At 44.1% G+C, this 72089-nt stretch overlaps 2 protein-coding genes across 2 annotated transcripts; one reads left to right on the forward strand and one right to left on the reverse strand.

The window, feature by feature from the left end:
- The first annotated feature begins 21889 nt into the window (after window positions 1–21889).
- LOC123430675 (serine racemase) lies at window positions 21890–24969 on the forward strand. Its single transcript, XM_045114523.1, has 7 exons — window positions 21890–22181; window positions 22613–22805; window positions 22901–22987; window positions 23072–23302; window positions 23973–24046; window positions 24146–24332; window positions 24611–24969. The coding sequence occupies exons 2-7, from the start codon at window positions 22618–22620 to the stop codon at window positions 24855–24857; spliced, it is 1014 nt and encodes a 337-aa protein (XP_044970458.1). The 5' UTR covers window positions 21890–22181; window positions 22613–22617; the 3' UTR covers window positions 24858–24969.
- A 3548-nt stretch (window positions 24970–28517) lies between these two features.
- On the reverse strand, window positions 28518–29866 carry LOC123427546 (transcription termination factor MTERF8, chloroplastic-like). The gene has a single exon (XM_045111621.1). It carries the CDS (start codon window positions 29812–29814, stop codon window positions 28672–28674), a length of 1143 nt encoding a protein of 380 aa, XP_044967556.1. The 5' UTR covers window positions 29815–29866; the 3' UTR covers window positions 28518–28671.
- Window positions 29867–72089: the final 42223 nt, after the last annotated feature.

Raw genomic sequence — 72089 nt, forward strand, 5'->3', positions numbered from 1 at the left:
CGTTGTTTTCAACACAACTACCATGGTATTGTTTTTGTGCAGAAATAAAAGTTCTCAAAATTGAACGAAACTTTCTAGGGATTTTTTATTGAATAAAAGAAAAATACTCGAACTAAGACCCATTGGAGGGGGGCCAGGCGCCCACTAGGCACCAGGGCACGCCACCCCCCTCGCGCGCCCTGGTCGGTAGTGGGGCCCTCGGGATTCCGCTGACCCTAATTCTAGCACTATAAATTCCTATTTTTGGAGAAAAAAATAAGAGAGGAAGTTTCATCGCATTTCACGGTACGTAGTTGCCACCACCTCCTGTTCTTCATCGGGGGGCCAGATCTGGAGTCTGTTTGGGGCTCGGGAGAGGGGAATCTTTGATCTTTGTCATCACCAACCCTCCTTCATCGCCAATTACATGATGCTCCCCACCGGGAGTGAGTAATTCCTTCGTAGGCTCGCTCATCGGTGAGGAGTTGGATGAGATTCATCATGTAATCGAGTTAGTTTTGTTAGGGCTTGATCCCTAGTATCCGCTATGTTCGGAGATTGATGTTGCTATGACTTTGCCATGCTTAATGCTTGTCACTAGGGCCCGAGTGCCATGATTTCAAGTCTAAATCGTCTATGTTTTCACCATTATATCTATGTTCTTGCTCCGGTCTTGCAAGTTATATACACCTACTACATGTTAGGATCCGCATACCCCAAAGTGACAATAATTGAGATTCTTTCCGGTGATTACTGTGGTATGAGGAGTTCATGTATTCACTATGTGTTAATGCTTTGTTTGAGTTCTCTATTAAAAGGAGGTTGTAATATCCCTTAGTTTCCTTATGGACGCCGCTACAACGAGAGGGTAGGACAAAAGATGTCATGCAAGTTCTTTTCCATAAGTACGTATGACTATTTACAGAATACACGCGTACATTATATCGATGAATGGGAGCTAGTTTTGTGTCACCCTAGGTTATGACTGATAGAATATTATCCAACAATATTACTGATACAATGCCTACAAGTTTTCCACATATTGTTCTTGAGAAGTTACTAATGTTGCTACTGCTGTTACAGCTGCCACAAAACTGCTATCACTGTTACCGTTACTATTGCTATTGTACCACTGCTATCAAAACTATCATATTATTGTGCTGCAGATACTAAATCTCCAAGTGTGGCTGAATTAATAACTCAGCTGCTAACACATGCAAATAGTCTTTGGCTCCCCTTGTGTTGAATCTATAAATTTGGTTTGAATACTCTACCCTCGAAAACTATCGCGGTCCCATATACTTGTGGGTTATCATGCATGGACCCGCGCGCTGCTTCTTCGTTGCCTCTTTCGGGCCGTAGCGCCACGGCGCGTGGTCCACTCTGTTGTCCCCGCGCGTCGACTTCGTGTGGTATGTGCCACGTCATCTCCGTGGATGCGTAAACACCATTGTCCGCATTGGTCTTTGCCACGCAGTCGGGTTCTTCCTCGCGTACTTCGAGCATTGTCGTCGCACTCCTAACCAGCCACCGCCGTCGCTCTTCTTCGGCGCCACTACAGATCGCTCAATTGAGCCACACCGCCCGTCCACCCCCTTCATCTCCGTCCAGCACCAGCTCATCACGAGCATCATCGTCGTCTTCCTCGAACACGTCATCTACTCCGACCACCGCGGGAAACATCGGGCCCCCGCCGATTTATTCCGCAATTGTCGTCGAATCCTTCTCTGATAGCCCCCTTTACATGGCGTACAAGTTTTGTGCAGGTCCATGTCTACGCATGCCCGGTGCTGGCAACACCAACGCGTGACTTCGTCCTCAGTGCGTTCCTATGCCTGGTAAGTCGCAGTCTTCATCCACGCCAACCAAACAAACACACTCGGAGATACATGTATAACACCTTTATGATCATCCACTTACGAAGTGGCGTTTGATAGCACACAAGGTATTCCTCGGGTGTGAGGGAGTTGCATGATCTCATGGTCTTAGGAACATATACTTGACATCAAGAAAGTAGTAGCAATAAACAAAGTGATATGATCAAATGTTATACTTACGGTGGGGTCGTGTCCATCACATCATTCTCCCAATGATGTGATCCCACTATCAAATTACAACTCATGTATATGGCTAGGAAACCTTAACCATCTTCGAGCAACGAGCTAGTCTATTAGAGGATCATTAGGTACACAGTGTTGTTTATGCATCCGCACATGTATCTAAGTTTCTGTTCAATAGAATTCTAGCATGAATAATTAAAGTTTATCATGAACAAGGAAATATGATCATAACAAATTTATTATTGCCTCTAGGGCATATTTCCAACACTGGTGCATCAAACCTTATTGAAGTTGTTGGTGTATGTTGTTTTTGCCATTCTCTTCACCACATCTAGGGAAACCTTGGTTCCAAATTCACGTGGAACGGGTAATGGCGGTGCAATTTGCATCAGAACCCTTCTTGAAGACATCGTCTTCAAGTAAGCTCGGCTATCATGCTGGGTAGTTGCTTGTTGCAGTGACATATCGATGGAATGGAGACGAAAAAGAGGGGATGCCTTCCGGGGCATTCCCAAGCTTAGACGCTTGAGTCTTCCTAGGATACTACCTTGGGGGCCTTGGGCATCTGTAACGCCCAAGATGCGATCCTATCCTTATTTTGGCACGAGGGCCTCGACAGGGTTAGAAGCGCATCTCGTCGTATTGCAAGAATGGATATCGTTACAAGTACATTTACTGAAGAGAGGAGTATATGGAATTGGCTTACACTCGCCACAGCTACATAGTGTTCACATCAGTACAACAACATAATCAATCATCATGAATAAGAGCAGGGTCCGACTACGAGCGAAAACAAACGATAAAAGAACGATGTCCATCCTTGCTATCCCAGGCTACCGGCCTGGAACCCATCCTAGATCGATGAAGAAGAAGAAAAAGAAGAACAAGAAACTCCAAATAGAACAATCATCGCGCTCACGTTAGAGTATCGCTTTACCTGTACCTGCAACTTGTGTTGTAGTAATCTACGAGGCACATGGACTCAATGATCTCATTTCCAAAGGTATCAAGACTAGCAAAGCTTAATGGGTGAGGTATGGTTAAGTGGTGAGGCTGCAGCAAGAGACTCCAAATAGAACAATCATTGCGCTCACGTCACAGTATCGCTTTACCTATACCTGCAACTGGTGTTGTAGTAATCTATGAGCCACACGAACTCAGCAATATCATTTACAAAGGTATCAAGACTAGCAAAGCTTAATGGATGAGGTATGGTTAAGTGGTGAGGCCGCAACAAGCGACTAAGCATTCATTTGAGGTGGCTAACTTACGAGTACAAGACTAAAAGAGGGGGATGATCTAAGAATAGCGGACATGCACTACTGATGATCAAATGATTGATCCTGAACACCTACTTACGTTAGACAGAACCCCACCGTGTCCTCTTACGGATACATAACTCACAAGAAGAAATAATCACGGTTACGCACACAGTTGGCAAGTTTTAGCTAAGTTTACTTCAGGTCGTCTAGAACCGGATGTTAAACAAAGTTTCCAAGTTTGTCACATAACCGCGGGCACGGCTTTCGGAAAGATTTAACCCTGCAGGGGTGCTCCAACTAGTCCAACACAAACTACCACACGCTGCTTTGGAATGACCTCGCTCAGGGAAAGCCCGTGATCTCCTCGGGTTCCTATTGGAAAACCTCAACCTCGAGATAGCCCAAAGTATCCTCGGAATCCCACACACGAGATGCTCGAGAAAGGTAAAACAAGTCCAGCAAGGCCGCCCGACGTGCCGACGATCCCGATAGGAGCCGCGATCTCGTTCTCAGGACACAATCGGATGAGCACTACGTACGCTGGTCGGATAGACATCCCCCGAGTTGCCCCGGGTGGCCCCGGAAGTGGCTCTGTTTGGGACCAACACCATCAGCACTAGCCCACCTGTATTATGTTGAATTACTCCTTGGGTTCATGATGCCCTATGTTTTTTAGTATTAACAGAATTATTATGTTGGGAAAATGTAGTACCAATGTTGGGCCTTGCCACACGAGTTTTATCCCAAAATGAAAATCTAGGGGATCCCCATAACAACCCCAAGCATGTTAGGAGCACTCATTTATGGAACATAACACCGATAACCGAAACTAAGGCGGTAAAGGTGGAACAAAACACCAGGCTAAAAGGCGAAGCCTTCCACCATTTACCAAGTATATAGATGCATTAAATTAATTAGCAATAATATGGTGATATAACAAGGAACCCATGTTGGCACATGGAAGCAACTGCACCTGCAACTATCAATGCTATCAAAAGGCTGAGCAAGCAGTAACATAGCCAAACAATGGTTTGCTAGGTTGTGGAAAGGTTGGAGGTTTTTCATGGCATTGTTGGGAGGATGACATTTAACAGGTGGCAGGCAGTGAGACATAGCGCTAGAAACGAAACAACTAGCATGGCAATGATAGTAATGGTATCTAGGGAAATGATCATCTTGCATGTGATCCCTCTTAGAAGAAGAACGACTCGTGAAGTAGACGGACCAACATAGTCGAACGGATCCTCACACTCCGAAGCGGATCGGAACTCTATCGAGAAGAAGCAACCGGAACAACAATCAACACACGGTAACACCACATCACATGCACGATATGATGCACAACCAAATATGATGCATGATATGTTCAATTATGCAATACATGGCATGTCAATTCACAACAATTAAACACTACACATTAAGTGAAGCTCAATATGCAACGAGTTGCATATTGACGAAACTCCACATTCAAATATTTAGTTCACTCTCGTTTAGGTACATGACAATATTAAATGTTGTTTAAACATGGCAAGGAGGTGAAGCCTAATTAAACTACCTACCTAGGCATTTTAAACGAGGTCGAAAACAAGATATAGCATCTCCGAAATGACCCCATATGTTAATTTCGAAATCTGTCCCGATCTGAACTAACATGTTTTAATACTTGTTAAACTGCAAAATAAATGGTTCACGTGATTCTACACTTCTTTCTAGTCCATTTACATATATGGATCATTGCAAACGGAGCTACGATTCAAAAGATATGATCACCGCAAGATATGATGCCATGAATGCAATATGTATGCAAATTGCAGCCACAAGCATTCCAAACCATGACGTTAGTAAGATATAACGAAACTACACGAGATTCTAAGCAAGTTTCATATACGGCACGTTCCAAACGGAGTAACGGTTCAACAATTACACGCAAAACAAGAAATAGCTACAATCTGTCTAAAACAACAACATGGCATTTTCTACACCCCAAAACAACAAGCTACATAATTCTAAAATGCTCAAACAAGACATGTGAGAGTAGTGGGCAAGATGCACAACAACACCCTACTAAATGGAACTAGCATGGAAGCATGAATCACTAGTAACTGAGCTCACAAAATGGCATGTTGCACACAGTTTCAGACTTAGTGGAAATACCAATTTTAACAGTGCAGTTTTCAACCAAAAGGCATGTTGACAAAAGTAAAACTATATGCTACAAAGCATAGAATGGCATGAAAATTTACATCATGCTAGAGAATCTTAAGCACTACAAATAACTCCATTGCACCAACCCCAACGGAGCTGTAGATCACTAGCAAATCTCATGTCAAGGCAACAACAAAATATTACAGATTCAGACTTATATTTCAGCATCTCAAATCAGCACTATTTTATAGCATGTTGGCTACAAGAAAAGAACACATGAACATGAATTCAAACAAAATTACCAGGGGATAACATACATGTCCAAGGGCATAACTCATGTTCAAAACTAATTCATATCATGCACGGAATAATTCACACGAAATAAACAAGAGGGCAACATGGCAAAATATCATGCACGCTAACTTTCTCAAAAGATAAAACTAAATGCACAGTTAAATTCTATGGATTTTTATACCCTGAAAACATATATAATATGTGAGGTTACAAATAAAACTAATGCCACCACATATATGCGAGAATATGACATAAACCAGACATAGCAAACTATTTATGCCACCTACATAAGAACAACAATGTAACTATGTTTACCATGCATGAAAATGCGGTGCAATCAACATGAACATTTTACATACGGGGTTTGACTACTTCGGATACACGCTAAAATAATTATGCATGATGCAAAATATGGCAGATATGCAAACTAATATAAAATAGCACGTTACACATTTAAAAAAATACGAAAACATGATATTGCAATTCTACACGAGATTTTACACGTTTTACATATATAACTTATCTCGATCCGACACACGGTTTAAAAGTTACGGGCGTTTTAAAATACGCATTTTTCTGAAATCTAGCAAATTCGCAGGTTAAATAAAAAAACAGTTACGGGCCGGATCTGCAGTAGTTGGGCCTAGAGTACCCCGGGCGTTGCATGACTAAAGCATGCACAGGGCGAGGGTTGGAGGCTACCGAGTGCTCACCACGCACTAGAGGAAGTGCGGCCTAGCACGCCGGCAGCTGGCTGGGCCCTTGGAGGTCGGGCTTGGCGCTCGCACTGCATTGGGCCACGGGGCCTGGGGTAGGGGCCGACCCACGCGGGTTGTGGATGCGGGGAACACCTCCTTCCCCCGCACGAACTAGGTAAGGGAGGCGGCGCGGCTCATGCAACCGATGGGGCACTGGCGGGGCGGCTTCCGGTGCGAAGGAGGCAACACAACGGCGGCGGAGGGTGGATCCATCTGAGATTTGGGGAACGGCGAGGCATAGGCGGCGGGGCAGAGCAAGAAAGGCCGACAACTCGGGTTGGTCTCGAGGTGTTGCGGCCATGGCTACGGGCAAGGTCGACGCTCTCGACGCCAGCAACAGCTCCGGCGGCGGGGAGAACATGGCGGCGGGCACAACTACCTCTAGCGAAGCCTGGTGTGGTGCGGGCGGCGCTCACGATGGGGACACGGCTCCCGACGACTGCTCGTGCTGTGGATCGGGAGCTCCTCTCCCGATCTAGAGCGCTCGGGGGCGGCGGCTCTAGTTCGGGCCACGGGTGGGCCTGCGATGGGCTCGGGCGGGCCCGCGCGATGGCTGGCTGTGGGTGGCGGCGGCTAGGGTTTGGCCACAGGATCTGAGGTGGGAGAGGGGTTGGTTGTCCAAATTAGGCAGGGAGGTTATTTAAATAGGAATGGGGGCTAGGGTTAGGGGGGTTTTGCTTCGTTTTCGGGTCGTTGGATCTCGATTGGACGGTCTAAAATGGAGGGGTAGGCTAGGTGTCTTACTAGATGTGTAGAGGGGGTGTTGGGCTAAGAAGAGAGGGAGATTTGCGGCCCGGCACAATATTCTGAAACACTGAAAAACGCTCGACGATAAACCGATGGCGGTGCCTCTACGATCGACCGTTCAGGCATCAAACGAACTCCGATTGCGACGAAATTTGGCACGCGGCCTACCTACATTAAAATAAGACCGCACGCCAAGTTTCAACCCAATCCGAGAATAATTTATACACACTTTTAAAAACAATATTTTAATGATTCCGCGGGCGCGTGCATGTGTGGTTGGCCTCGATGCAAGTTTTGAAAACTGGCGGCAATGGAGTGTCGATGCAATGCAGATGATGCGAATAATGCGATGATGAGTGAGACAAACAAATAATAACACGACGATAACGGAATAAAAGGGGAATCTTCTGGAGCGTTGGTCTCGGGCTGTTACAGCACCCCCAAGCTTAGAGTCTTATTACTCCTTATTCCTTCATCCATCGTGATTGCACCCAAAACCATACTTCTGTAAATATCAGCACTAAAACCATACTTCTGTAACTCTGGAAGTTCTGAAAAGATAACAGAACCTGAGGAATTTGTGTATCAATGTTGTGTAAAATAATTAGATCAAAAATATGTTCTAGTAAAATCATAGAAATTCTATGCTCGATGTAAAAGTTTATGTTTTTGCACGGGATCTAATCCACTTATGATCCAAATCATCCCAAAGGCTTTACTTGGCACAAACACTAATTAAAACAAAAAACACAATCATTACATTAGCAATAATCACGTGAACTCAAAATAACATAAAGTATTGGATTGTCTCCCAAGAAACTCTTTCTTGATAGCCATTAAAATAGGCTTGGGATAATAATGATGCTCAGATAAAAGACAAGAATTTAAGCACAAATGGAGCATCATAAAACACGTGACAACCACATTTAAGTCTAACATACTTCCTATGCATAGGAATTTTATAAGAAAACAAATTAGCAAGACAAGGAGTGTCTAGCATATGCAAATAGGAAGAATGATGCATTAACAATTTGAACATCAAGAGAGGTAATTGAACATGAAAATTCCTATAACCACATTTGCCTCTCTCATAATAGTTACATGTAGGATCATATTCAAATTCAACAATATAGATATCATATAAAATATTCTCTTCATGATCCACATGCATGCAAGTTTTATAATCTTGCAAGATTGTGGGATAAACATCAACTAAAGTCATGACCTCTCCAAACCCACTTTTATCAAAAGTTTCATAAGATTGGTCATTCTCCAAAGTAATGAGATCATTATTACCTAAAGTTGACACTCTTCCAAACCCACTTTTAGTAGTATTGCGAACATCATAATCAATAATAGATTCATCATGAGGCTTGGAATTATCAAGATCACAAAAGACATCATGATTATCACCCCAATCATGATCATTAGCACAATTGATATTTATAGAATTTATACTAGCAAAATTGCAATCATGATTTTCATTCAAGGAACTATCATGAATCACTTTATAATTTTCTTTAACATTTCATCACAATTTTCAGATTCACGATTTTCAAGCAGGACCTCATAAAGGTAATCTAGTGCACTCAACTCACTACCAATTGGGTCAACATAATCAGATCTTTTGAAAAGATTAGCAAGTGGATGAGGATCCATTTGTCTTAAACTTTTGTTCTACTTTATGTTTTTGTGTGGCAAAGATAAAGATATCATTTCACGCAAGTAGAGAGTAGAACAAGTGAATGATAATGTGTGTGTAGGTACCTGATAAGAATATGATTATACTCCCCGACAACGGCGCCAGAAATGTTTCCTAGTACTTGTAAACTGCGTTGGATTTTCCTTAAGAGAACAGAAGATGCAACACAATAGATATAATTATTTTCCTCAGTGAGAACCAAGGTTATCGAACAAATAGGAGGAGCACAAAAAATGCCCATCTTCAGCAGCTACACACAAAAGAGCACACACTTGCACCTAACGCGGGCAAGAGGGTTGTCAAGCCCCTTCAACTCGTTACTTGCAAGCGATAAGTAGTGATAGATAGATAATATAAATATAAAAAAACTGCAGAAATATTTTTAGCATTTTTGTAATATGATTTGTGAAGACCCGGGGGCACAGTTTTTGCTAGTGGCATCTCCCTCGAAGATAGCTCTCTGGTGTTTCAGGTGGAACAGAAGCTTGCGGCAGCGGAAAAAGTATTTCAGGCGTCTATCTGGTGTTTTACCAATATATTAGGATTTTTAGGAGTGTAGGTAGGGCGAGAGGCGTCGGGAGGCGACCCCAAGCCATCAGGGCGCGATCCCCCCCCCCCCCCCCCCCCCCGCGGCGCGTCCCATTGGCTTGCGCCACTTCCGAGGCTTCAAGTCTTATTTTGGTCCCAAAAAATCCCAAGAATGTTTTGTTGTATTTTGACTCCGTTTGGTACTGATTTCGTGAAAAATCCAAAAACACGCAGAAAATGTTGGGGAACGTCGCAAGGGAAACAAAAAAATTCCTACGCGCACGAAGACCTATCATGGTGATGTCCATCTACGAGAGGGGATGAGTGATCTACGTACCCTTGTAGATCGTACAGCAGAAGCGTTAGAGAACGCGGTTGGTGTAGTGGAACGTCCTCACGTCCCTCGATCCGCCCCGCGAACAATCCCGCGATTAGTCCCACGATCTAGTACCGAACGGACGGCACCTCCGCGTTCAGCACACGTACAGCTCGACGATGATCTCGGCCTTCTTGATCCAGCAAGAGAGACAGAGAGGTAGAAGAGTTCTCCGGCAGCGTGACGGCGCTCCGGAGGTTGGTGATGATCTCGTCTCGGCAGGGCTCCGCCCGAGCTCCGCAGAAACGCGATCTAGAGGAAAAACTATGGAGGTATGTGGTCGGGCAGCCGTGAGAAAGTCGTCTCAAATCTGCCCTAAAAGCCCCATATATATAGGAGGAGGGAGGGGGACCTTGCCTTGGGGTCCAAGGGACCCTCAAGGGGTCGGCCGAGCCAAGGGGGGGGGAGGACTCCCCCCCCCCAAACCGAGTTGGACTTGGTTTGGTGGGAAGAGTCCCCCTCCCTTCCCACTTCCTCCCTCTTTTTTTTTCCTTTTCCTTTGATTTCCTTCTCTTGGCGCATAGGCCCCCTTGGGGCTGTCCCACCAGCCCACTAAGGGCTGGTGTGTCTCCCCAAAGCCTATGGGCTTCCCCGGGGTGGGTTGCCCCCCCTCCCCCCGGTGAACTCCCGGAACCCATTCGTCATTCCCGGTACATTCCCGGTAACTCCGAAAACCTTCCGGTAATCAAATGAGGTCATCCTATATATCAATCTTCATTTCCGGACCATTCCGGAAACCCTCATGACGTCCGTGATCTCATCCGGGACTCCGAACAACATTCGGTAACCAACCATATAACTCAAATACGCATAAAACAACGTCGAACCTTAAGTGTGCAGACCCTGCGGGTTCGAGAACTATGTAGACATGACCCGAGAGACTCCTCGGTCAATATCCAATAGCGGGACCTGGATGCCCATATTGGATCCTACATATTCTACGAAGATCTTATCGTTTGAACCTCAGTGCCAAGGATTCGTATAATCCCGTATGTCATTCCCTTTGTCCTTCGGTATGTTACTTGCCCGAGATTCGATCGTCGGTATCCGCATACCTATTTCAATCTCGTTTACCGGCAAGTCTCTTTACTCGTTCCGTAATACAAGATCCCGCAACTTACACTAAGTCACATTGCTTGCAAGGCTTATGTGTGATGTTGTATTACCGAGTGGGCCCCGAGATACCTCTCCGTCACACGGAGTGACAAATCCCAGTCTTGATCCATACTAAATCAACTAACACCTTCGGAGATACCTGTAGAGCATCTTTATAGTCACCCAGTTACGTTGCGACGTTTGATACACACAAAGCATTCCTCCGGTGTCAGTGAGTTATATGATCTCATGGTCATAGGAATAAATACTTGACACGCAGAAAACAGTAGCAACAAAATGACACGATCAACATGCTACGTCTATTAGTTTGGGTCTAGTCCATCACGTGATTCTCCCAATGACGTGATCCAGTTATCAAGCAACAACACCTTGTTCATAATCAGAAGACACTGACTATCATTGATCAACTGGCTAGCCAACTAGAGGCATGCTAGGGACGGTGTTTTGTCTATGTATCCACACATGTAAATGAGTCTTCATTCAATACAATTATAGCATGGATAATAAACTATTATCTTGATACAGGAATTATAATAATAACTATACATTTATTATTGCCTCTAGGGCATAATTCCAACAGTCTCCCACTTGCACTAGAGTCAATAATCTAGCCCTCGCATCACCATGTGAATTACATTGTAATAAATCTAACACCCATACAGTTCTGGTGTCGATCATGTTTTGGCCGTGGAAGAGGTTTAGTCAGCGGGTCTGCTACATTCAGATCCGTGTGCACTTTGCATATATTTACGTCCTCCTCCTCGACGTAGTCGCGGATGAGGTTGAAGCGTCGTTTGATGTGTCTGGTCTTCTTGTGAAACCTTGGTTCCTTTGCTAAGGCAATTACACCAGTGTTGTCACAGAACAAGGTTATTGGATCCAGTGCACTTGGCACCACTCCAAGATCCGTCATGAACTGCTTCATCCAGACACCCTCCTTAGCCGCCTCCGAGGCAGCCATGTACTCCGCTTCACATGTAGAATCTGCTACGACGCTTTGCTTGGAACTGCACCAGCTTACTGCACCCCCATTAAGAATAAATACGTATCCGGTTTGCGACTTAGAGTCGTCCGGATCTGTGTCAAAGCTTGCATCGACGTAACCTTTTACGGCGAGCTCTTCGTCACCTCCATACACGAGAAACATCTCCTTAGTCCTTTTCAGGTACTTCAGGATATTCTTGACCGCCGTCCAGTGATCCACTCCTGGATTACTCCGGAACCTACCTGCCATACTTATGGCCAGGCTAACATCCGGTCTAGTGCACAGCATTGCATACATGATAGAGCCTATGGCTGAAGCATAGGGGACGGAGCGCATATGCTCTCTATCTTCATCAGTTGCTGGGCACTGAGTCTTGCTCAATCTCGTACCTTGTAACACTGGCAAGAACCCTTTCTTGGACTGTTCCATTTTGAACCTCTTCAAAACTTTATCAAGGTATGTGCTTTGCGAAAGTCCTATCAGGCGCTTTGATCTATCCCTATAGATCTTAATGCCTAGAATGTAAGCAGCTTCTCCTAGGTCCTTCATAGAGAAACTTTTATTCAAGTAACCTTTTATGCTTTCCAAAAGCTCTACGTTGTTTCCAATCAGTAATATGTCATCCACATACAATATCAGAAACGCCACAAAGCTCCCACTCACTTTCTTGTAAATACAAGATTCTCCAACCACTTGTACAAACCCAAATGCTTTGATCACCTCATCAAAGCGTTTGTTCCAACTCCGAGATGCTTGCACCAGTCCATAAATGGATCGCTGGAGCTTGCACACCTTGTCAGCATTTTTAGGATCGACAAAACCTTCGGGTTGCATCATATACAACTCTTACTTAAGGAAACCGTTAAGGAACGCCGTTTTGACATCCATCTGCCAGATTTCATAATCGAAAAATGCAGCTATTGCTAACATGATTCTGACGGACTTAAGCATCGCTACGGGTGAGAAGGTCTCATCGTAGTCAACTCCTGGAACTTGTGAATAACCCTTTGCCACAAGTCGAGCTTTATAAACGGTCACATTACCGTCAGCGTCCGTCTTCTTCTTAAAGATCCATTTGTTCTGAATAGCCTTGCGGCCCTCAGGTAGTATCTCCAAAGTCCACACTTTGTTCTCATACATGGATCCTATCTCGGATTTCATGGCTTCTAGCCATTTGTTGGAATCTGGGCCCACCATTTCTTCTTCATAATTTGCAGGTTCATTGTTCTCTAACAACATGATTGATAAGACGGGATTACCGTACCACTCTGGAGCAGCGCGTGATCTCGTCGACCTGCGTGGTTCAACAGAAACTTGAACTGGAGTTTCATGATCATCATCATTAACTTCCTCCTCAACCGGCGTCGCAACGACAGAGGTTTCCCCTTGCTCTGCGCCACCATCCAGAGGGATGAGAGGTTTGACAACCTCGTCAAGTTCTATCTTCCTCCCACTCAATTCTCTCGAGAGAAACTCCTTCTCGAGAAAAGTTCTGTTCTTAGCAACAAACACTTTGCCCTCGGTTTTGAGATAGAAGGTGTACCCAACTGTCTCTTTTGGGTATCCTATGAAGACGCACTTTTCCGCTTTGGGTTCCAGCTTTTCAGGCTGAAGCTTTTTGACATAAGCATCACATCCCCAAACTTTAAGAAACGACAACTTTGGCCTTTTGCCATACCACAGTTCGTATGGTGTCGTCTCAACGGATTTCGATGGTGCCCTATTTAAAGTGAATGCAGCTGTTTCTAATGCATAACCCCAAAATGATAACTGCAAATCAGTAAGAGACATCATAGATCGCACCATCTCTAACAAAGTACGATTACGACGTTCGGACACACCATTACGCTGTGGTGTTCCAGGCGGTGTTAACTGCGAAACAATTCCACATTGTTTTAAGTGAGTACCAAACTCGAAACTCAGATATTCACCCCCACGATCAGACCGCAGGAACTTGATCTTCTTGTTACGATGATTTTCCACTTCACTCTGAAATTGCTTGAACTTTTCAAATGTTTCAGACTTGTGCTTCATCAAGTAGACATAACCATATCTACTTAAATCGTCAGTGAAGGTGAGAAAATAACGATATCCGCCGCGTGCCTCCACGCTCATTGGACCACACACATCGGTATGTATGATTTCCAACAAGTCACTTGCACGCTCCATTGTTCCGGAGAACAGAGTCTTAGTCATCTTGCCCATGAGGCATGGTTCACGCGTGTCAAGTGAATCAAAGTCAAGTGACTCCAAAAGTCCATCAGCATGGAGTTTCTTCATGCGCTTTACACCAATATGACCCAAGCGGCAGTGCCACAAAAATATGGCACCATCATTGTTTACTCTAACTCTTTTGGTCTCAATGTTATGTATATGCGTATCGCTATCAAGATTCAATATGAACAATCCTCTCACATTCGGTGCATGACCATAAAAGATGTTACTCATAGAAATAGAACAACCATTATTCTCAGACTTAAAAGAGTAACCGTCTGGCAATAAACAAGATCCAGATATAATGTTCATGCTCAACGCAGGCACTAAATAACAATGATTTAAGTTCATCACTAATCCCGATGGTAGTTGAAGTGACACTGTGCCGACGGCGATTGCATCAACCTTGGAACGGTTTCCTACGCGCATCGTCACTTCGTCTTTCGCCAGCCTTCGTCTATTGCGCAGTTCCTGCTTCGAGTTGCAAATGTGAGCAACAGAACCGGTATCAAATACCCAGGCAGTACTACGAGAGCCGGTTAAGTACACATCAATAACATGTATATCAAATATACCTGATTTTTCTTTGCCCGCCTTCTTATCTGCCAGATACTTGGGGCAATTGCGCTTCCAGTGACCCATACCCTTGCAATAGAAGCACTCTGTTTCAGGCTTAGGTCCAGCCTTGGGTTTCTTCGGCGGATTGGCAACAGGCTTGCCGCTCTTCTTCGAATTGCCCTTCTTGCCTTTGTCGTTTCTCTTGAAACTAGTGGTCTTGCTCACCATCAACACTTGATGCTCTTTACGGAGTTCAGACTCTGCGACTTTCAGCATCGCAAACAACTCGCCGGGAGACTTGTTCATCCCTTGCATGTTGTAGTTCAACACAAAGCCTTTATAGCTTGGCGGTAGTGATTGAAGGATTCTGTCAGTGATAGCTTCTTGCGGGAGTTCAATCCCCAGTTCAGCTAGACGGTTTGAGTACCCAGACATTTTGAGCACATGTTCACTGACAGACGAGTTTTCCTCCATCTTGCAAGCATAGAATTTATCGGAGGTCTCATACCTCTCGATCCGGGCGTTCTTCTGAAAGATAAACTTCAACTCCTGGAACATCTCAAATGCTCCATGACGCTCAAAGCGACGTTGAAGTCTCGGTTCTAAGCCATACAAGACTGCACATTGAACTATTGAGTAGTCCTCCTTACGTGCTAACCAAGTGTTCTTAACATCCTGATCAGCCGTAGCGGGTGGTTCATCTCCTAGCGCAGCATTAAGGACATAATCCTTCTTTCCAGCTTGTAAGATTAGCTTAAGATTACGAGCCCAGTCTACAAAGTTGCTTCCATCATCTTTCAACTTAGCTTTCTCTAGGAACGTATTAAAATTCAGGATGACACTTGCGTGAGCCATGATCTACAACACAAATATATTCAAAGTGGACTTAGACTATGTTCAAGATAATTAGAGTTCAACTTAATCAAATTATATGCTAAACTCCCACTCAAAAAGTACATCTCTCTAGTCATTTGAGTGGTTCATGATCCACTTACACTATCCCAAGTCCGATCATCACGTGAGTTGAGTATAGTTTCAGTGGTAAGCATCCCTATGCTAATCATATCAACTATATGATTCATGATCGACCTTTCGGTCTCATGTGTTCCGAGGCCATGTCTGCACATGCTAGGCTCGTCAAGCTTAACCCGAGTGTTCCGCGTGCGCAACTGTTTTGCACCCGTTGTATGTGAACGTTGAGTCTATCACACCCGATCATCACGTGGTGTCTCGAAACGACGAACTGTAGCAACGGTGCACAGTCGGGGAGAACACAATTTCGTCTTGAAATTTTAGTGAGAGATCACCTCATAATGCTACCGTCGTTCTAAGCAAAATAAGGTGCAAAAAGGATTAACATCACATGCAATTCATAAGTGACATGATATGGCCATCATCACGTGCTTCTTGATCTCCATCACCAAAGCACCGGCACGATCTTCTTGTCACCGGCGCCACACCATGATCATCCATCAACGTGTTGCCATCGGGGTTGTGGTGCTACTTATGCTATTACTACTAAAGCTACATCCTAGCAAAATAGTAAACGCATCTGCAAGCACAAACGTTAGTATAAAGACAACCCTATGGCTCCTGCCGGTTGTCGTACCATCGACATGCAAGTCGATATTTCTATTACAACATGATCATCTCATACATCCAATATATCACATCACATCGTTGGCCATATCACATCACAATCATACCCTGCAAAAACAAGTTAGACGTCCTCTAATTTTGTTGTTGCATGTTTTACGTGGTGACCAAGGGTATCTAGTAGGATCGCATCTTACTTACGCAAACACCACAACGGAGATATATGAGTTGCTATTTAACCTCATCCAAGGACCTCCTCGGTCAAATCCGATTCAACTAAAGTTGGAGAAACCGTCACTTGCCAGTCATCTTTGAGCAAAGGGGGTCACTCATAACGATGAAACCAGTCTCTCGTAAGCGTACGAGTAATGTCGGTCCAAGCCGCTTCAATCCAACAATACCGCGGAATCAAGAAAAGACTAAGGAGGGAAGCAAAACGCACATCACCGCCCACAAAACCTTTTGTTTTCTACTCGAGAAGACATCTACGCATGAACCTAGCTCATGATGCCACTGTTGGGGAACGTCGCAAGGGAAACAAAAATTTTCCTACGCGCACGAAGACCTATCATGATGATGTCCATCTACGAGAGGGGATGAGTGATCTACGTACCCTTGTAGATCGTACAGCAGAAGCGTTAGAGAACGCGGTTGGTGTAGTGGAACGTCCTCACGTCCCTCGATCCGCCCCGCGAACAATCCCGCGATCAGTCCCACGATCTAGTACCGAACGGACGGCACCTCCGCGTTCAGCACACGTACAGCTCGACGATGATCTCGGCCTTCTTGATCCAGCAAGAGAGACGGAGAGGTAGAAGAGTTCTCCGGCAGCGTGACGGTGCTCCGGAGGTTGGTGATGATCTCGTCTCAGCAGGGCTCCGCCCGAGCTCCGCAGAAACGCGATCTAGAGGAAAAACTATGGAGGTATGTGGTCGGGCAGCCGTGAGAAAGTCGTCTCAAATCTGCCCAAAAAGCCCCATATATATAGGAGGAGGGAGGGGGACCTTGCCTTGGGGTCCAAGGGACCCTCAAGGGGTCGGCCGAGCCAAGGGGGGGAGGACTCCCCCCCCTAAACCGAGTTGGACTTGGTTTGGTGGGAGGAGTCCCCCTCCCTTCCCACTTCCTCCCTCTTTTTTTTTCTTTTCCTTTGATTTCCTTCTCTTGGCGCATAGGCCCCCTTGGGGCTGTCCCACCAGCCCACTAAGGGTTGGTGTGTCTCCCCAAAGCCTATGGGCTTCCCCGGGGTGGGTTTCCCCCCCCCCCCCCCCCCCCCGGTGAACTCCCGGAACCCATTCGTCATTCCCGGTACATTCCCGGTAACTCCGAAAACCCTCCGGTAATCAAATGAGGTCATCCTATATATCAATCTTCGTTTCTGGACCATTCCGGAAACCCTCGTGACGTACGTGATCTCATCCGGGACTCCGAACAACATTCGGTAACCAACCATATAACTCAAATACGCATAAAACAACGTCGAACCTTAAGTGTGCAGACCCTGCGGGTTCGAGAACTATGTAGACATGACCCGAGAGACTCCTCGGTCAATATCCAATAGCGGGACCTGGATGCCCATATTGGATCCTACATATTCTACGAAGATCTTATCGTTTGAACCTCAGTGCCAAGGATTCGTATAATCCCGTATGTCATTCCCTTTGTCCTTCGGTATGTTACTTGCCCGAGATTCGATCGTCGGTATCCGCATACCTATTTCAATCTCGTTTACCGGCAAGTCTCTTTACTCGTTCCGTAATACAAGATCCCGCAACTTACACTAAGTCACATTGCTTGCAAGGCTTATGTGTGATGTTGTATTACCGAGTGGGCCCCGAGATACCTCTCCGTCACACGGAGTGACAAATCCCAGTCTTGATCCATACTAAATCAACTAACACCTTCGGAGATACCTGTAGAGCATCTTTGTAGTCACCCAGTTACGTTGCGACGTTTGATACACACAAAGCATTCCTCCGGTGTCAGTGAGTTATATGATCTCATGGTCATAGGAATAAATACTTGACACGCAGAAAACAGTAGCAACAAAATGACACGATCAACATGCTACGTCTATTAGTTTGGGTCTAGTCCATCACGTGATTCTCCCAATGACGTGATCCAGTTATCAAGCAACAACACCTTGTTCATAATCAGAAGACACTGACTATCATTGATCAACTGGCTAGCCAACTAGAGGCATGCTAGGGACGGTGTTTTGTCTATGTATCCACACATGTAAATGAGTCTTCATTCAATACAATTATAGCATGGATAATAAACTATTATCTTGATACAGGAATTATAATAATAACTATACATTTATTATTGCCTCTAGGGCATAATTCCAACAGAAAACAACAACTGGCACCGAGCATTGGTTTAATAGGCTAGTTCTCAAAATTGATATAAAACATCATATAAATGCATATAAATCATCCAAGATCGATAGTATAATAGCATGGAACAATAAAAAGTTATAGATACGTTGGAGACGTATCAATGGCAAGGTCCTTTGATCAACAATACTGTGTCTTAAAAGAAGGAAACCTTTGTCAAAGAAGAAGAAGAACAACAACAACAATAAGAAGAATAATAAGAAGAACAACAATAAGAAGAATAGTGTCTGCCTTGCATGAAAAAACAAACACATCACAAAGTCAAAATGAAGATTCAATGGGAGAATACCCACCTCAAATCTCTCCTTGTTGAGGGAAAAGAGTACACTACCATTGGGAGGACTTATTTTTAGGATGAGCGTATATCGGCAAGAGGGGGGGTGAATGGGAGATTCAAAATTTCTTTTGAAACTTGTATCAAAACCAATCAACACTGCAAAATTAATACTCGTTAAATAACACCAAAAGATAGCAGATTCAAGAGTACATAACAAACGTGGTGACAAACAATAATTAGGAAAAACTTTCAATGAAAGTAATGATAATCTTTTGGGTATAACAACACACAACTTTAGGAATGATAAATAGTGGTACATAATGGAAGTAGTGAGAAAAACATACAATGGAAACTACGAAAGAAAAGAGTTAAATGAACTCAGACCGCTAGCAACAAAGAGTACTACAAACTAAAGGATAATAAGATATGAAGTATAAAGAAGAGCTTGATCAGAAATATGTATCAAGACACAAAGCACAAAAGATAAACTACTGAAGGAATTGTAGTAGAGTAGAGTGAACCAATGGTGCTCGATGGCAACAGACGATTTGATAGACCAGTTCACTCTTTTGCAAAAGATTTACGTCTCGTTGGAGGGACTTGTGATTGAACACATGAGCAAACCTCTCTCCATTCTATTCTCCTTCAACCCAAAGCTGGCCAGACTTTGGTTGAATTCTCTCAACGTAGATTCTTATCGGCGAACTCCAAACCTTCAACGGACTTTTGCGCGAACCACAACTACTCTTTGTTGTTAAAGACTTCACTTGGCGGAGACAATTTTCTTCGACACTCAATCCATCACCTATCCCTCTAGAGAGTGTGCAACTTTCAGTAGTAATAGATGCAAGAACTCTAACTCGGATCTACTGTGATGCTCAACCACTATCTAAGTTTCGGCTCTTGATTTTCTCTCAATGGATCTTAAACTCAAAACTCTCGAGAGGAGTGCTCAAACAATCTTCTTAGAATCTCAAGTGAAAATTGATTCACGTTAGCAATAATTTTAAGGGGTCATTTCTTTCACATAATTTTCTCAGTATGCTTTCTTCTCGAAAAGTATATCTTTCTTTTCTGCAACGCAGATGTTCACGATGAAGTTCTTCAAACTTCAGGGTAAAATATACTCACTGTGTCCAAAACAAGTGTTGTTGATCTAGTACAAATTTGCATCACTTATATTCGGACGGAGGGAGTAGCATTCTTCTTGTGTGTGCACTAGCAAACAAATTAGTCCCTCACTGTTTCTAACAAGAATCTTCAAAACACAAGGGCCAATATATTGTACCAACACTTATTTAACGAAGAGGTTATCGTTGTCTCAACTCCCTGCCCTAGACACTAAACTCTACTAATATGCACCATCCAAACCAGATGAAAACTCCCACACATTGTCCCGGAGTGCATGGAGAACGAGGTAGACCATCGATCCGTCGGCGGGAAACGATGGGACAAAACCCATAACCTTCACCGATCACCTCACAACAACACTCTTAATATGTTTGTTTTTGTTTTTGTGGTATTTCTTCTTTCTCTACTATATATACTTTAAAAACACATGAAATTTCTTTTCCTGTGAGGCATAGTGCTTCGTCGAACCTTACATGCACCCCCCTCCCTCTCTTGATTTGGATTTTTTCCTTCATAAATCTGTTATTTTTTCTTTGAAAACCATATTAATTGTCCCATCTTTTATTGACTTAACAAATAAAATTATGGTGTCTTTGGTAAACCAATAAGTTCTTACTAAATAACTAGCTTTTACTTAGGTAGGTAAATTGTTGACATAATTTTATAAATATTTATTTACACAATCACATTAACAACACACAGCTAATTATCTAGTCTATCAAAAATAGAAGAAGAAAAGAAAAGTTGCTCGCCAAAATCACTAATTGAGAAGTACTATTTTCAAAGATCACTTCCACCACTTAAGGTTGCGACATGTGGCGTACTGCATGTGTGTCACTTGTCATAACATGAAAGTTTTCCATTTTTTCGTAGATTCGTATTTTCAAAACGTTTTATCTCTTAAACTGTGTGTCCGAATCTCGAACCGTTTTCATCATTGGGTTCCTCGCATCGAGACCTTTAAAATTAGATCCCATGTTGATAGATTTTTATGATTTTTTCATAAAAAAGAAGCGGATGAAAAAAAACGGACGGAAGAACCGTGCCTCTCGTGATAGAAAAAAACTTAAGACACGGTTTATTTTGTTTTCAATAGGCACGGTCGTGCCTCTAGCGAAGGCAAAACCCTGCCTCCCGCGGAAACAAAATTGTGCCTCTCACAAAAAACAAAAAACGCATTTTTTTCGTTTCCGAGAGGCATGGCCGTGCATCTCGCGAAAGCAAAATCGTGCCTTCCGCGAAAGCAAAACCGTTCATCTCATGAGAAACAAAACAGAAACAGAAAACATTTTTTTTTTGTTTCCGAGAGGCGCGACCATGCCTCTCGCGAAAGCAAAACCCTACCTCTCGCAAAAAAACCAATAAACACATTTTTTTTCGTTTCCAAAAGACGCGCGACCGTGCCTCTCGCGAAAGCAAAACAGTACCTCTCACAAAAAATATCAGAAAACGCGTCTTTTCATAAAAAAATCATCGAAAAGCTAAGAAAGACCGATGAAAAGTTAAAATACCAAAAGAAAAAACAAAAAAAATCTAAAAAGCCGAAAACACGTGCAAAAATTTAAAAGATAAAATCCAAAAAAATTTGCTTAAAGCGCGACATGACGGCAGTTGTAAGCACGTCAAGTGGCGACGCATGAGAGGGGCTTCCGAACGAATGCTTCTAACTGTTGCTCGATCAGCTGCTTTGCTTTAAAATCACGGGCCACGTGAACTTCGATGCCGGCTCGTAGTACAAGAAAATCCAAGGATGAAGACCAAGTCCGAGCCCAAAGGCCTGCCAAACAAAATAATAGCATAGCACGAGGCCCTTATCGTTTTGCCTTACAAAAAACGAGGCCCTTATCATTCTGTTGTCCAGGATTTTGGTCTTGGAAAGATTCCTCCCTTTTCCACTTCGGCAGATTCCGCCTTCAAATCTGCGCCCATCTCACCTGCTGCAAGGTCTACGAGATTCTGCCCGCCTCCTCCATCAGATCGATCCCTCTCCACACCAGATTCCTGCATCTCCTCGTCCGAACCTTCTTTCAGTTCCGTGGTTCCTCTTGCTTTCTGCGGTAACTTCTACTGCCGAATCTTGCTTGACTGACCAGCTTGCTTGAACCATTTAGTTTGCTAGTTATTTGATTGCTGGTGTCTGCCACTCTGCCTTGTAGTTTATGGTTTCCTTGATTAGCCAGTTAAATTAGCATACTAGTAGACGTGGTTTCATTTCTTCTTTTCCCCCTTCAGCCAGTACAGCTAAGAACTGAGAACCCTGAATCACTAAATGGAACCATTTTAATTTTAATCCTGAATTTGTGTAGTTATGTACGTTTTATATTGTATGCAATTCATTCCGAGGGGAAGATATACTTACTGTTACTGTTTCAATCGTCTATTTAATTTAGTACGCAATATATTGAAGCACTGAACCAGTGTGTATCAGCATCAGTGTATGACTGAGCTGAGGACGAGATACATGATTGATGTAGCTGATACTTATTAGGCCTGATGGGAAGCAGAGATGACGATGGGCATATCACAGAATGCCAAGGATATGCCGCGGATATCAATTCCATCCGGGAGGCGCGGGCGCGCATCGCACCATACGTGCACAAGACACCCATCCTGTCATCAACGTCTATCGATGCCATAGCAGGGAAGCAGTTGTTCTTCAAGTGTGAATGCTTCCAGAAGGCGTGAGAGTTACTGCCTCATGTGCTATTTACCTATTCAAATTTTTGCAGTACATGGTGCTAATTGTTGTGGACATATGTTGTATTGTGCTGTGTAGAGGGGCATTCAAGATCCGAGGGGCATCCAATTCAATATTTGCCCTTGATGACAGCCAGGCAGCAAAGGGTGTTGTCACGCATAGCAGGTTGATTCTAGCTTCAGTGTATTTTGTGATTGTTCCTAACATTCAGAAGAAATCTAAGTTACTGATAATATGGTTTCTTCTCAGTGGAAACCATGCTGCTGCTGTGGCACTGGCTGCAAAGCTGCGTGGCATACCTGCTTACATTGTCATACCGAAAAACGCGCCAGCATGTAAGGTTGAGAATGTTAGGCGTTATGGTGGTCAGGTTATCTGGAGCGATGTCACCATGGAATCAAGAGAATCTATAGCTAAAAAAGTCCAGGAAGAAACTGGTGCTATTCTTATTCATCCATTCAATGATAAGTATACCATCAGGTAGTGTTTTTTTTGCTATCCAAAGCTTTTATTTTTGAATAGGTCTGTATAATGTCACAAATATCCCCATTAAGCCATTGCCCCGGAATTAGAAATCCTTCCTATAGAGTGCTTACAGTTTCCCTAAGGTATATGATAAGCTTTTTTCAAAGCTACCATAGATATCACTTTGGTAACATTCTGTATTTCAGTAGTCCTCTGATAAAGTAGTCCTCATGACTAGGCTGCTGTTTTTTATGCGAAAAAAGAACTCTGGCGTTTGGAATATCGACAAAGACTTAGCCATGGACAGGGGTGCGTGGAAGTTAGCTATCCACGTTTCAGAGCCATGACTTGGCTTCGAGATCTTATGGATTTCAACTCTAGCCTACCCCAACTTGTTTGGGACTGAAAGGCTTGGTTGTTGTTGTTGTTGTTGTTGCTTACTCAGCACTAATGAACTATTCTTCAGTGATCACAAGGAGTAAATGGAGTTATTTGATTAGTGGCATGCCATCATATTAGCAATGTCTTTATCTAAAATTTACAATTTCATGAATCTTTACTCGTTTCATCCAGCGACACAATCTTCTGCATTTTATTGTTTTATGTAGTACCATTTTACTCTAAAAGGGTATCAACCAATTTTTTCCACAAAAAGCCTGATATGTTTTATTTGATATTTTTTCAGTGGTCAGGGTACAGTATGCCTTGAACTTTTGGAGCAAGTCCCTGAGATCGACACAATAATTGTTCCAATTAGTGGTCTGTACTCTCTTAGCTTTCCCTATTGTAAATAGTTTTTTTATGTGAGGAAGTCTATTCTAATTTGTCACTCAACAAATATTTTTGGCTAAACTATAGGCGGTGGTTTAATTTCTGGTGTGACACTGGCTGCAAAGGCCATAAACCCCTCGATACGTATTCTGGCAGCAGAGCCGAAGGGTGCTGATGATTCAGCCCAGTCGAAGGCTGCTGGAAGAATCATCAAACTGCCGGCGACCAGCACCATTGCTGATGGACTACGAGCTTTTCTTGGTGACTTAACATGGTAAAGCAAATATGTTCCATCATTTACTGCATGTGCATTGTTGTCCTGGAATCGTACTAAAATGCTAACCCTTTTCCACTTATTTTAAAGATTTTTCATATGAATATCAATGCTAGCTGGATAGTTTGTTTCTCTAAAATCTATTTGACATGAACGTCCTGAAATGGTTTGCAATACTGTTAATGCTAAATGTTATGCCTTTATGATAAGAATCTGTATAGAACAACCATATGTCTTCAAAAGTTCCTTACATTTAATCTTTAAATTTAAATTTCTAGGCCGGTGGTGAGGGACTTGGTGGACGATGTCATCGTCGTGGATGACAATGCCATTGTGGACGCCATGAAGATGTGCTACGAGACGCTGAAGGTGGCCGTGGAGCCTAGCGGAGCCATTGGTCTTGCCGCTGCCCTCTCCGACGAGTTCAAGCAGAGCTCTGCTTGGCATGAGAGCAGCAAAATAGGGATCATTGTTTCCGGAGGCAATGTGGACCTCCGCGTGCTATGGGATTCCTTGTATAAATGAAGATCGTGCCACACAAAAACTGTTTGAATTTGAAATGCACGAGGTGAATGGCTGCAGACTTGTAAACCCACTGATTTCTGACAGGCTGATCTGCTCGGTGCAAAACGTTTTACCGTTGTTTTTTTACGGTGCCTGAGTATGGAAGCGGCATATCTCCTGATTAGACAATAACTGCTGCCTTTGCCTTTTCCGTTCCTTTTTTTCTCATTCACTGATAAGGGGGACCCACATGTCCTAGTGTGAGACAGATTTTTTTTTAGTTGAGAGTCATGTATTTCTCCACGCTGATAAATGGGACCCACGTGCGACATATAGGCAGATTAGACGGCTACGGACGGGAATATGTGCTACTTAGGCAGACTTTGATGGCTACAGACGAATAATGCACCGTTAACGCAAGTTGTGGCTCTAGAATAACTAGCCGTATGCGCCAAGCGTTGAAGGACGTCGACAACGATAATAAAAAGGTAAGGGGAGAGGGCGCCCCCTGGCAGAGACCGTTATGGCAGAGAATCCAATCCCCGAAAACGTTGTTGAGAAGCACCGAAGTGTGCCCGATCAAAAGGATGGCGTGAATCCACCCGCACCATCGAGTGTCGAAACCTCGCACAAAAAGGATTTCCAAAAGGCTCGACCAGTTAACAGAATCGAATGTTTTATGAAAGTCGATCTTAAAGACCACGGTGGGGGCCTTGTCGAAAGGATGGCGTGAATCCACCTGCACCATCGAGTGTCAAAACCTCGCACAGAAAGGATTTCCAAAAGGCTCGACCAGTTAACAGAATCGAATGTTTTATGAAAGTCGATCTTAAAGACCATGATGGGGGCCTTGTCGAAAGGATGGCGTGAATCCACCTGCACCATCGAGTGTTGAAACCTCGCACAGAAAGGATTTCCAAAAGGCTCGACCAGTTAACATAAATGAATGTTCTACAAAAGTCGATCTTAAAGACCATGGTGGGGGCCTTGCGCAAGTGGCAAGCACGAAGAAGGTCAACGACATACACAATGTTTTCGAAGATGCGCCTACCAGCGAGGAACCCCATTTGGTCAAGGTCAACCAGAGAGTGGATGTGCAACTGAAGATGGGTGCAAAGAGCTCTGGTGATGGCTTTCATGATGCAATTTTGGAGCGAGATGGGTCGAAAATCGAAGGGGGAGCGAGCCGCTTCAGTTTTAGGCAGGAGGACCATGATGCAATTTTGGAGCGAGATGGGTCGAAAATCGAAGGGGGAGCGAGCCGCTTCAGTTTTAGGCAGGAGGACCAGGAAGGCACCGTTAATCCTGGAGAGGTCCATAGTGCCTTCGAGGAAGTCTCGAAAAACCGCGAAGGCATCAACGACGATGACATCCCAGAATGAGGCGTAGAAGGAGGGTCCAAACCCATCAGGGCCTGAACTGGAAAAACGGTTCATGTCGAAAAAGGCATTATGAACCTCATCCGTGGAAAAAAGGATCGAGAGAGAGTCCGGAAGGGGGGTCGAGTCGGGATACAACTCAGAGAGCGAGAGAGAACACCCACTCGCAGGGAGTGGCACTACCAAGGAGGCCCTTGTAGTACTCACGGAGAACCAAAGACTTGTCCGCATGCAAGGCGACCTCCCGCCCTTCGAATGAGAGGACCGGGATGCAGTTTCGATGAAAAAAAAATCCTTGGTACTGGAAGAAGGAAAAGGCCTTCAGAATCATGTATAGTACAACAAAGCCATTGCCACCATGTTTCGTCTCATTTCCTGGAAGAAGAAAAAGCCCAATCTACATCCAAGTTTCAGCACAACTTCACATGGAAGAAAGAAAGCACCATCCACATTCAGTAAATCAAGTACGGAGTATGTTCCTATTGTCCGCCCACTTTTTGCTTGAGGAAAAAACTCCACATCTTCTCACCTGGTGGTAAGTCACTTCATCGATCTATCCATTCACCTCACCTGCATTTTGATTCTGCTGCCATTCAAGTTAACATGGCTGGAAGTAAGAAAAAATATCAGGTCAGAAAGATTCAGAAAAAAAAAAACTTTCAATTACTATAGATAGCTTGTTCACTTGGGGCAGTTGGGTGCAACCGTGGACGTCAGAAAGATTCAGAGTTTCAGAGTACAAAACTTTCAGCTCGAACTTCGAAGTTGGGAGTACAGAACTTACCGAGACAGACCAATCAATTGCTTAAACCTAGGTGTCCCCAGCCAGAGGAAACACGAAGCTTAACGTGCGAGTTAGCCAAAGCGCCTAGTTTATTCAACTTGTTATCCAGTAAGGTTGCCTCACTCGATTCAGCGACAGTAACGTGTGTGTGCATCCTTGCATAGATTATACACAATCTCTAAGCACAATAAATACAAGAAGGAGCTTCTTCTCTGAACAAAACTCCCGCTCAGTCATGCCTAGTGTACATACTTGTCGCCGAAGCTGGTTTAAGGCATCAGAAATTCAGAATCATGCCTAGTGTATATAGCAAACAAAGCCCAAGCCGACATGCTTCGCTCATCATCTGAAAACACCATGCATCTACATCCAGTTTCAGCACATCCTCACCATGTCTATTTTCTGCAAGGTTGAAATGAAACATATACAAGATCATCGAAACCATTAAGCTTGGCTACTACTCCCTCCGTACCTAAATATAAGTCTTTTAAGATATTTCACTAGGTGTCTATATACGGAGCAAAATGAATGAATCTATACTTTAAAGTATGTCTATATACATCCGCATGTAGTCCATTAGTGAAACCTCTAAAAAGACTTATATTTAGGAACGGAGGGAGTAATGCTCTAATTAGAACAACAACATTGTGAAGAACAAAAATATCAAATACGCCATAAAACTGGAGTCAGACCAAGAACACATCATAGATACTGATGCCCATTACTTCAGATTTAATTGCTCGGATCAATTGGTAGGAGACACTGATAATACCCATACTACAAACTGAGCCACTACGATGCACCAATGCACAGGAGAAACTACTACTCCCTCCGGTCCTTTTTACTCCGCATATTAGATTTGTGTCAAGTCAAACTTTACAAAATTTGACCAAATATATATTAAAAAATATCAACATCTACAATATCAAATATATATTTCATGAAACTATATTTCATAATGAATCTAACAATATTAATTTGACTTTGTGAATGTTGATACATGTTTTTATAAATTTGGTCAAACTAGAGATACTTTGACTTTGAACAAAGCTAATATGCAGACTAAAAAGGACCGGAGGGAGTACTAAATATCATCGCAACTCACTTGCTTCATATTTAGAGAACTTTGATTTTTGTAAGAACGGCTTGACAAAATCACAAATACCTTCAGTGAAAGCTTGGGCGCTGTAGTTCCAGCATGTTGGATCGCCACCTCTTCCAGCTGCCCCCTCTCAATCAGCCATGCCTCTCGCGTATCTGACCTTTGAAGTGGCACGGCTTGTGGTTTGCGTACCCCCAACTTTGCAACCAGTGATCCAGAAAGTCAAACAACTGCAATGCGAACTGAAATTCACAAAATGGTAAATAACAGAATATTTATGGATGTTTATGAAGCAGCAATTCTCCCATGAGAAATATGAAGTATAAGCTCAACATACAACGTTATCCTCTGATAGAATGGTAAAAATAGAAACGAAAACATCATCAAAGGATATATTTTAGAAAGCCACATAAATCTACAGAAAACATGAATGTTCTAGTCCATATTAAATAACGAACTAACCATAATTGACTTCAGAATTACATAGCAATTAGGATTCTACAGACTACATATAGAAGTCAAAATCACATAGTGATCAGGATTGCACACATAGAATTCGGAATTCTTGGTTCATGCAAACATGAGCCTGACGGGCACTTCCCCTCTGCAAGCAGTTGCATAATCTTCAGTGAGGTGTGGTGCAGATTCCTTGTGAGGAGATATGAACTTCTCCACAAATTCTTTCTCGGTGATCATGACTGCTCTATAATAGTCCCGGGAGCGATCTAGCAATCCATTTTCCTTAAGAAACTTTACAACGTAGTACCGGGGCCTGACGCGGCCCTCCAAGCTGTACGTGAGCATTGCTGGACGATGAGCAATGTATGCAGGTTCAAACCCCACCTCGGAGATGAGGAAGTCGGATCTGCGCTGCAGCGAGTCCTTGGACCTCACCAGCAACGATGGAGCCTTACAAAAAGCAGCGGCCACCTCGGCATCCGACCACCTGAACATTTTCTTCAATTGCTCTACCTTGGTGGTGATCTTCTCCTCGCTGAGGAATGCAACAGCTTGTAGCGCATGTCTCAACATCGGAGATCCACGGGGTACACCGAGACCTTCGATGCAGGTCACTGCTGTCCGGAGGCGTTCCTTGCTGGTGCTGAGCGGCGATGGATTATGCACGTAGAGCTTGGCAATATCACAAGCACCTAGCCCGCACTCCTGCAGGAAGGCGACATTGGGCTTGACGACCCGGTCGTGGTCGTACGAGAGAATATGGCCACTCTTGAGCGCTCCAAGGAGGTTCTCGGAGGAGCCGAAGAGGGGCAAGCAGTACTGCATCCCGGAGATAATGGATTTGCAGCGGAAAGTGGCCCCGGCGAGCGAGACGAGGCGCGCGATCTCAGAACGCGTGAGACCGAGGCCGGTGAGCTCCGCGACATTGGGGGCCAGGGTTCTCTCCACTTTGGAACAGAGGAACAGCGGGTCCTTGGCGACGAGGGCGGCGACATCGGCGCCGGAGAGGCCGAGGCCGGCGAGGAAGGAGAGGACGGCGTCGGGCTTGGAAGGGGACTTGAGGTGGGAGAGCTTGGCGGAGGCCTTGGCGGCCTGTAGTCGGGTGAGGCCGCAGGTGGAGACGAGGTAGTCCTCCACGGCGAAGCTACTATGGTTGGGGGAAACGGCGGGCGCAGCCGCGGAGAGGACGCGGTGGAGAGAGGTGGCGGGAGACGAGAGGAGGCGAGGGAGGATGCAGCTCCGGAGTCGGAGCATCGCGGCGGCGGCAGTGAGGGAATGGGGATTGAATGTGGTAGACAAGATTTATTTCCGTGGGGTGGCAAAATTGACAAAAATGACCCATGGGCGAAAGAACTCACGGAGTGACCCCTCGGGGGAAATATTTCATCGGCCTGATCCTTTTGTGTGACGCCAGACACCTAGGCGCCACACTACACTGTGTGACGCCTAGCCGTTCGGCGTCACACCCCCCGACCACCTGGCAGGGAGGGGCCCACCCCCCAGGCCGTGTGACGCCTAAGCCTCAGACGTCACACATTGTAATGTGTGGCGTCGAACGCTTAGGCGCCACACATGGACTTAACTGGCCACGGGCCAGCCCCCCTCCCCACCCCCTCCTCACCCCGTCCTCATTCCCCTCCCCCAGCCCCCTCTCCCAGCCACTGCCCCCTCCCTCAAATCCTTCTCTAAATCACCAAATCTGAAGGTTTGGACCGGGCATTTGTTGTCTAATCACTCCCCTAAGGTAACCCCCACCTCTCCCCTCATTCTCATCCAAAGGAAAATCTTTTGTGTTCTTTTTTTTGCAAATTTGAGGAAACCCTAGTTTTTCATGAAATGTGGGATATATATGATATTGTTTTATTTGTTTGTATGTTAGGATAAGGGGTATGATGGGGTTAGGATTATGGTTGTTTGGATGTGTGCATTATGGTTGTTTTAGGGTTAGGCTAGGGTTAGGCTATGGTTAGGCTAGGGTTAGGGATGTTTGGTTGTGTTAGGGTTATGATGGGGTTAGGGTTATTTGGAAGTTAGGCTAGGGTTATTGTAATTGTATGATTGCTCATAAAAAAGGTTCTATGTTTTGTTGTTTAGGTATGGGAAGAACATGTGTTTATGTTCATCATGTGGACAAGGATGCCTTTTTAAAAGGCAATATTGATCCGGACCCGAATGAGCTTGACATGGTGTTCGATTTGTGTCCTAGCTATGGTGAATTGTTGGAACAAGTCCAAAAGGATTTGAATTGGATGGACACTAGTGATGTAGTTGAGTTTGATGGTAGGCATAATGTGGGATTCGGAATGCACATTCGTTGGAAGACCATGCGTGTCAACTCCGAGCAACGTTGGCTTGCATACAAGGATAAGGTGGCCGAATCACTAGACAAGGCTCTAGAGTTATTTGCCATCAAAACAAATGTTCCTAACTTGTTGGATTTGAACCGGGTTGCCTCTTCGATTGTTGAAGCTATTCCTGCAACCATCAACGAAGAGGCCAACATTGAACCTCTTTCTTGTGTCTATGAGGCTAACGAAGAGGTCAACATTGAACATGAACCATTGGTAGAGGCTAATGATGAGCACGATGATGATGAGAATGATGGTAATGTTCTTCATGACAACAATCTTGGTGATTTGGACAAATATAATTTGCAAGAGATAATGGACCATTCCATTTCGTACTCACGTGGCTATGCCTCTGAGTCTGAAGATGAGGGTCCCGATGAAGAAGTTGATGAGGAAGGGTTCACGGCAAAGGAGGCTGAAGCTTTCACGAATGTATTAAAGCGTGATCACCGGACACCATTGTTCGAGGATCTTAGCCTTGCGGATGAAGCCGTGGTTGACGGAGGCGAAGGCATATTGTTTGGAGTTAGGCCACCTTCTCATACGGACACACATGGGAAGAATATTATTTTGCCGGGGTCAAAGTTCGAAACATTCTTTGAACTGAAGATGTGGTTGGATGAATACTCTGTTACGCATTATAGGCCACACAAAGTTGTTCATTCAAACATGAAGCTGCGTTACACGGTTGCATGTGAGGATAGAGGTTGTCCTTGGATTGTCCGTGCAAGACCATGGAAAGGAGGGCCAGGATGGAACATTGTCAGTTGTATGCCTCACATGTGTCGAGGCAAGAGGGTTGATGGTGCCCTATCGTCGCAAAGCCATAGACAACTAAGCTCCGAGTGCATCGCTTATAGGATTTCCAACTCCATCTCCTCTCTTCCTACAATGAGCATAAAAAGCGTACAAGACCTTGTGAAAGCCCTCTTTCACTACAAGGTGAAATATGGTAAGGCATAGAAAGCAAAGCAAGCCGCATTCAAGATGTTGTATGGTGATTGGGAGGAAGCATACAACCACATACCTAGGTTGTTGGGAGCTATTGCCCACACTAACCCGAGCATGGTTCATGTGGTCGAGCCGTATGGGGAGAAAACAAGGATTCTGAATGGAAATAGGGTCCGCGTATTTGGCCGTGCATTTTGGGCATTTGAGCAATGTGTGAGGGCTTTCCAGCACTGTCGTCCTGTCATCTCCATCGATGGCACGTTTTTGACCGGACAATTCAAGGGCACTTTGTTGGTTGCAATGGCAAGTGATGCCAATAATCGGTTGATGCCTTTGGCTTTTGCTTTGGTTGAGGCAGAGAACAATGTTAACTGGGAATGGTTCTTGCATATTTTGAGAACCAAAGTATTACCGTTTGAGAGGGAAATATGTGTCATATCGGATCGCCATCAAGGCATACTTAACACGGTTGACATTGTCATTCCCAGCCATGCTCCTTTGCATCATCGATGGTGCATGAGGCATTTCTGTGCAAACTTCTACCGGGCATGTGGTAGCAAGGAGTTGGCGGATGATCTTCAAGATTGTTGTCAAGCATTTTCGGACAAACGATTTGCAAGATTGTACAATGCTTTGCTTGTAAACAAAAAACTTGATGCAGGTGGGCTTGAGTTTCTTAACAGGCACATTGAACTTCGGGCCAAGTGGGCACGAGCTTATGACGAAGATGGCCGAAGATATGGTCAAATGACAAGTAACATGGCAGAATGCTTCAACCGGGTGTTGAAGGGTGTCTGTGCGTTGCCGGTGACGGCAATAGTTCAATACTCATTCGACAAGTTGAGAGCATACTTTCTAAAGTACTCGCAAGAAACAGATGATCAAATTGCGGGAGAGAACAAGAAAAAGTATAAGTACCAGTTTCCACCAAAGGTTGACAAATGGATGGTGTTTCAATCACGGAAGGCTGACTCCCAAATGGCTACCCTATACAACAACGAGGATTGGACATACGAAGTGAATGAGCCCGGAGGAACGACAAACGATGGCCAGCAACACGGAAACAGGGCGTTCAAGGTATCTTTATCCTTGTGTGATTGCTCTTGTGGGAGGCCAAGGTTGCTTCATCTCGCATGCTCGCATTTGTACACGACAGCTCGCAGTAGGAATGTGGACGTCAACCATCCACTAACCGTGAGGGAGTCCGAGTTCTCGATCATGACCATGAAGCATACATGGGCTCCTAGATTTGAACCATACTTTGACCAATCACAATGGCCGGAGTATCATGGAGTACAACTATGGCCCGACCCAGAGTGGAAGGTTGTGAAACTGGGAAGACGAAAGACAAAGCATTTTAGAGGAGACATGGATGGATGGGGCCATGGTGGTGGCAGAGAAATGGGGAACAACCAATTCCAAGAGCCTACTGAGAGATCACATTGTGGAGATTGCGGTGTAACAGGGCACAACACAAGAAGGTGTACGACGCGAAAGAAGAAGTCCAAAAACAATGATTCCAGGTCAAGCCAACCAAGTCCTAGCCAACCAAGTTCAAGCCAACAAGGGACGGGTCAAGGAAGCACAACCCAACAAGGGACGGGTCAAGGAAGCACGAGCCAACAAGGGACGGGTCAAGCAAGCACGACCCAACAAGTTCCTACTCAACATGTTCCTAGCCGACTTGGGCTTACTAGAGGACGTGGTGCTAGATGAAGTGGTGGTGGTAGAGGCAGGGGTGGGATATGTCGTGGTGGTGCTAGAGGCAGGGGTGGGATAGGTGGTGGTGCTGCTAGAGGCAGTGGTGGGATAGGTGGTGGACTTACTAGGATTGGTATGCGTGGATACCTACGAGGACCATTTCCGTATGTCACATATTTCACTTATCTTTATCATGTTGTTTTTCATGCTCCTTTGTGTGTTATTTTACTAACTATGAGCTTTGATGCCTGTTTTGTAGGTATGGCCGCTTCTCAACCCAACAAGGAAAAAGCGGAGTGGGGGGAGGAGAAGGATGCAGCCAGTGAGGAGCAGCGGTTGATGGAGAGGGCTGCAAAGAAGTTGAGAGAGGAGGATGCAGCGGAAGCGCGAAAGAAGAAGGATGAGGAGCATAAGGCAAAGATGGATGAGGAGTGGCAAATGTTCCTTGAGCATAAGCGATATGAGGCTAGGATAAAGGAGAATGACAGGAAGACGCTAGAGAAACGTAAAAAAGAATATGAAGCTAACTTTAAGAAGATGTGGGCAGAGGCCGCAACAAAGAGAGAGCGGGAGCATCAACGCTTCACGAAGATGGTTAAGGAAGAGGCTTCAAAAATGTGCAAAAGGGAAGAGGAAGAGGAAGAAGAGAGGAAGAAGAAGAAGGGTAAGGGGCTTTGCTCGACCCAATAGAGCCGGATGCTTCTATTCTATGTGTTGTTGAACCCTATGTGTTGTTGAACCTTGTTCGGTTCCGCGCTTTCTTACTATGAAACTCCACTATGTATGCACTTTTGGACGTATGTTACTTCAAGAACCCTATGTATGTTTGAACTCCGCCCTCTTTGTGTTGTACGTTTTAACGTATGTATTTGAACTCCTCCACCACTACCATGTGTTGTATATTTGTGCATATTTGTGATGTATATTTGAACTCCTCCACCACTATGTGCTGCAGTTTTCAGCATGACAGAATGTGTGGCGCCTAAGCCTTGGGCGTTGCACATGTGTGGCGCCTAAGACTTAGGCGCCACACAATTGAAAACCTACTGGCATCCCAAATGTAGACTTTCTGTTACTCTATTTCACATGTGTGGCGCCTAAGCCTTAGGCGCCACACATCACATGTGTGACGCCTAAGGCTTAGGCGCCACACATGTGAAACAGAGTAACTTGGCTACTCTTTTGATGAGTAATGCTCATCCTAAGTCTTAGTTTCACTATGTTCCCATTTTGTTCTCATTTTGGTCTTAGTTTCACTATGTTGGTCTTAGTTTCACTTTGTTCTCATTTTTGTCTTAGTTTCACTTTGTTCTCTGTTTCATCAAGACTATGTTTCTCATTTCATCAAGACTCTGTTGATCATTATCCTTATCTTAGTCTTCTCAAGTGTTGCTACAACTTGCTGATACAACTTGCTGAAATTAAGATACAACTTGCTGAAATTAAGATACAACTTGCTCATACAACTTCGTGAAATCTACTGAGTCCAACGTGGATGTTTTCCTTTTCCATCACTGGCTTCTTCTGTTGCCTTGGCCGCACGAGCTCTTTCTCTCTTTCTCTCCCTCTCAGCTTCACGGGCTTGTTCCCGCTGTCTGTAAACCTCCTCCAGTCGTAGTTTCTCTTCTTGGTTTTTCCTTATCATCTCATCAAGAAAAGCCCTCTGCTCCACACAGTACTCTTCCCACTCTTTCTTCTGCGCTGCTTTCTCCTCTGCTTCAGCCTTCTCGCGGCGCTCTTCCAAGTCCCGGCTAGCCCATGCACGGCGACCTCTTTCACGAATCTCGGTCACCGCTCAGTCCGGCATTTCCGTGTCAATCCAACGATAGTACATGCAGAGAGGAGGAGGAGACTACGAGGAGGATCAGATTCAAGTAAACAAAAATATCAAGTAAACAATAATCTGGATGACTTGAGCATACCAGAGGCCTGATGTACGCAGAAATACATTCGGGTGGATCAGATTCATAATTGGCGCACATGAAAAACTTCATGCCCAACCAATCTGAAAAATCCTCCACCTCCTTCACCTTGCAGAGATCACCGCACCAACATCGAACTGCTTCCACACCCCGAGGTAAACTCGCACTCTTCATTTTCTTAGGCCTGATGCTTTGATCCGAGCAAGGCAAACTCATATTGACTAAAGCGGTGGTAGTGTTCTCAAGTGAGGCTGGATGACGGAGGAAGGCAGTCCAATGCCTCCTTTTATAGACCGGACGAGGGAAAGGTGGCGGGAACGGAGGAGGGAAAGGTGGCGGGAAAGGAAACGTGGAAATTTAGGCGGGAACAGAGGAGGGAAAGGTGGCGGGAAAGAAGACGTGGAAATTTAGGCGGGAACGGAGGAGGGAAAGGTGGCGGGAAAGGAAACGTGGAAATTTAGGCGGGAACAGAGGAGGGAAAGGTGGCGGGAAAGAAGACGTGGAAATTTAGGCGGGAACGGAGGAGGGAAAGGTGGCGGGAAAGGAAACGTGGAAATTTTGGTGGGAACGGAGGAGGGAAAGGTGGCGGGAAAAAGACGTGGAAATTTTGGCGGGAACGGAGGAGGGAAAGGTGGCGGGAAATAGTGTGCTTTGAGATTCCAGCAGGTTTTCACATGTGTGGCGCCTAAGCCTTGGGCGTTGCACATGTGTGGCGCCTAAGCCTTGGGCGCCACACATGTGAAAACCTGCTGGAAGCTTAATTTTGACAGCAATACAACATTTCTGACAACAACTTAATAGTTCACAACAAGTGCAACAACATCATCATATATGTAGACAACATTTTTGACAGCATCATCATCATATATTTAGACAACAACTAAATGGTTCACAACAAGTGCAACAACAACTAAATGGTTCACAACTTGAAATAGTTCACAACAAAAGTAAATAGTTCACAACAAAATTAAATGGTTCACAACACAAGTGTAACACCAACTCCAAATGACTCTGGTTCACATCTTGGGGCCTCGTCCCCTCTTAGATACTAGCTTCTTCCTTATCGCAACCACAAATTGCTCCGGGTCATCCGACTCATCGTCATCGTCATCCTCATCCTCATCGTCCATGCTTCTCATCCTTGACAAACGAGAGCCCCCGGCCACCGGATTCTTTCCTTTCGCATAATCATCCGGTGAGTACCGCCTAAATTCCTTCCTGGGCTTCAACATGTAAGCGGAGCGTTGGAAAGCCTTCAACGTCATATCGTCCGCAGCCTAATACATATGAAGGTTGAAAGTTCAAAGTTGAAGGTTCAAAGTTGAAGGTTGAAAGTGCAAATTGTATGGCTATGTCATACCTCAGGAGTGTCAACATCATCCTCTACAGTATTTCTTTGGGTATTAGCTGCCGAGGTAATGTCACCATCGTCCATACGAGCGCCCGAAGAAGCTAAATCGTCAAGAGTATTTCTTTTGGATGAACCGGATCTCGAAGGTGAAACATATTCAGGGTCACGGCAACCTAAAATGTTGGATAGGCGCCGTAACTTCTGGCCCTGTTCCTGTTAGATTCAAATATAAATGACATATATTAGGTAACCTATAATGTTGCATTCGTGGGCAAAATAATAATAATGACACAACACCTTTATGAATAGACGAAGTGCAGATTCTCCCTTTTTTCCTCCAGCTGTGTTATCTAGAATATCTTCGGACTCATCAGCTTGTTTCTTGACCTCTTTGCGCTATGATCACAAGACAATGACAGGCAAGTGAATAGGTGCACTAGAATTCATACTTTACATAGGTGAGCACGCTTACCACAAAGTTCAGGACAGGGGCGAAGGAAGTTTGGTACCCTTCGCGAATCAACTTGCTGTAACGGCCTTGGGCAAGTGCATCGTACTCAGTGGGTTCTTCCAATATGTCCTCCTCGTAAGCCGGCGGACAAATCTCGACACGAGTACTCGCCTGAAACCATCTTAAGTAGTTGCTGAACGCAAGAGGACAATGCTGGCGGTACTGGGTTCGTCGTATGCTCGAAGCTGCCTGCACACTTTGCTCGAACATAACGACATAGCTCTTGTGATGCTTCTGCCAATCCTTGATTTTTCGTTGCCTCCTCCTATCCAACCTGCTTTTAACAAAACACATCAGTAGCTCGCTCAACACTAAGAACAAAACTAATCAGTACTTATTTTTTGTTACCTGTGAAGTTGTGTGTCCGTGTCCACCCACTCCGGCGGGTGTGGCTGAAAGTACCCAAATTGACGCATCACACGATGCGGGAGATGAAACTCAACCGCCCAATTGCATATTAGGGGACAACGCATTAGCCAAAGATGTCTTTCCTGCATGCATAGTGGATTCAGGTCGAACGTGTGTGCATCACCAAAGTTTGGCCCGACACCATATGGCTCCCATTCAACCTACAACACAAGATGAAAGGCACAATTCATTTTACTCACAACATAGAAGCTGGAAGTCAACTCTGAAACCATCTTACCTGCTCGGGGGTAAGCGAATCCATCTCGTTGGTGTATTGCTTGTACAATAGGTTCACTTCGCTTGCCACCTCCGATACCAAGTCCCACTTGTAAGCCCATGTAGGTTGCCGTATAGGGTTGCCGTGGTCATTCCAGGTATTCCACTGTGAGCTTTTAGGGCGTCCAACAGGTAGGCGTTCCCAGCTCCATACTGAAAGTAGGAGCATACAACCACCAATTCCACCATCCTTTGTCGTCCCGCGACAAGCATCCAGACGAATCTACTCGAAACTTTAGGAACAGGTTCCTTACCAAAAAAAACCAGATCATTGATTGCTCTAACACCGAGGTCATCACCTCATTAAAAAATAATATCCAAGATGAATGGCTCGTCCGCAAGCTCGGCCTGGACAGGCTGAGGACCATGTCATCCCTTACTTCACTTATAACGCACTTTTGCATGGGAGAAGACGGTTGGATCGCGTGAAGTGGTCACAACAGTGAGGCGGGCACTTCGGAGACGCGCAACACCAATGGAAAGCCTCGACGCAATAAAAACAAGCACATGCATAAAAATGGCGGGAGCGACACAGAGGATGCCACAGTCAATGGAGGGTTCACCAGACCCAAATGCAGGCCAAAGAGAAAACCCTTAAAGGGAATAACAACAGACCTAGCAAGCTACACACAATCCTGTATCGACCGTGCCAAATCCACAACATCCAGGACAAACCAGCAACCTACACTGATAGAAATTGCTTTGTCTTCATACAAGCTAGCAAGGTAGCGATGGAGGGTCCAAATAAAACCCAAAATCATAGTGTAGATGAGGATGACCCTCAAGGACCCAATAATGAAGGCAAAAAAAGTTTCCTAATGAGGTAAGAGAGGTAAACGTGATCTATGTTACCCACATCCCCAAGAGGGAGAGGAAGCGCGCACTTCGGGTCATCTACACGTTAGAGCCAGTTGCCGCGAAGTTCAATCCGTGGTCGGCTTTCCCGATTACATTTGATATACATGATCATTCGACCAACATCAGGCATGGCGGTTCAGTTGTACTCGTCCTAGACCCCATTGCCGATGGTTTCCATCTGACGCGCATCCTTATGGATGGCGGGACAAGCCTCAACTTAATCTATGAGGGGACAATTTGGAAGATGGGCATCGACTCATCTCGGATCAAGCCGAGCAACACTACCTTTAAAGGAGTCACTCACGTGTTGAGGCTCGTTGTACAGGAACCTTGTCCTTGGAAGTTGTCTTCGGCTCTCCCGAGAACTTCCGAAGCAAGGAGTTAATCTTTGACATTGTACCCTTTCAAAGTAAGTATCACACACTCCTAGGATGCACATTGTTCGCTCGCTTTGACGTGGTCCTGCATTAAGCTTCGACAACGACATGACCGGCATGGGAGGTGCCTTTGGTGGCAACATGATGTGTGGCATGGGAGGTGCCTTCAGTGGCAACATGAGCGACATGGGAGGTGACAATGAAGGTGCTTTCGGTGAAGTTCGCGACAATGAGACTACAACGTAAGAGATCGTCGACAAAGATGTCATCGGTCATGAACGTACCCCGCCCACAACAGAAATGACGCAATTCAAGTGATGTCTATGTGCATTTTTATTTGTTGGACCAAGAACTTATTTTAAGACAATTGACTTTTGCTTCTAGGATTTGAAACTATGGTTGACCGGGCACATTTGTTGCTAGAAACATAAAAATGAAATGTGCTAATGCGGCGGCTGTGCAGCGGTTGTGCATCAACCGCACGATTGACGACCGGTTTTACATCTTTGTTTGCATCATCCATTAAAATAGTTGTTTCATGCATCATCTGTTGGAGTTGCTTCTTTTTTAAGATTAAAAAAAGGACAGCGATCTGCGCCGGCGGACCGGCGCAACGGTTCGGCCGGTCCAGCCCAGACCATCGGATGCAGCCATCCACGTCTGTTGGATCTACGCATGATTCCACCGAATCCCTTGAAGCAAAGACGTTGCAGCAAATGTTGCAACCTCAGCACACACAGGCGTGCACAGCGGGAAAACAGAGCCTTCTGCCCCCACGTCGGCCCGTCCCCGATCCACGGCTGCGGCGGCCTGATCTGCGGCTGCGGCGGCAGGATTAGCTCGAGGAGGGTCTTCCCCATCTATCACGGGACCTGAGTTTGCTTCAACCATGTCGTACATCCAAAATCAACTACTTGCTTCCATGGATTTGGTCTCAAGCTCTAGGATGAGCTCCGTTGCCGTTCATGGAGGAATCCTGCGGCAAGACACTCGGGTGATGCAACGGTACGTCAACCCTGGTGTGGTCTTCGAGGATGCAGCACGCCATGGGCGTGATGACTTCGATCTGGTATGAACCTGATGACCCACAAGTATAGGGGATCAATCGTAGTCCTTTCGATAAGTAAGAGTGTCGAACCCAACGAGGAGCAGAAGGATCTGACAAGTGGTTTTCAGCAAGGAAATATCTGCAAGCACTGAAATTGTCGGTAACAAGTAGTTGTGTGGTGAGATGATTCGTAGAGAGCAACAAGTAACAAAAGTAGAAATGGTGCAGCAAAGTGGCCCAATCCCTTTTGTAGCAAGGGACAAGCCTGGACAAAGTCTTATAGGAGGAAAAACGCTCCCAAGGACACACAGGAATTTGTGTCATGCTAGTTTCATCATGTTCATATGATTCGCGTTCGTTACTTTGATAGTTTGATATGTGGGTGGACCGGCGCTTGGGTACTGCCCTTACTTGGACAAGCATTCCACTTATGATTAACCCCTCTCGCAAGCATCCGCAACTACGAAAGAAGAATTAAGACAAAGTCTAACCATAGCATTAAACTAGTGGATCCAAATCAGCCCCTTACGAAGCAACGCATAAACTAGGGTTTAAGCTTCTGTCACTCTAGCAACCCATCATCTACTTACTACTTCCCAATGCCTTCCTCTAGGCCCAAATATGGTGAAGTGTTATGTAGTCGACGTTCACATAACACCACTAGAGGAAAAACAACATACAACACATCAAAATATTGAACGAATACCAAATTCACATGACTACTATTAGCATGACTTATCCCATGTCCTCAGGAACAAAAGTAACTACTCACAAAGCATAATCATATCCATGACCAGAGAGGTAATGAGTAGCATCAAGGATCTGAACATAAACTCTTCCACCAAATAATCCAACTAGCATCAACTACAAAGAGTAATCAACACTACTAGCAACTTTACAAGTACCAATCGGAGTCGCGAGACGGAGATTGGTTACAAGATATGAACTAGGGTTTGGAGATGAGATGGTGCTGATGAAGATGTTGATGGTGACGAGTCCCCTCTGATGAGAGGAGTGTTGGTGATGACGATGGCGACAATTTCTCCCTCCGGGAGGGAAGTTTCCCCGGCAGGATCGTCCTGCCGGAGCTCTAGATTGGTTCTGCTCAAGTTCCGTCACGTGGCGGCGGTGAATCCACGAAAAAGCTCCTCCCTGATTTTTTTCCAGACGAAACCCTTCATATAGCAGAAGAGGGGGCTAGTGGGCCAGCAGGCTGCCCACAAGCCCCCTTGGCGCGACCAGGGGGTGGCCGCGCCAAACAGGCTTGTGGCCACCTGCTGGCGCCCCTCTGGCGCTTCTTCGGCCCAGTATTTTTTATAAATCCGAAAAAAATCCTCGTTGATTTTTACGGCGTTTGGAGTTGCGCAGAATAGGTATCTCAAACTTGCTCCACTTTCAGGCCAGAATTCCAGCTGCCGACATTCTCCCTCTTCATGTAAACCTTGCAAAATAAGAGAGAAAAGGCATATGTATTGTACCGTGAAGTGAAATAACAGCCCAAGAAGCGATAAATATCATCATAAAAATATGATGCAAAATGGACGTATCAGAACCCTAGATCCTTTCTCTCACAAAAAATAGGAAACAATGTTGATGTTACAACCATAGTGTTCATTTGATACATGAATCATACTGATTGCTGCATGCTACATAATAATTGTTTCATGCTACAAGCCTTCATGCTGCAAGGATTAATTTTTTCAAGTATGAATGAAAACACAAAAAAAGATGTTGCACACTTGTATGCTCTAAGATGTTTGAACCCTGTTTTAGGAAATGTTTGTATTTGTGTTTGAACCCTGCTAGCAACAAAAACTTGTTTTGTATTTGTGTTTCACATGCTGCATCAATTATTTATTATTTATGTTTGGAATTTTTTTGCATGGTTTTTGAAGCATTTATTTGTAAATGACTTGGTTGCTGATTTTGTTGCAGAATGTTGCTACGGAACCATCGATTTTTCTATGATGAAATGCAAAATATTGCAGAGCAAGAAAAACATGACGCCATTGATTTGAATGATCCTCCGGGAATGGATAGTGATGAGGACACCTTGCAGCAGCTCACGGATGGTGCAACTAATCACAACGGTCAAGTTAGTGGTAATGATGCGAATGGAAATGCTACAACACTTGTTGATGAACCAGACGAAGATATCTCGTCGCAACCAATTGTTCCCTTTGTTGGAATGCCTTTTGACAATGTTAAAGAAGCACAACGAGTGTACAACAAATATGCATTGAAGATTGGCTTTGGTACTCGAATTGTGACATCGAGACACGGTAGGATAAGAGCCTCAAAGAAGAAGGGCATTCTGATATATAGAGTTTTTGAGTGCATACACTCCAGGAAAAATCCATCAAAGAATGCTAATGGCAGCATTTCTGACGGTGCTGCAACAAATCATTGTGATGATGCTGACATGAGCTATGCTGCTAATAAAAAATCAGCAAGCAAACAAGCTGGCATCTCTATGGATGTGAGTGACAAGAGGCAAAAAACAGATTGGAGCGATATGATTGCAAGGCGCATATGGGTGTTAGCCTGCGAGACGGGACCTGGGTTGTGACTGTTTTTGAGGCTGATCACACCCACCCGCTGATGTTGCAAAAAAGTCATCGGAGATTCTGCCGATCTCACAGAAAGATCCCGGAAGCGGACATGCAGTACATCACTTCGTTGCACTACCGCAACATATCAATAGCAAATGTGATGGGCTTGCTGGGAGATGCACGGTGTTGCGATCCAAGGAGTTTGCCGTATGTTAAGACAGATGTGACGAATGCAAGAGCTAAGCTTAGAAAGGGCCTGTCAAAGCATGACTTGGAGCTGGCAATAGAGTACTTTAAAAGGAGGCAGGTTGAGAACCCCAACTTCTTTTTCTCCAAGCTAGTGGAAGATGGAGCTGTTAGGGTGCTTTTCTGGGTTCACCGGAGAACAAGGGCATTGTACCCAAAGTACAAAGATTGTGTGTTTTCGACACCACATTTTGTACAAATCGCTGCAACCTCCCTTTCACACCGATTGTTGGGATCAACAACCAAACACACACGGTCTTCTTGGGGTGTGCTTTGCTGCCTAATGAGAAGATTGAGACATTCAAATGGGTCTTTGAACAATGGAGGTTGGCAATGAATAACGAGCATCCATTAAACATCATGACTGATCAAGACCAAGCAATGGCTACAACCATCTCGTTGGTGTTTCCAAACTCGACACACAGATGTTTCAAGTGGCACGTCTTTCGGGTTGCAAGGACAAAACTTGGGAAGATGTTGGGCAAGGACGAGCCTTTTGCCGAAGCATTCTACGGTTGCATCAATGGTTCAGATACCAATGAGGAGTTTGAACAAAGGTGGCAGCAGATGATTCAATTCTTTGGTTTGTCTGAGAAGCAACATCTCAAAAATATGTGGAAAACCAGGAAGACATGGCCCCCCGTGTACTTTAGGAAGAAGTTCTTCCCATTTACAGGAACAACCGGCAGGTCCGAGGGGCTGAATTCCTACTTTAAGACCTTGAACCATCATGGAGACTCAGTTTGGACTTTCATTCAACAATTTGAGCTTTGCCAAGAGCTAATGCTAGACCGTGAGGACAATGCTGGCTTCATCAATGAAACAATGAGGCCACCACTATGGGGGAAGTAAGTACGAAAAATTTCGTGCTGGAAAGCTTTTTAAATGTTTTTGGCACTACAGTTTTGGTTGCAACATTTATTTGAAACATATGAAGCAAATTTTATTAATGGTGGAAGCTTTTTAATTTGCAGTTACAACATTGAAAAGCAATCAACAGATTTCTATACCAGGGAGGTATTTTCCAAGTTCCAAAAGCTCTTGACTAAATCAACAGGCTTTGGGCTGCAACATCAAGTCCAGGGGGATTCCATAATCTTTCATCTTGTTGCAAATGATGCTGTCAACCAGAAAGTTTACGTTGTGCGAGTTGATCCTGAATATGAGAGGTACATGTGCAGTTGCAACATGTTTGAGATGTGTGGGTTGATCTTCCCACATATCATCTGTGTCATGGTGCACCTAAATGTGCAAACGATCCCTGCAACTTACAGGCTTGAAAGATGGTCCAAGCGAACAACTGACGTAGCACCCGATCCCGGTGATGGTCATAGGGCTATGCACTTTGGTGTCCCAACGACAAACACACTCAAGTTCAACTCTCTTTGCAGGAACTTTGGCAAGCTCGCTTCTGATGCATGCTTTAGTGATGAAGCTTATAATTTCATGTCTGGACTTATTAATCAAGGAATTGTTAGGGTTGCTGCAATGAAAGCTAGAGCGAGGGATGGGGTTCCAGGAGCCGGAGAAGCCCAAGGCCATGAATCCAATCAACAAGTGCATGCTTCAACAGGTCCAGTTACAGGGCAGCAGGAACCAGCCCCCATAGGTTTGGGGAACCCGCCAAAGTCTGCGAAGAAAGGGAGGCCAAAGGAAAAAATAGAAGCGAAGGAAGCCACTTATTGAGATACGAGAAGATGAGATGAGGAAGAAAGCAAAGAAAGACGAAGCAAAAACGAAGAAAGCTCCAAAGCCAAGGGGTAAGAAGACACGTTGCAATTTTTGTGGAGATGAGGATCACAATGCCAAGAGCTGCAAACTACTTGTTGATATGCTTGCTGCTAGTGCGGCCACAAAAGTTCCGGATGTAGAAACTGTCCCTACCCTTTAGGATGTTTCAATGATGATGAAAATATGTATTGCTTTGTGACCTTGCTGGATTATATTTGTGTGATAGAATGCAACATGTTACTACATGTGTAAATTTAAAAATATTTAAATCCATAAGTTTGTGAAGCTGTGGTTTTTAGTAGAATGATGAATACTAAGTTTGTTGCAATGGTTGCATGGTTTTTTTACAGTTAAATATCATTACGGAGAAAGCAGTCTTGCTTGTAACAAATGTAGTCAGTAGTTGTAGAAAACACAGATAGTAGTTGAAGCTTTTTTTTTTGAATGGTGCAACCCTACATGATTTCTGCTTTGTTGGGACGACTAAAGCTTGTCGGCATGCTCGCCCCGCTCATCCCCGGTGTGCAGCTTGCATAAAAATCGAGCAATAGGGGGGGTGCCTAGTGCTACAACTCACGACCAAAAAAGCTACAAATTGGCGACCGAAAAAGCTACAACCTGGTACAAAAAAGCTTTAACCTGGTACGAAAAAAGCTACAGCTGATGTTGCAGCTCCGCCAAGCTCCCAGGCTTTGGCTGTGGAACAAAATTTTGTAGTGTATGTGTAATGGTTGTAAAACATGGATGAAGCATTTTTTTGTCATCTTGAAGCAAATAATTTTCCAGAAAGTAGCACTACAACTATTACATGAAAAACATGTTTGCAGAAAAAGTATACTGTTGAAGCTTTTATAGATTATGCTTCCAGCAAATATGTTAAAATATACACTAAAAGGTTCAGCAATGGACAAAGTGTCGTATTCATCGTGCAAACATGTTGGCACCAAAAATGCTTCATCCGGATTCAGACATACAAACTAAAACAAGTACCATTGGTTCATACATGCCGCAAACAAAACAAAGTTCAATGGAATTATCATTCTTTACACAAGTACCATTGGTGCTATCAAGATGCTACCATTTGAGACATTATCTAGACCTAATGAAAAAGCCTGTTCGCCTTGAACCATCCTGAAATCAGTCTGCCAACTCTTCCCTGAATGCCAGGTCCATTGAGGCTGTGTTGAGTGGGCGATGGATCAGGTTGTACGCCCATTCCATGCGGTACGACGCAATGTCTTCCTGTAAGCATGAAAAGTTGAGAAGCAGTTTGTTACTTGATATTATTTTTGCTGCATAGATTTTGAACAAACAAAAAACTAGATTTAACAAAAATAGAAAATACAACAAAGATAAAAAATGGATACCTGCTCAAACCATTTCATTGCCTTTCCATCAAAGTTCTCTGCATACTTGACAGCAAAGAAACCACAATCACACCCGTGAGTTAAAATGAAAAAAAATGGCAATCCCGTATATAGTGAAAACAACAAATTTGTTTCAAAGGAACACATGGTTTGAAGCATAGGAAAAACTCACAGGTTATTTTGCTTTGGATAGTCTTCTAGATCAGGTCGGGTGAAGGATGCAACATTTACAATAAATGCATCACACTCTTGTGCGAGGGTTGTAAAGTTTGTGATCTACCACCAAAAACACACACAAAAAGTTTGAAAAGAACATGTGAAACAATTAAAAGATGACACCAGCAAATTTAAGTAGACGGAACAAGGGCAAACACAACTATAAAAGAGAGAAAGAGCTGACCAGGTTGTTTGCCTGCTTCTTCAAGGGAGATGGCTTTCCTTTTGCATTAATTGAGTCAAATGCATTCCATTGCTTGTGAAGCAAGTTTGCGCAAACAACTATCCAATGACGCTCATGAACAACGGCAAACCAGAGCTGAAAATGCAAAAAGAAGGCAAAGGTACTCATAACATTAACAAGAAATGTTACGTGCGTCGCATCGCTAGAACCAGATTTGAAAGTATTTGTGTTGTGAAAACAGAAATGGCTTGCAGTGACTTACGAGGTCGTATTTTTGAACCTTGAACTTAGTCACAGCCCTTTCAAGCTCAGCCATGAGAGCATTTGGTTGGAAAATTGATGGGTCTTGCTTGAGTAGATACTGCTTGTAAATAGCAACAAAAAGGATTACTGTCTAATGATTGCAAAGTGAAAAAAGCATGAAGCATTTCTTTGTTTTTACAAAACTTACCGCCCCGTAGACTGAGAAGAAGTATTTTTTTACAGCCCTATTGTGTGTTGCATAAGATGCCATATTGAGCCGCTCGATACACTGCGACATGACCTCATCATTCATATCCCCTCGGGGCTTCAAGCATGCAAGAAACTTCTTGTGCCCAACATAAAACCCACCTATTTTGATGAAAGGTGTCATGGTACCATAGTTGCAAGCAAATGAATAATTTGTTTCAACAACATCAATTGAAGACACTAGATAGGGGATAGGAAGCTCACGGTAGTTCATTGGGTTTTGACCTCCTTAGTGGTTTCCCATGCGTAATATACTTTTCATAAATTGCTTTAACTTTATCTTCTTAAACTTCAACCTTCTGCTTCTTTCCCCTGGGTTTGATAGCTGACACTTTAGCCATCCTCTTCTTCCTAGTGTTCTTGTCATGTGTGCTAGGGCCACTGCCGACATCAATGGGTTGCTCGTCCGCAACGCCCATTGTTTGAGATGCAACAAGAAGACATGTAAGTATTGTGTGGGGGACAGGGTAAGCTAGGAGGGATTTTATGAGAATTTTCTGCAATCACAAAAACACAATAATAACATAGACAAAAAAAAGATGCAAACATGAAACAAGGTGCTAAAAAAAGAGAAATGATGACGAAGGTAGGAAGCATACCTGGGATAGTAGGGCTGCCATCATCATCTGAGACAGGGAACACAGGGATGTTGGGGTAGAGATCGCTGCATGTTTTGTTACTATTTGTAGGCTCGTCCATGCCATGCATCAAGTTGAAGTCTTCAAAACCCTTTGGGAACAACTCACATGAAGGCTCGTCATCCCAAACACCGGTTGTTGCACTCCTGGGTGCATCATGGAATAGAGGGGGGCTCTGAGGTGGCACGTGTACTTCCACCTCCATACTCACTCTTTGTTGCTCACGAGTTTGACCAGCATCTTTTGCAACTTCTTGGTTTTTCTCCAGCTCCCCAACAACTTCATCTTTGCTCATCACTGCAACCGTACCTTCAGCTTGATCACCAATGCATGCAGTTGCAGCTTGAGCATCCTTCTCTTTCTCAAGAGCCTCGTCCATGGGAGGTGTTGCAGCTTCCGCTTCATCTTGAGCATCCTTCTCTTTCTCACGAGCCTCGTCCATGGTAGGTGTTGCAGCTTCAACTTGAGCATCCTTCTCTTTCTCATGAGCTTCATCCATGGTATTAGCGATGGCATCTCCCACGCCACGAAGCATAGCGGCCATCTGGCTGGATTGCAATCGCTTTAAACTTGGCCCAAACTTGCGTATTGCATCATCAACCTCGGTTGAGAAATTTTCCTTGTGCTTGTCATACAATGTTTGGAACTGAGCTAGTACCTACAAAAAAGGCACGTGTTTCAAAAACTAGTCATTTTACATGTATCTTTAAAATAAAAATTAATGCATGTAACTTTTGTAGAAAAAGGTACCTTCAGATCATCCATGCTAGGGAACGGTTGTTGAAGCCAATTACCGAACGATGAGGATAAATTTGGTTGAACCTCAACATTTTCTTGAGCTTTAGGTACTTCATTTTGGCTTCCTTGGCCATTAGCTGCTTCAGCACCAGCGGCCTGCCCGGTGGCTGCTTCACGATCAACTCCTGGACCAATAACCTCAGCATACGGAGTGTTGCACAGAGTCCGAAACTAGGAACAAAAAGAAACAAAAAATCATGAGGGAGAAATAAAAATTGGTTGCTATGCATGAGATGGAACCAAAACCTATGATGCGGTCAAAAGCCGCATCTATAAAACACACATATGCACACGCTAAAAAAACTGAAAACATGTGCAACATACAAAAAGTAGCTAGCAACAAAAAATCTGAAACTGACAGTTGCTACATGTTGCATCCATATTGTTCATTTGCTGCATCCATAATGATAATTTGATGCATGCTACATCCTAATTGTTGCAACCATAATGTTAATTTGCTACATGTTGCATCCTAATTGTTGCATCCATATTGTTCATTTGCTGCATCCATAATGATAATTTGCTGCATGCTGCATCCTAATTGTTGCAACCATAATGTTAATTTGCTACATGCTGCATCCTAATTGTTGCATCCATATTGTTCATTTGCTGCAACCATAATGTTAATTTGCTACATGCTGCATCCTAATTGTTGCATCCATAATGTTAATTTGTTACAACCATAATGTTAATTTGCTACATGCTGCATCCTAATTGCTGCATCCATATTGTTAATTTTCTACAACCATAATGTTAATTTGCTACATGTTGCATCCATATTGTTCATTTGTTACAACCAACATATTAATTTGCTACATGATGCATCCTACATTGCTACATCATTACTGTGCATCCATAGGCTAAATTACTATGACATGCTCATTAATAAAAAAAGTATGACAGGAAGGAACATAAAAGGGATTAAGAAAAAAAAATACTTGTGTGTGCTTCCCATAGAAAGGCTGGACAAGGGTAAGCTTGTTCTTGTCAACTTTATCCACCCAATCAAAATCCTTTTGACAAACGTAACGTATCCTTGGCACAGAATAATCTATGACATGCTCATTTGGGAGGCCGGGCGGGATATCGAGATGGTCCATGTATATAATCTGCATAACATCCGACAACAAAAAAGCATGAATGCAAAGCTATACAAATGTATGTGCATCAGTGAAAAGGAAAGGATGTGTTTCATCATGAAAACGTTGCATACCGCTAACATGGGCAAACATGAGCCGATCTGAAATTCTTTTGGATTTTCAATTGTTGCTTGGCCCCACTTCTTCTCTTGAAAGACTGCAACCTCCTCCATAGCTCGTGCCAATAAGTGCTCATCCCAGGCAACGTTGTGCACCAAATCCATGTTTTCAAGGGAAGGAAGATACTCAAGGTTGACCATGTTGTCGGTGCCTGGGCAAACAACTATTGCCAACGCAACGAGGGCCCATGTTCTCCTTATCATAGCCTCGTCCGTATCGCTGCAATCTCTGAGCAACTTGAAAACATGGGCAATTGGCGCTATATTCCCCTCCTTGTAAATATTGCGAAGGTCATGTTCATCGCTCTTCTTGAGAAGCTTCAAAGGACTATCACCGGATGGCACGTTGAAAATCCTTTTCACCATGTTTTTGCTGAACTTGATTGATTTATTCTTGTATTTGAACTCTAGAAGTGCATGGTTTGTGTGCATCACCACAAACTCGATAAGTGCATGCGGTACCTTGAAGGGCTTGATATCCAACAAATTTCCAAATAGGCCATTCCGAATGATACCCTGTTTCGCCGGTGATAACTGTTGCGCAAGATCACCTAGCCATTTCGAATTAAACCTCATCTTGAACCCACAAAAATCTTCTTTCTTCTTGATCTTCTTCTTCTTAACCTTCTTAATCCCCTCATTCTCAGCAGAGGTGCCTGCAACAACTGCAAAAAAGAGAAAAAAAATAACTCAATCATGACCTATGATGCATCATAACAGTTGCTAGAAAACACCCCAATATGCACGCGCTAAAAAAACTAAATGACATGTGCGACATACAAACAATAGGTAGCAACAAAAAAACAATCATGAATTAAAAATCACAATGTAACATACAGAAGCAAAATAGTAATTTGTTGATCCTAATATGACCTATGATCCTAATATCCTAACATAAGAGCTTCATGGAATTGGAGAGGGAAGAAAATTGATGATGACGATGGCGACGATCTCCTTGATCCGGAGCCCAAAACGGACTCCAGATCTGCCCTCCAGATGAAGAACAGGATCTGGTGGCGCCTCTGGATCGAAAACGCGATGAAATCTTCTCTTGATTTTTCTGGGATGAAAGGGAATAAATAGCGCTGAGTTTGGGGGCGGCAAAACCACGTGGGCCCCACAAGCCCTGACGCCGCGGCCTGGGGGGGGGGCACGGCCACACGGCTTGTGGCCCACTGGCTCACCCCCTCCGGTGGATCTTTGCGCATGTATTTTTCATATTTTCCAGAAATATTCTCCGTAAATTTTCAGGACATTCCGAGAACTTTCATTTCTGCACAAAAACAACACCATGGCAATTCTGCTGAAAACAGCGTCCGCCCGGGTTAGTTCCATTCAAATCATGCAAATTAGAGTCCAAAACAAGGCAAAAGAGTTTGGAAAAGTAGATACGATGGAGACGTATCACTAGACATCAGGGGGCATGAACCTACAATCATGCATAACGCTCCCTCTTGGAATTACAATATATTACTCAGCCAAAGCAATACAAAGCAACGGAGAACATGCATGAATCACTAAAGAACATAATCTAAAAGGATACTGAAATATATAACTCATAACAATCTGAATGTAATCTCATAATCCATCGGATTCCACCGAACCGAGCATAGCAATAACATGAAAATTACATAGGTGCCTTGATCATGTAGGGCAGCTCACAAGGACTAATCATGGAAGCACAAGATTTGAGAGAAGACATCACATAGCTACTGGTCATGGACTCATGGTCCAAGGAGGACTACTCACGACACATCCGAGAAGCGTCCATGGCGGTGGAGAAGCTCCCGGAGGTCAATCCTCCCTCCGGCACGGTGCCGGGAAGAGGTCTCCTAACGCTCCCGATCTCAGAAGCACTGCGGCGGCGGAATGATGGAGCAATTTGCGATTCTGGATCCCCTATAGGGTTTTCCTCGTTGAGGGGTAAATATAGGCGAAAGGAGGGCACCAGAGGGCGTGGGCCCAATCCAAAAGGCTCCTGGCGTGGCCTAGGGGTGGGCCGCGCCCACAGGTCACCCAGGCGGCCCCTGGCACCCCCGTGGACCCCTTTCGTGCTTCGTGAAGCATCTGGTGTGTTGATGTTTATAAATTTTTCTCGGGATTTTTGGGGCTTCAGAAAATTGGGTAAAAGCCCGTGCAAAAAGTACATCAGCAAATAGAAACTGACACTGGGTGCACTGAGTTAGTAGGTTGGTCCAAATATGTGTAGAAAGATATAAAAGTGTAGCAAAACATATAACAATGTCACCCAAAAGATCATGGAATAAGCAGAAATTATAGATACGTTTGAGGCGTATCAACATCCCCAAGCTTAATTCCTGCTCATCCTCGAGTAGGTAAATGATAACACAATAATTTATGTGGTGACATGCTAACACACATATAAGAACTTCAAAGTAAAGCAAGTGAGATATGCAATTCAAGTCACGACAATAGCAAGCAAGAGTCTATATCTAGTATTGAAATAAGAAAAGTAAGAACATAAAGGTGCAAGAGCTCTCGTTGTCCGTGACTCAAATGTCTCCAAATGGGATTTGCGTGCAAGAAGTGGGAGATGGGTTTAGAGCATAAAATATTTTTTTAATTGAGAACTCAATCTACTAAACCTCACACTTGGTCTCCTTCAGAATCTTATGTTGACTCATCCCGAGACCACTAGTCAGGCACAAGTCAAAATGATCCTCTCCCTTTCGACTTTGAGCACTCATGCAATGGATGAGCGTAAGCAAGATATATTGGCACTTAAGATGGAAAATAGAATAATGATGGGGAAGGAAGACAAAAAGGTGTGAAAGGCTCACATCAATGAGGACAACCATAGGCGAGAGAAATCCAAACGATAGATATGATGTGAGGAGTAGGGATTGCCATGCAACGGATGCACATATGAGCTAAGTTAAGCTCTCCAATGGAACTAGTGGGGGTGCATCCAACTTGCTTGCTGATGAAAATCTAGAGCTCATTTGAGGAGGCTCATCATTGGAATATGCAAGCCAAGTTCTATACTGTAAGGGTCCCCACATAGTATGCATGAATGATAATCTCTATGTAGTACAAATATAGCAATGGAGTACGAGTGTGGATCTTTCAAAAGGAATAGTAGTGTTGCCCCCTTATTTTTTGTGTGGCATCTTTGGTTGTTTCTTTTATCTCTCATTTGTCCTTTTTGGGATCTTTTCATTTGTCCTCTTTGGTATCTTTTCCTCACTTAAGGGCAACACTCTATGTTTTACAAGAATAAAAAGGAAATCATCACACTTTATAAGAAGTACTCAACACAAAGACAAGTGAGAACTATCATGATGTATGCAAATGTATGCCTCTGCGAGTGTAGCAGGATATGCAATGAAACTAGCGCGTCATGTAGCAATAATATGGGCAAGACCCAACTAGCATGCGGCTCCTCGATCACGCAAAAGCATGTATGACATGAAGATCGAGTCATGAGATGGTGGATGTTGCATGGCAATGTATCTTGGAAAGGCTATGGAAATGCCTTAATAGGTAGGTATGGTGGCTGTTTTGAGGAAAGATATAATGAGGCTTATGATGACACAGCGTATCATGCCAAGGGTTTTAATGCACCGGCGGAGTTTGTACCAACTCTCAAGGTGAGAAAGGGCAATGCACGGTACCGAAGAGGCTAGCAAAATATGGGTGGTGGAAGTGCCAACAATCGAATACTCACATTAGTCCAAAGAACTCATACACTTATTATCGGTAACTCTCTATCTAGTTAGGAAATTCACAAAGAAACAAGTACCCCAAGGAGTAGTGTTTGCGGGTTTGGTTATCCTTGCGCATCCTCGACCCATGGTAACGTGAGGGTACTCTATATATTCCAACCCCTCCAGAGGTTAGTGATCAATTTAGTAGCTAGAGTTCTCAACTAATTTTTAGTTTTTCAAAAACACACGGATTTCCCGAAATACGACACCTATCACTAATAGGCTCAAGCTCTTGGCACCAATAGTCCAAACATTACTCAAATCAATACCTCAAAACTATTGCAAGTTACTACTATACTTAAATAGCAACCTCAATTACCTACTCATGCAAGACACACAACTCAGTGCAACAAGCCAACTCTCTAAACAAGATAAGCATGATAACTCAAGAGAGTTCCCAAAGCAACCTAAATAAAACCTCTTAAAAAGATATATCAGGAAAACTAAGAGCTAGGCATGACAGTAGCTATGAAAAGATAAAGAACACACATAAAAGTTAAGCATGAAAAGCTATGTTGTGTTCTAGAGTGGAGTGGAGCGTGTTTCTCTCCCAAACAAGGTAGGCTAGGTTACGACTTGTTATGAACAGCAAGAAAAACTAAAAGAAACTAAAAAGTAAAGAGCGGGACGCTCCAAGCATAGCACATAACATATGAAGTGATAAAAATATAGCACGAAGATGGATGAACTGATGATTGTTGATAGAGAAGGGGATGCACGGGGGCATCCCCAAGCTTAGACGCTTGAGTCTCATTGAATATTTTTTGGGGGTGCATGGGGGCATCCCCAAGCTTGAGCACTTGACACTCCTGGATCTTCTTTCATCATCTTCCATCGCATACTTGAAAACTCTCATCATATGAAACTCATCATAAGCTAATTAGAGTGGTTAGTACTCATGATAAAATAATTCATTACCTACTGGAAATAATGATTTTAATTAACAGCTACTGTTTCTCACGATTGCCAAAAGGTCTTTTCAAAGAAAAGCAAGCTTAAGATTTGCAAAATGATGAAAACGCAAAACAGGGCACAATCTGTGAAAAACAGAACAACATGTAGTAAATAATTTTTTCAGGTTACTTGTGCAACTCAAATAAAAAAACTCAAACATATGCCATAAATACAATTATATAAGAGCATGCTGTCAAAAAAAATCAGATCAAAAAGATGATCTGGTGATGTTTGGCGAATTTTTTCATCAAGCAGACGAAATCTGTTTCTCGACAGCATGCCACAACTTTTGAACTTTCTTGCAATCTGTGACAGCCTGATGCCGATGTTCCAGAAGATTCCCCTTTTCTTTCCATTTTCATCGTGTGTCTATTTTCTTTTGTCGCATCATCATCGCATCATGCACATCATCTGCATTGCATCGGCATCTCTGTTGCCGCCAGTTTTCAAAACTTGCATCCGTTGTTAGTTGCCGGTTCACGTCGTTGTCCGTTCTGAGCCCGACCGCACACGTAAGCGCCCGCGGCATCGTCAAACCTTGTTTTAAAAGTGTGTTGAAAACTTCCTCTGATCATGGTGAAACTTGGCATGAGGTCGTGATTAGTTATAGGTAGGCCGCCTGTCAAATTTCGTCGCGATCGAAGTCCGTCTGGTACCCGAACGAGCGACCGTAGCGGCACCGTATTTAGTCTACCGTCGGACGTTCATCGGCGTTTTAAAAATCGTTACCGCGCCGCACCACTTCCCTCTCATCTTAGCCAACGCCACTCTACACAGCTAACCCTAGCCCACCTCTCCGATCGAACCGCACGATCGCGATCGGAGGGTCGAAAAACCCCCACACACCCTCTAACCTAGCCCCTCTTCCCTATGTAAACACCCCTAAACTGCCCCTAAAGGAAATCCTAGCCATTGCCTCGATTTCTGTGCCACCCCACCAGTCAGCTGCCACCTGAGCCTGTTCCTCCTCCCACCTCGAGCCAGGCCTGCTCAGGCCCGAGAGAGGCCCACCCGAGCCCATCTAGACCTGGGACAGCCGCCGCCAGCCTATGCCCAGCCCCCCATGGCGCGCCGCCTCGCATCCATGGAACCTCCGGCGCGCAGCCCCGTGCGACGGTCCCGTGTCGCGCCTCCCCGGCGGCCTCCTCCGCCGCCCTGGCGTCTCCCGCAGCCGCGACCGCCTTCCGTCGCCCAAGATGCAGCAGGCCGAGCTGCCGCCGCTGATGACCCACAAGTATAGGGGATCAATCGTAGTCCTTTCGATAAGTAAGAGTGTCGAACCCAACGAGGAGCAGAAGGCTCTGATAAACGGATTTCAGTAAGGTAATAACTGCAAGCACTGAAAGTAGCGGTAACAAGTGATTGTGTAGCGAGGCGAAACGTAGCAAGCAAAGAGTAACAAGTAATAGTAGTAGCAACGGTGCAGCAAGTGGCCCAATCCCTTTTGTAGCAAGGGACAAGCGTGAACAAAGTCTTATAGGAGGAAAAACGCTCCCGAGGACACACGGGAATTTCTGTCATGCTAGTTTCATCATGTTCATATGATTCGCATTCGTTACTTTGATAGTTTGATATGTGGGTGGACCGGTGCTTGGGTACTGCCCTTACTTGGACAAGCATCCCACTTATGATTGACCTCTCTCAAAAGCATCCGTAACTACAAAATAAGAATTAAGACAAAGTCTAACCATAGCATTAAACTAGTGGATCCAAATCAGCCCCTCACGAAGCAACGCATAGACATGGGTTTAAGCTTCTGTCACTCCAGCAACCCATCATCTACTTACTACTTCCCAATGCCTTCCTCTAGGCTCAAATATGGTGAAGTGTTATGTAGTCGACGTTCACATAACACCACTAGAGGAAAAACAACATACAACATATCAAAATACCGAACGAATATCAAATTCAGATGACTATTATTAGCATGACTTGTCCCATGTCCTCAGGAACAAAAGTAACTACTCACAAGACATAATCATAATCATGACCAGAGGTGTAATGAATAGCATCAAGGATCTGAACATAAACTGTTCCACCAAGTAATCCAACTAGCATCAACTACAAAGAGTAATCAACACTACTAGCAACCTTACAAGTACCAATCGGAGTTGCGAGATGAAGATTGGTTACAAGAGATGAACTAGGGATTGGAGAGGATATGCTGCTGATGAAGATGTTGATGAAGATGCCTCCCCTCCGACAAGAGGAGTGTTGGTGATGACGATGGCGACGATTTCCCCCTCTGGGAGGGAAGTTTTCCTGACAGGATCGTCCTGCCGGAGCTCTAGATTGGATCTGCTCAAGTTCCGCCTCGTGGCGGCGGCGAAACCACGAAAAAGCTCCCGAATGATTTTTTCCAGACCATGACGCTTCATATAGCAAAAGAGGGGGGCTAGTGGGCCTTCAGGCAGCCCACAAGCCTGCCCTGCGCCACCAGGGGGGTGGTGGCGGTGGGCAAGCTTGTGGAGCCCTGGTGGCCTCCCTCCGGTAGTTCTTTCGCCCAGTATTTTTAATATAATACAGAAAAAATCCACGTAAATTTTCAGGGCATTTGGAGATGTGCAGAATAGTGGACTAGGATTTGCTCCTTTTCCAGTCCAGAATTCCAGCTGCCTGAATTCTCCCTCTTCAAATAAACCTTGCAAAATAAGAGAGAAAAGGCATAAATATGGTACCACAAGTAATATAATAGCCCAAAAAGCAATAAATATCAACATGAAAGCATGATGCAAAATGGACGTATCAACTCCCCCAAGCTTAGACCTCGCTTGTCCTCAAGCGAAAACCAAGTTCCATAAACATGTCCACATGTTGAGGGACGAAGGTGTCGATAAAACATAATACGTACATGAGGGCATCATGATCACACATAGAACAACAATATATCATAAAGATTCTTATGGGAAAGTAACAATTCCTTCACAAAGCAAAGCATGAAGCAAAAACCTTATCGAGAAGTAACCAACAATAGTCCATAGTCATTGAAGCAATTGCAATTTATCACAACATCAGAAAGAGTCAAATAAGAGCTTGTAAGGCAAACCCACATACTCAATCATCTCTTTTCTTTTCCACAATTGTTACAACTCACGTGGTACTCATGGTGTCAAGGTTTTAGCTGGACACAGAGGAAGATAGGTGCTTATAGTTTTGCCTCCCAATGGTTTACCTCAAGCGTAAAGTCAACAACAATAAAGCATAAGTACTCAACTCCAAGTTGATATATGAATATAGATCTTTCCCAAACATGTGACGGTAGCCAAGACAAAGGCAAGAAGGGAATTGGTGAAGATCACCATGGCTCTTACAAGGGTAAAAAGTAAAGGTACAAGATAGGCCCTTCGCAGAGGGAAGCAGAGGTTGTCATGCACTTTTGAGGTTTGAATGCATGTCTTCTTAGTGCGGAGGAACGTCACTTTATATTGCATCATGTCACAAAGAACTTTATTATGCAGTCTGTCGCTTTTATGTCTTCCTTATCACAGGTTCGTAACAAGCTTATTTTCTACACACTAATAGATCATACATATTAGAGAGCATTTTTTTTTGCTTGCACCGATGACAACTTACTTGAAGGATCTTATTCAATCCATAGGTAGGTATGGTGGACTCTCATGGCAAAACTGGGTTGGAGGTTTATGGATGCACAAGTAGTATCTCTACTTAGTGCGGGAGTTTTGGCTAATATGAGGTGGAAGCAATCGTCACATGCTAAGGGATCTCTAATCATATAACATTGTTTGGAACCAAGCAAACACAACTCATTATGTTGTCTTCCTTGTCCAACATCTACTCCTAGGCATGTAATAGTTTGGTGAGTGCTCACAATTGTAAAAAGTGTCTAAGATGATATATTTATATGTGAACCTCTCTTTCCTTATTACTTCTTATTAATTGCAAAAATTACTAATGTCTATGTTGATTTATTCTCAACAAGTTTCAATCATCATACGTGTCATAAGTGAAGTTATCACTTTCCATAAGATCGTCTCATGATCTTTCATGCTATCGTTCTTTTCATACTTTTTGATCATGGCACAAAGCAAAGACCTTGACTAAGAAACTCTTTATTATATAGCTCGTAAGCTTGAATACATCGGAGGAGAGACAAAAGCAAAAGACTCAAACTAAAAACTAAAGACTTATTCCTATAAGAGAAGAAATAAAAACTGAAAAGGAAAGAACTAAAACAAAGGTAAAAGCAAAAGATATAAAGGTGATACAATACCAGGGCAACTCCCCCAAGCTTGGCAGAAGCCAAGGGGATTGCCCATACCAATGCTTAGTTGTCTTCCTTTGGTGGTGATGGTGGTGTTGTTGGAGTAGTCTGATCCTCCGTCTTCCAAGGCATAGGTGCTCCATCATGGCAGGATGAACAAGTCGCCGGAATCCTCAAATCTGCAGCCAACCTTATTGATTTAAATCTGTACTCATACTCACAGTTTTGATTCTGCAGGTCATAGATCTGGCCCTGAAGTTGATCAACCCTATCGTAGAGCCTGGAGAGGTGTTTCCCAATATCAATGGCATCCATATTGTGATTGCTAGTGAACTCCGTGATCATCGTGTGGTTGGTGTTGAGTCCACGCTCCACCATCTCTTGGCACTTGAAGACTTGTTGCTCCATTGCTTCGAGCCTCGTCTCCATGCTTCCGGTCTTCTTAGGCCCCTCAACATCACGGATGTGCAATATCCCCTCGCTCATCTTGATAGATTGAGGGTGTTTTAGCACTTCCGTGAGGTAGGGATTGATGACCTTCTCGAAGATCTTGTCCTTAGGAGAGTTTGGGGGAAGTCATGATGATCTAGATCTGCGGCAGAAACAAGCTCGAAACGGAAACAGAGGAAAACTGCGTGATACGAAGATCAAAACCTTCGGGCGACTATATATTGATTTTTTCTGGGCTAGAAGGAGTCCTCCGCAAGAAAACGGAGTCCGAGAGGCACACGAGGTGCCCACAAGCTTGCCCACCGCCACCAGGGGGTGGTGGCGGAGTGGGCCCTTGTGGCTGCCTCGTTCGCTCTCCGGACTGCTTTTTATTTTTCTAATTTCCCAAAAATTCCAAAACGGAAGAAATTTACTATTGGAAAAGTATGGGAGTCCAATTTCTTGCCAAAACGGATACATCTTCGTTTTCAAGGTCTGAAACAGGCTGATAAACATCCCTAATGTACTCCTCTGGAGTTATGACATTGATGATATTGGTCTCAACATTTATGGGAGTACCAGAGATGTAATGCTTGATTCTTTGCCCATTTACCACTCTAGGAAAATTTCCTTCCGTGTTATTGATTTTGATGGCACCGGAACGATATACTTCCTCGACAACATAGGGACCTTCCCATTTAGAGAGAAGCTTGCCTGCAAAGAATCTCAAATGAGAATTGTATAGCAAGACATAATCAGCTACATTGAACTCTCATTTCTGTATTCGTTTGTCGTGCCATCTCTTAACCTTTTCCTTGAACAACCTCGCATTCTCGTATGCCTCGGCTCTCCATTCATCTAACGAGCTGATATCAAACAACTGCTTCTCACCGGCAAGTTTGAAATCAAAGTTGAGCTCTTTGATTGCCCAATAAGCTTTGTGTTCCAGCTCAAGAGGTAAATGACAGGCCTTACCGTAAACCATTTTATACGATGACATGCCCATGGGATTCTTATAAGCAGTCCTATAAGCCCATCGTGCATCGTCAAGTTTGCTAGACCAGTTCTTTCGAGATCTATTGACGGTCTTTTGTAGGATCAACTTGATCTCCCTATTACTCAACTCAACTTGACCACTAGACTGAGGATGATAAGGAGATGAAACTCTATGGTTGACATCATACTTAGCTAGCATCTTGCGGAAAACACCATGAATGAAGTGTGAACCGCCATCAGTCATCAAGTATCTAGGGACTCCAAATCTTGGGAATATGACTTCTTTAAGCACCTTAATAGAGGTGTGGTGATCAGCATTTTTAGTGGGGATAGCTTCTACCCACTTAGTAAGGTAATCCACAGCAACTAAGATGTGAGTGTACCCATTGGAACTCGGGAAGGGTCCCATATAATCAAAGCGCCAGACATCAAATGGTTCAATGACAAGTGAATAGTTCATAGGCATTTCCTGACGCTTACTGATACTCCCTATCCTTTGGCATTCGTCACAAGACAAGACAAACTTACGAGCATCTTGAAGAGAGTGGGCCAATAAAAACCTGATTGCAATACCTTATGGGCAGTTCTATGTCCAGCATGGCGTCCTCCGTAGGCTTCGGAATGACACTTCTGCAGGATCTGTCCCTGTTCATGTTCAGGAACACAACGTCTAATAACACCATCTACTCCTTCCTTATAAAGGTGAGGATCATCCCAAAAGTAGTGTCTCAAATCAAAGAAGAATTTCTTCTTTTGCTGATAGGTGAAACTGGGTGGTATGTATTTGGCTACGATATAGTTTGCATAATCGGCATACCATGGTGCACTAAGTGAAGTGCGTATGACATTTAATTGCTCATCAGGAAAGCTGTCATCAATAGGTAGTGGGTCATCAAGGACATTCTCTAGCCTAGACAAGTTATCTGCTATAGGGTTATCAGCACCCTTTCGGTCAACGACGTGCAAATCAAACTCCTGTAGCAGGAGAACCCATCTTATCAGCCTAGGCTTAGCGTCCTTCTTCTCCATGAGGTACTTAATAGCAGCATGATCAGAGTGGATAGTGACTTTGGAGTCAACTATGTAAGATCTGAACTTTTCACATGCAAACACGACTGCTAAAAATTCCTTCTCCGTAGTGGCATAGTTTCTTTGGGCACTGTCTAGAGTTTTACTAGCGTAGTGAATGACATTCAACTTCTTGTCAACTCTTTGTCCTAGAACAACACCAACAGCATAATCACTAGCATCACAAATGATTTCAAAGGGAAAGTTCCAGTCAGGTGGTTGAACAATAGGTGCGGTTATCAAAGCCTTCTTAAGTATTTCGAAAGCTTCCTCACAATCCTCATCAAAAACAAAAGGAACATCCTTCTGCAAGAGGTTGGTAAGAGGCCTAGAAATCTTAGAGAAGTCTTTAATGAACCTTCTATAGAAACCAACATGACCTAAGAAAATTCGTATACCTCTGATATCTGTGGGGCAAGGCATTTTCTCAATTGCATCAACCTTGGCCTTATCAACTTCAATGCCTCTTTCAAAGATTTTGTGTCCTAAGACGATACCTTCATTAACCATAAAGTGGCACTTCTCCCAATTCAAGACGAGGTTGGTTTATTCGCATCTCTGTAAGACTCGAGCAAGGTTGCTGAGGCAATCATCAAAGGAAGATCTGTAAACGGAGAAGTCATCCATGAAAACCTCGACAATCTTTTCACAAAAGTCAGAGAATATAGCCATCATACATCTTTGGAAGGTGGCAGGTTCATTACATAAGCCAAAAGGCATACGTCTATAGGCAGAGGTACCGAAAGGGCACGTGAAAGTGGTTTTCTCTTAATCAGATTGTGCAACAGGTATCTACGAGAAACCTGAATAACCGTCAAGAAAGCAGAAGTGTGTGTGCTTTGATAGCCTTTCTAGCATTTGGTCAATGAACGACAAAGGATAATGATCTTTCCTGGTTGCCTTGTTCAGTTTCCGGAAGTCTATCACCATTCTACAGCCAGTAATAATCCTTTGTGGGATTAGTTCATCCTTAAGATTAGGAATGACAGTGATACCTCCCTTCTTAGGTACGCAATGTACTGGACTTACCCAATCACTATGAGCAACAGGATAAAAGATTCCTCTTTCTAGAAGCTTTAATATTTCTTTTCTAATGACCTCTTTCATCTTAGGATTTAATCTCCTTTGATGATCAGCAACTGGTTTAAAGTCAGGATCGGTTTTCATCTTGTGCTGACATAGAGTAGGGCTAATACCCTTAAGATCATCAAGAGTATATCCAATAGCAGCGCGGTGCTTCCTCGGAGGTTTTTAGTAGCTTCTTCTCTTCGCGCTCTGAGAGGAGAGCACTAATAATGACAGGATATATCTCCTTCTCATCAAGATAGGCATACTTAAGAGTATCAGGCAACTGTTTAAGCTCGAACACAGGATCACCCTTTGGTGGGGGAGGATCCCCAAGCAGTTCAACAGGCAGATTATTCTTGAGAATAGGATATTGTTCTAAGCCAATTCTATCTATCTCATCTCTCTCCTCCATATGCATATCATTTTCATGCTCAAGCAGATATTGCTCTAAAGGATCCGTAGGAGGTACGACAATAGAGGCAAGAGAAATGATTTCATCTCTACCAGACGACTCTCTTTCATGGGTTTGTCTTCCAAACTTGGAGAAGTTAAATTCATGAGACACACCCTCGAAACTTACTGTGACAGTCTGCTTAATGCAATCAATGTGAGCATTGACAGTGTTGAGAAAGGGTCTACCAAATATGATGGGACAAAAGCTATCTTGTGCAGTACCAAGGACGAGGAAATCAGTAGGATACTTTGTCTTACCACACAGGACTTCTACGTCTCTCACAATTCCCAGAGGGCAGATAGTGTCTCTATTAGCTAGCGTAATAGTGACATCAATGGGTTCTAACTCAGCAGGTGCAATCTCAACTTTGATTTCATCATATAGAGAACGGGGTATTGCACTAACACTAGCTCCCATATCACATAAACCATGGTAACAGTGATCTCCTATCTTAACAGAAACAACGGGCAGGCCAACTACAGGTCCGTGCTTGTCTTTCGCGTGAGGTTTAGCAATTCTAGCGGAGTCCTCACATAATTTGATAACATGCCCATCTATGTCTTCGGCTAAGAGATCTTTGATAATAGCAACACTAGGTTCAACTCTAATCTCCTCAGGGGGTGCAAGTGGTCTAATGTAACCCCTACGTATCATAGTTGGAGCTTTAGAATAATCCTTTATCCTAGCAAGGTATGGTGGTTTCTCAGTGTAAGCACAAGGAAGAACACGATCACTAAAAGCTATGATTTTCTCCTGAACTAGATTGGTTTTGGCTATGTTGCTTTCTACAGGAGGATGATATTTAAACCACTTCTCTTTGGGAAGATCAACATGAGCAACAAAAGGTTCACATAGAGAAGCTACTATCTCAGAGTCAAGTCCATACTTAGCACTAAAATCTCTAGAAGTGTTTGTCTCAACAAAAGATTTAACGCAATCAAACTGGAAATTCATACCAGACTCCTTACCTTCCTCCAGCTCCCAATCTTCAAAGTTGCGTTTGATTCTCTCCAATAAATTCCATTTGTGATCAATATCCTTCTTCATAAAAGAACCAGCACAAGAAGTGTCAAGCATGGTACGATCTTCATGAGAAAGTCGAGCATAAAAGTTTTGAGTGATGATTTCTCTCGAGAGCTCATGATTGGGGCATGAATATAGCATTGATTTAAGCCTCCCCCAAGCTTGAGCTATGCTTTCCCTGTTACGAGGCCAAAAGTTATAAATAAAGTTCCGATCACGATGTACTAAATGCATAGGATAGAACTTTTGATGAAATTCCAATTTCAACCGATTGTAGCCCCATGATCCAGTATCATCACATAGCTCATACCATGTCAACGCCTTATCCTTCAAAGATAAAGGAAAGACTTTCTTATTTACCTCATCCTCGGGGAAACCTGTAAGCTTAAATAAACCACAAACTTCATCTACATAGATTAGATGCAAGTCTGGATGTGAAGATCCATCTCCTTTGAAAGGATTGGCCAGCAGTTTCTCAAGCATACCCAAAGGAATTTCATAAAAGATATTTTCAGTAGGCACCTCAGGTTGAGGAGAAACTCCTGGTGCTTCCGTTCATGGTGAAGATACCCCGAACAAACTCCTCAAAGGAAGAGTTTCCATAGTGACAAGTGACAATAAATTTCAGCACAGTATATAAATGTTTCCTTACCAATTTCCACTTACCAAAGGCGCTTCACTCCCCGGCAACGGCGCCAGAAAAGAGTCTTGATGACCCACAAGTATAGGGGATCAATCATAGTCCTTTCGATAAGTAAGAGTGTCGAACCCAACGAGGAGCAGAAGGCTCTGATAAACAGATTTCAGCAAGGTAATAACTGCAAGCACTGAAAGTAGCGGTAACAAGTGATTGTGTAGCGAGGTGAAATGTAGCAAGCAAAGAGTAACAAGTAACAAGTAGTAGCAACGGTGCAGAAAGTGGCCCAATCCCTTTTGTAGAAAGGGACAAGCCTGAACAAAGTCTTATAGGAGGAAAAACGCTCCCGAGGACACACGGGAATTTCTGTCATGCTAGTTTCATCATGTTCATATGATTCGCGTTCGTTACTTTGATAGTTTCATGTGTGGGTGGACCGGCGCTTGGGTACTGCCCTTACTTGGACAAGAATCCCACTTATGATTAACCTCTCTCGCAAGCATCCGCAACTACAAAACAGGAATTAAGACAAAGTCTAACCATAGCATTAAACTAGTGGATCCAAATCAGCCCCTCACGAAGCAACGCATAAACTAGGGGTTTAAGCTTCTGTCACTCCAGCAGCCCATCATCTACTTACTACTTCCCAATGCCTTCCTCTAGGCCCAAATATGGTGAAGTGTTATGTAGTCGACGTTCACATAACACCACTAGAGGAAAAACAACATACATCATATCAAAATACCGAACGAATATCAAATTCACATGACTATTATCAGCATGACTTATCCCATGTCCTCATGACCAAAAGTAACTACTCACAAGACATAATCATAATCATGACCAAAGGTGTAATGAATAGCATCAAGGATCTGAACATAAACTGTTCCACCAAGTAATCCAACTAGCATCAACTACAAAGAGTAATCAACACTACTAGCAACCTTACAAGTACCAATCGGAGTTGCGAGACGAAGATTGGTTACAAGAGATGAACAAGGGATTGGAGAGGAGATAGTGCTGATGAAGATGTTGTTGGGGAACGTCGCATGGGAAACAAAAAATTTCCTACGCGCACGAAGACCTATCATGGTGATGTCCATCTACGAGAGCGGATTTACGATCTACGTACCCTTGTAGATTGCACAACAGAAGCGTTAGTGAACGCGGTTGATGTAGTGGAACGTCCTCACGTCCTCGATCCGCCCCGTGAACCGTCCCACGAATCGTCCCGCGATCCGTCCCACGATCTAGTGCCGAACGGACGGCACCTCCGCGTTCAGCACACGTATAGCTCGACGATGATCTCGGCCTTCTTGATACAGCAAGAGAGACGGAGAGGTAGATGAGTTCTCCGGCAGCGTGACGGCGCTCCGGAGGTTGGTGGTGATCTAATCTCAGCAGGGCTCCGCCCGAGCTCCGCAGAAACGCGATCTAGAGGTAAAACCGTGGAGCTATGTGGTCGGGCTGCCTTGGAAAAGTTGTCTCAAATCAGCCCTAATAGCTCCATATATATAGGAGGAGGGAGGGGAGGATTGCCTTGAGGCTCAAAGAGCCCCAAGGGCTGCGCACCAAGGGGAGGAGGAGTCCTCCTCCAATCCTAGTCCAACTAGGATTGGAAGGTGGAGTCCTTCTCTCCCTTCCCACCCCTTTTTTTTTTCCTTTTCTCTTTGATTTTCTATCTATGGCGCATAGGGCCTTCTTGGGCTGTCCCACCCGCCCGCCAAGGGTTGGTGCACCACCCCCAAGGCCTATGGGCTTCCCCGGGGTGGGCTGCCCCCCCGGTGAACATCCGGAACCCATTCGTCATTCCCGATACATTCTCGGTAACTCCGAAAACCTTCTGGTAATCAAATGAGGTCATCCTATATATCAATCTTCGTTTCCGGACCATTTCGAAAACCCTCGTGACGTCCGTGATCTTATCCGGGACTCCGAACAACATTCGGTAACCAACCATATAACTCAAATACGCATAAAACAACGTCGAACCTTAAGTGTGCAGACCCTGCGGGTTCGAGAACTATGTAGACATGACCCGAGTGACTCCTCGGTCAATATCCAACAGCGGGACCTGGATGCCCATATTGGATCCTACATATTCTACGAAGATCTTATCGTTTGAACCTCAGTGCCAAGGATTCATATAATCCCGTATGTCATTCCCTTTGTCCTTCGGTATGTTACTTGCCCGAGATTCGATCGTCAGTATCCGCATACCTATTGCAATCTCGTTTACTGGAAAGTCTCCTTACTCATTCCGTAATACAAGATCCTGCAACTTACACTTAGTTACATTGCTTGCAAGGCTAGTGTGTGATGTTGTATTACCGAGTGGGCCCCGAGATACCTCTCTGTCACACGGAGTGACAAATCCTAGTCTCGATCCATACTAACTCAACGAACACCTTCGGAGATACCTGTAGAGCATCTTTATAGTCACCCAGTTACGTTGCGACGTTTGATACACACAAAGCATTCCTCCGGTTTCAGTGAGTTATATGATCTCATGGTCATAGGAACAAATACTTGACACGCAGAAAACAGTAGCAACAAAATGACACGAACAACATGCTACGTCTATTAGTTTGGGTCTAGTCCATCACGTGATTCTCCTAATGACGTGATCTAGTTATCAAGCAACAACACCTTGTACATAGTCAGAAGACCCTGACTATCTTTGATCAACTGGCTAGCCAACTAGAGGCTTGCTAGGGACAGTGTTTTGTCTATGTATCAACACATGTATATAAGTCTTCATTCAATACAATTATAGCATGGATAATAAACGATTATCTTGACACAGGAATTATAATAATAACTATATTTATTATTGCCTCTAGGGCATAATTCCAACAGTCTCCCACTTGCACTAGAGTCAATAATCTAGTCCTCACATCACCATGCAAATTACATTGTAATAAATCTAACACCCATACAGTTCTGGTGTTGATCATGCTTTGCCCGTGGAAGAGGTTTAGTCAGCGGGTCTGCTACATTCAGATCCGTGTGCACTTTGCATATATTCACGTCCTCCCCTTCGACGTAGTCGCGGATGAGGTTGAAGCGTCGTTTGATGTGTCTGGTTTTCTTGTGAAACCGTGGTTCCTTTGCTAAGGCAATGGCACCCGTGTTGTCACAAAACAAGGTTATTGGATTCAGTGCGCTTGGCACCACTCCAAGATCCGTCATGAACTGCTTCATCCAGACACCCTCCTTAGCCGCCTCCAAGGCAGCCATGTACTCCGCTTCACATGTAGAATCAGCTACGACGCTTTGCTTGGAACTGCACCAGCTTACCGCACCCCCATTAAGAATAAATACGTATCCGGTCTGCGACTTAGAGTCATCCAGATCTGATTCAAAGCTTGCATCGACGTAACCCTTTACGGCGAGCTCTTCGTCACCTCCATACACGAGAAACATCTCCTTAGTCCTTTTCAGGTACTTCAGGATATTCTTGACCGCCGTCCAGTGATCCACTCCTGGATTACTCTGGAACCTGTCTGCCATACTTTTGGCCAGGCTAACGTCCGGTCTAGTGCACAGCATTGCATACATGATAGATCCTATGGCTGAAGCATAGGGGACAGTGCTCATATGCTCTCTATCTTTATCAGTTGCTGGGCACTGAGTCTTACTCAATCTCGTACCTTGTAAAACTGGCAAGAACCCTTTCTTGGACTGTTCCATTTTGAACCTCTTCAAAACTTTATCAAGGTATGTGCTTTGTGAAAGTCCTATCAGGCGTTTCGATCTATCCCTGTAGATCTTAATGCCTAGAATGTAAGCAGCTTCTCCTACGTCCCTCATAGAGAAACTTTTATTCAAGTAATCCTTTACGCTCTCCAAAAACTCTACGTTGTTTCCAATCAACAATATGTCCTCCACATATAATATTAGAAACGCCACAGAGCTCCCACTCACTTTCTTGTAAATACAAGATTCTCCAACCACTTGTATAAACCCAAATGCTTTGGTCACCTCATCAAAGCGTTTATTCCAACTCCGAGATGCTTGCACCAGTCCATAAATGGATCGCTGGAGCTTGCATACCTTGTTAGCATTTTTAGGATCGACAAAACCTTCGGGTTGCATCACATACAACTCTTCCTTAAGGAAACCGTTAAGGAACGCCGTTTTGACATCCATCTGCCAGATTTCATAATCGAAAAATGCAGCTATTGCTAACATGATTCTGACGGACTTAAGCATCGCTACGGGTGAGAATGTCTCATCGTAGTCAACTCCTTGAACTTGTGAAAAACCCTTTGCCACAAGTCGAGCTTTATAAACGGTCACATTGCCGTCAGCGTCCGTCTTCTTCTTAAAGATCCATTTGTTCTGAATAGCCTTGCGGCCCTCAGGTAGTACTTCCAAAGTCCACACTTTGTTTTCATACATGGATCCTATCTCGGACTTCATGGCCTCCAGCCATTTGTTGGAATCTGGGCCCATCATTGCTTCTTCATAATTCGCAGGCTCATTGTTGTCCAACAACATGATTGATAAGACGGGATTACCGTACCACTCTGGAGCAGCACGTGGTCTCGTCGACCTGCGTGGTTCGATAGGAACTTGAATCGGAGTTTCATGATCATCATCATTAACTTCCTCCTCAACTGGCGTCGCAACGACAGGGGTTTCCCCTTGCCCTGCGCCACCATCCAGAGGGATGAGAGGTTCGACAACCTCATCAAGTTCTATCTTCCTCCCACTCAATTCTCTCGAGAGAAACTCCTTCTCGAGAAAAGCTCCGTTTTTAGCAACAAACACTTTGCCCTCGGATTTGAGATAGAAGGTGTACCCAACTGTCTCTTTTGGGTAACCTATGAAGATGCACTTTTCCGCTTTGGGTTCCAGCTTTTCAGGCTGAAGCTTTTTGACATAAGCATCACATCCCCAAACTTTAAGAAACGACAACTTTAGACTTTTGCCATACCACAGTTCGTATGGTGTCGTCTCAACGGATTTTGATGGTGCCCTATTTAAAGTGAATGCAGCTGTGTCTAATGCATAACCCCAAAACGATAACGGCAAATCGGTAAGAGACATCATAGATCGCACCATCTCCAATAAAGTACGATTACGATGTTCGGACACACCATTACGCTGTGGTGTTCCAGGTGGTGTTAACTGTGAAATAATTCCACATTGTCTTAAGTGAGCACCAAACTCGAAACTCAGATATTCACCCCCACGATCAGACCGTAGGAACTTGATCTTCTTGTTATGATGATTTTCAATTTCACTCTGAAATTGCTTGAGCTTTTCAAATGTTTCAGACTTGTGCTTCACTAAGTAGACATAACCATATCTACTCAAATCGTGAGTGAAGGTGAGAAAATAACGATATCCGCCGCGTGCCTCCACGCTCATCGGATCACACACATCGGTATGTATGATTTCCAACAAGTCACTTGCAAGCTCCATTGTTCCGGAGAATGGAGTTTTAGTCATCTTGCCCATGAGGCATGGTTCGCACGTGTCAAGTGAATCAAAGTCAAGTGACTCCAAAAGTCCATCGGTATGGAGTTTCTTCATGCGCTTTACACCAATATGACCTAAGCGGCAGTGCCATAAAAACATGGCGCTATCATTGTTAACTCTTACTCTTTTGGTCTCAATGTTATGTATATGTGTGTTATCACTATCAAGATTCAATTTGAACAATCCTCTCACATTGGATGCATGACCATAAAAGATATTACTCATAGAAATAGAACAACCATTATTCTCTGACTTAAATGAGTAACCGTCTCGCAAGAAACAAGATCCAGATATAATGTTCATGCTCAACGCAGGCACTAAATAACAATTATTCAAGGTCATAACTAATCCTGATGGTAACTGAAGTGAAACTGTGCCGATGGCCATTGCATCAACCTTGGAACCATTTCCCACGCGCATCGTCACTTCATCTTTTGCCAGCCTTTGCTTATTCCGCGGTTCCTGTTTCGAGTTGCAAATATGAGCAACAGAACCGGTATCGAATACCCAGGCACTACTACGAGAGCTGGTTAAGTACACATCAATAACATGTATATCAAATATACCTGATTTTTCTTTGGCCGCCTTCTTATCAGCCAGATACTTGGGGCAGTTGCGCTTCCAGTGACCCATACCCTTGCAATAGTAGCACTCTGTTTCAGGCTTAGGTCCAGCTTTGGGTTTCTTCATCGGATTGGCAACAGGCTGGCCGCTCTTCCTTGAATTACCCTTCTTCCCTTTGCCATTTCTCTTGAAACTAGTGGTCTTATTCACCATCAACACTTGATGCTCTTTACGGAGTTCAGACTCTGTGACTTACAGCATCGCAAACAACTCGCCGGTTGACTTGTTCATCCCTTGCATGTTGTAGTTCAACACAAAGCCCTTATAGCTTGGCGGCAGTGATTGAAGAATTCTGTCAGTGATGGCCTCTTGCGGGAGTTCAATCCCCAGCTCAGCTAGACGGTTTGAGTACCCAGACATTTTGAGCACATGTTCACTGACAGACGAATTCTCCTCCATCTTGCAAGCATAGAATTTATCGGAGGTCTCATACCTCTCGATCCGGGCGTTATTCTGAAAGATAAACTTCAACTCCTGGAACATCCCATATGCTCCAAGACGCTCAAAGCGACGTTGAAGTCCCGGCTCTAAGCCATACAAGACTGCACATTGAACTACTAAGTAGTCCTCCTTACGTGTTAACCAAGCGTTCTTAACATCTTGGTCAGCCGTAGCGGGAGGTTCATCTCCTAGCACAGCATTAAGGACATAATCCTTCTTCCCAGCTTGTAGGATCAACTTAAGATTACGAGCCCAGTCTACAAAGTTGCTTCCATCATCTTTCAACTTAGCTTTCTCTAGGAACGTATTAAAATTCAGGGTGACTGTTGCGTGAGCCATGATCTACAACACAAATTTATTCAAAGTGGACTTAGACTATGTTCAAGATAATTAGAGTTTAACTTAATCAAATTACTTGATAAACTCCCACTCAACAAGTACATCTCTCTAGTCATTTGAGTGGTTCATGACCCACTTACACTAGCTCAAGTCCGATCATCACGTGAGTTGAGTATAGTTTCAGTGGTAAGCATCCCTATGCTAATCATATCAACTATATGATTCATGATCGACCTTTCGGTCTCATGTGTTTCGAGGCCATGTCTGCACATGCTAGGCTCGTCAAGCTTAACCCGAGTGTTCCGCGTGTGCAACTTTTTTGCACCCGTTGTATGTGAACGTTGAGTCTATCACACCCGATCATCACGTGGTGTCTCGAAACGACGAACTATGGCAACGGTGCACAGTCGGGGAGAACACAATTTCATCTTGAAATTTTAGTGAGAGATCACCTCATAATGCTACCGTCGTTCTAAGCAAAATAAGGTGCATAAAAGGATTAACATCACATGCAATTCATAAGTGACATGATATGGCCATCATCACGTGCTCCTTGATCTCCATCACCAAAGCACCGGCACGATCTTCTTGTCACCGGCACCACACCATGATCTCCATCAACGTGTCGCCATCGGGTTTGTCGTGCTACTCATGCTATTACTACTAAAGCTACATCCTAGCAACATAGTAAACGCATCTGCAAGCACAAACGTTAGTTTAAAGACAACCCTATGGCTCCTGCCGGTTGCCGTACCATCGACGTGCAAGTCGATATTATCTATTACAACATGATCATCTCATACAT

The sequence above is a fragment of the Hordeum vulgare genome, chromosome 2H (genome assembly GCF_904849725.1).
Source record: "Hordeum vulgare subsp. vulgare chromosome 2H, MorexV3_pseudomolecules_assembly, whole genome shotgun sequence".
NCBI classification, from domain to species: Eukaryota; Viridiplantae; Streptophyta; class Magnoliopsida; order Poales; family Poaceae; genus Hordeum; species Hordeum vulgare.

Bases quoted from the DNA above. Each gene is read 5' to 3' on its own strand.
- LOC123430675 (XM_045114523.1), top strand. From the start codon at position 22,618: ATGGGAAGCAGAGATGACGATGGGCATATCACAGAATGCCAAGGATAT. The intron at 23,303-23,972 runs GTAGTGTTTTTT...ATATTTTTTCAG, and splicing joins AATGATAAGTATACCATCAG to TGGTCAGGGTACAGTATGCC. The intron at 24,047-24,145 runs GTCTGTACTCTC...GCTAAACTATAG, and splicing joins AATAATTGTTCCAATTAGTG to GCGGTGGTTTAATTTCTGGT.
- LOC123427546 (XM_045111621.1), bottom strand. From the start codon at position 29,814: ATGCTCCGACTCCGGAGCTGCATCCTCCCTCGCCTCCTCTCGTCTCCC.